Raw genomic sequence first — 62,439 nt, 5'->3', positions numbered from 1 at the left:
TGAGGTGGTGCTCGGAATGCGGGTTGATGGATTGGATTGTTGTATCTTATTGTTTCTGTTGTATTTTCGTTGAGGTTGTAACGATTATAAAATTTTGAAATTAATAAGATGAGTATTTTCCTTTATGTTTGAATGTTGTCGTCATGGGAAAAAGAGAAATAGCTCGGGTTTCTATTTTTGGAAGTTTCCATAAATAGAAAGTTTCCACAAAAGGAAAGTTTCCAGAATTAGAAAGTTTCTAAAAGGGGAATTTTTGTGGGAAGTGTTGAGGTAGATCTAGCCGGGAGATACTCGATGGCATCAGGTTTGTTTTGCTCAAGGCCGTGTGGGCCCAACTCATGTGATACCGATAGCTCGATGGACTTTGTGGCCAGAGAGTGGGAGTGGTATGAGGCTTCGGATGACGATCCGAGAGCGTGCTTGAGGGTGACGACCCAAGAGCGGGATATTTGAGACTCCCTGGATACCGTAGCTGTGAGCCGCGGCTTGGCAGTGAGCCGGTATGTCTCGAGGGTTGCGACCCGAGAGCGGGGGGAGTGTGTGTGAGTGACTTCCTGGATGCCGTAGTTTAAGGCGGTTGGCCTGATAGCGAGCCGGCATGATTCGTTGGTTGCGACCACGGACGGGGGAAGCACTGAGTTGTGAGCAAATAGTGTCTTTGATGCGAGTATATTGGCTAGAGGGAGACCTCATGGTTCAGTCGGAGGTGTGCGGGCTGTTGCGACAGTGCACGGGAAACCTTGGCTGACGGTATTTAGTCCGGTCGGGGACGTGCGGGCCGTGTTGACGGTGGCACGGAGGTCCTTGACAGTTGGACGGTTTTGCGGGATTCGAGGACGAATCCTTGTTGGTGGGGGAGAATTGTAACATCCGCGAACCAATTTTTAAGGTTTTGGTGTGGGTGTCGATCGACACCCTTGGTGTATCGATCGACACCATGTTTTCTGGTTTGGTCCGGTTCGTTTTAATTGCTGTTTGGTTCGGTTTGGTTCAAGGAAAATCCCTAAATCGTGTTATAAGTGGAGAAGCGACAAATTAAGGGTTTTAGGGTGTCTTGTCGCCGTTTTCAGAGATAGAGAGAGAGGAGAGAGCCTATTGTGGTGTGAAGGAGATTAAAGGAGAAAGATCAGAATCGTTAGGGTTTGGGAGGAAACAGTTTCGGCATATCAAATCGTTCTCAAAGGTAATGAAATTTGGTAGGTTTATTCCCAAGTCTTTCATCGTAATTCTCCTTTTTACAGATGTAGATTTGGATTTAAACTCGATGAGTTATTGGCAGTTTCGTGAGACACGTTTTCTCAGACGCGAGTTGGGACCATCGGAGATTGTAACTGAGATCGTGGTCTCTTGTGGTGCCTGATCGTGCTGAAATTTTTTGGGAAGCTTCGTGACGTCTAGGGGTAGCTTTTGACCGGAGCGATTTGATTGTTAACGGTTGGTTTTTATTTTAGGGTTTCGTCTTTGAGACTGTTCTTTTCTGATGTTTCTGTCCAGTTTTGCTATAAGTCGTTTTTGGTTGTGTGGCTTGTTGTAGGGCGTTTCTGGGCTGTTTCAGACGTTAGGAGGGTCTCAACTGGTTGTATTGGTTGTTATAATCAGTTGATAAGGTGAGTGCTTGACCATGGTTGATCTAAGCATGAGATCTCTCTTGTTTGGGTGTTTTCTTTGCTGTTTGTGTTGTTTTGTTGCTTGGGTTCGTTGCTTTTGTGATTCCCAGTGATTTCCGAGGTAATTGGGTGAGTTTGAGACGGATTCGAGATGATTTGGAAGGGGAGTTCGACGTTCGTGTTCGCGCAGATCGTGTCTGCAGAAGAGGCATCGGTCGACACTGTTTAGCATCGGTCGACACCATTGTTTGTAGTATCGATCGACACCGTGAGGCATCGGTCGACACTGGTCTCAGCCGAGACTTGTTTTCCTGGTTTGATGTATTGTTGTGTGTTGTTTGTTTTGCTTAAACATGAGGGTCTCATATGCTTGTGTGTATAACCTAGTAGATGGGAGGACGGCCTCACTAAGTATTTATGATAATACTTACGCATCTCAATTGTTGTTTGTGGTGTGCAGGTAAAGGCAAAAGTGTGATCGTGGAATCATGGCGACGAGGAGGAGGATGATCTAGGGTCTCGCTTGTGTGTTATTGGATTTGTTGGTTATGTTGTTGGAACCTTGGTTAGTGTTATGGTAGGTTGCCGGATAGAATGGTTAGGAATGTTATTGTATTGATGATTTGTTGGTTTTGTATTATTGGTATGTTTCCGCTGTGCTTAATGTTATTGCTGGTTTAATGTTGAGTTGTGGTTTGGGTTGGTTAATTAAGTAGTATAGGATGCTTAATTATATATTGTTTTTAATTATTAAAAAAAAAAGGGGTCGGGTTGTTTCAGGTATATTCTGTAATTGACTTACTTAACATCTCCTACATAATATTCGGTTTATTGTTTTTATTCTTTGTAATTAAGATTATCTCCTACGATCTTCCGTGCACACCTAACATATTGTAACAAATTAATATAATTTTTTTATAACCCATTTATAATTTATTATTAAAATTATATAGTCTACAAATTTGAAGTCGTGTACTTCCGTTTTATTAAATAGAGGATTTAATGAAGAAACTTAAATATAGATATTATTTTGATTTAATGGCCTTATGTTAGCACTAAATCGTCATTTTTTTCTTCCTTATTTATAAAACTCCCTACCATAACCGAATTTATAGCTTAAAAACTATATTATTGTTATATGGTTTTGTGGATTCCGATTGAATACTTTGCAAATCTGGAATCCATATCTTCCCTTATTTATAAAAGGCACATTAACAAAACGAACTGATCTTCCCTTATTTATAGGATGCACATTAATTTTTATCTTGATTATAGTTAGGATCTGATAATACGTATAAGTATTTACCTAAATGTGTTTGCAATTTTTCTATATTAATTATATGTTGCCTAACATGTAAATAATTATCAATTAGTTGCTATATTGTAGGGATGTTGGAATTCTAATAGTTATATATATTAGGGATGAATATCTTTTAATGTTTAAAAGAAAAAGCTTATATTTTGGAAAGATCCGATTGTTGTAATCGGTTTAGAATAAATAAAAAAGCTCGACCCGTTGGAAAAAAAAGGAGCACAAATTTGTACTCCAAAAATGTATAGATAGATTTTAACATTGGAGATGCACTACAAGAATAGTTGTGTATAGTCACGATTTTATTTGTAGGTATAACTCATTTTTTGTAGCAAAAAAATATTTGTTACTAATTTGCCGCAAAATAATTTAGTAATTATTTGGTAGTAGCAAATTTTCCATCTGTCACTAATTGTGGTAATTTGCTACCAATTTGATACAAGATAATTTGTAACAATTAGTTACAAATAGCCATACCATTCCATAGCTACTTTGTTACAGTTGGATACCCAAGGTTTTGTCTTAAACTTGTTATCATTTGTTACGCAATGCGTGTAACTAATTAGCTACAATTACCTTCGGGTTCATCGTAATGCCTTGCTTCAATTTGCCTAGGGTATTTGTAGGAAAGTTGCTTCTATTAGCTACAATATTGATAGTAATTGGTATCTACATAGTATATAATGCAGAATAATTTTTGAAAGAGATCATGTGTGATCGTAAAGAAGTAGACTTCAAAGCAATGTATATATTATATACTAGAGTCATAAAAGGTGATATATATATATATATGTATATAGATATATTTTTAATTAATATTAAAACTCCCAAATGGGCTGGGCCTTGGCCTATATCAATTCGGATCCAGTACAAAATTAGGGTTTACAGAAAAACGAAATAGAGCAGCCGCCGGCTAGAGGCGAGCCACCTGACCCCCTACAACCCTCTCGGTGTGCACAACTTCCGACAACTGGCATCGACGTTGGCAGTTCCTGCCCTAGCAAACCGCCAAAACTCTGATCTATCCCCTCCTTTAACCACCAGACCACCGTTGAAACAGAGGAGCCGAGAAGCTCCGGCGATAACCCACTGGCGTCCTCAAACAAGGGGCCTTTACACCGGATCTTCTTCTCCGTTTACCGGAGCCATAACTACACCAAAAAGAGAGAACCAAGCCACCACTGTCGGTAGTAGAGGACCTTTGCTCACTCTTGGATCTTCTTAGTTCAGTTAAGCACAGATTACAAAAGAAAAAAAAGAAGAAAAAACGAGATCTACTTTTTTGTGAACAGGANAAAGAGATCATGTGTGATCGTAAAGAAGTAGACTTCAAAGCAATGTATATATTATATACTAGAGTCATAAAAGGTGATATATATATATATATGTATATAGATATATTTTTAATTAATATTAAAACTCCCAAATGGGCTGGGCCTTGGCCTATATCAATTCGGATCCAGTACAAAATTAGGGTTTACAGAAAAACGAAATAGAGCAGCCGCCGGCTAGAGGCGAGCCACCTGACCCCCTACAACCCTCTCGGTGTGCACAACTTCCGACAACTGGCATCGACGTTGGCAGTTCCTGCCCTAGCAAACCGCCAAAACTCTGATCTATCCCCTCCTTTAACCACCAGACCACCGTTGAAACAGAGGAGCCGAGAAGCTCCGGCGATAACCCACTGGCGTCCTCAAACAAGGGGCCTTTACACCGGATCTTCTTCTCCGTTTACCGGAGCCATAACTACACCAAAAAGAGAGAACCAAGCCACCACTGTCGGTAGTAGAGGACCTTTGCTCACTCTTGGATCTTCTTAGTTCAGTTAAGCACAGATTACAAAAGAAAAAAAAGAAGAAAAAACGAGATCTACTTTTTTGTGAACAGGAGGAGAGATAAGAGAGAGAATGGAGGAACGATTGTCCGAAAAATTCATTTTTGCTAATTCATTCTTATTTGGATCAATGGTGATATTTATAAATGAATGGTGAGCTTTCTCTACAACTTGCTATGATGTGATAATACATTACTGTTGCTACACTATCATCTGTCGAAAACCACTATCTATTCCTCACCATTACTCACTACTTAATTGTGTCTCTGTACCCACTAAAATTGCTACTGTATTCTCTATCGCTATAGTGCTACGAACAACTTGTTGCTACTATTGGCTACACATAAAGCGACGCAAATTGTTACAATTGATTCGTGGCAAATAATGTCGGTTTATAAATAATTTTTTCCTCACAAACAATTACGACAACTCAGGGGCTACAAACTTTTTTGTAACTAACTGAGTAGTAAATCTGCTACAATTATATGTCGTCTCTATTTGTTATTGAATTGCTACAAACACAGACGAATTAGCTACAAAAATTATTCAACCAAATTAAGTAACATTTTATCACAGTCTGTAGTAAATATTTGCTATTACTTATTTTGTAGCTAAATTTTGTAACTATACACAACTATTCTTCTAGTGATGAAATTTATTAGTAATGAGATTATTTATTAAATTATACTAAATATATTAATAATATATTACTAATGTGAGGTGCTTTCACCGCCCTTAATTATTTCTTTATTTTAATTTCACTTTTGCCATTTTCTTCTAGTTATAATTTTGATTTTACTTTTCTTTAAAAAATAAAATAATTACTACTTTATAAGTTGCTAACCCTAATACTCCTCTCTGTTTTTAACGATTCGTTAATTCTCATCAAGCATCGTCTCAAACCCTCTCAATCAAGGTAAATATCATTCGTCTTCATCTTTCATATTAGGTTCTTCATCGTCTGTTCTTCTTCATCGCTGACGTTACCTCTACACTAATATATCTTCATCGTATCGATCTGAAGTTTTTTTTTCTTTGTTTCCTCTCATGCAACAGGTTCTTGTTTCTAAGGAAGATGGTGACGACTTCTGGTTTTTTCGTTAAGGTATGAACCTTTCTTTACTTATCAAAATCTTTCTTTATAACTCTCCTCTGCTTTGATTCAGTTTCTGAATAATTTTTCTTGCTTATATATACGATTCGTTTACACTTTTACAGGGTGGAGGTGAAAGTGATGAAGATGAGAGTGATTTTGAACAAGAGGTTCAGACCGGTAACAACCTTCGTTACCTTGCAGACTGTGATGACTCTGAGTTTTGTGGTGGTACGGATACTAAACGTGTGATAAAGCCAACAGAAGATAAACGTTTTGAGGAGATGACCAACACCGTAGGGATGATTGAGCATTATATGAACATCAATCATTGGGTTTGCGTGCCAGAAACGTTTGAGAAACTCAACAAACAGGTTGAGAAGGTCATGAAGGTTACGAACGCTGTGAAGGCTCCGAGATTGTATATCAAAGCTCTTGTGATGATGGAAGATTTCTTTTTCTTTAATAAACAAGGGCTTGAGGAGGATGATAATAAGAAAACAAAGAAGAAGATGAGTGTTAGTAACTCCAAGGCTTTGAACGCAATGAGACATAAGTTGAAGAAGAACAATGTGCAGTACCAAGAAGATATCACAAGGTTTAGGATGTTTCAAGAAACTGAGGACGGTTATGAGTATGAAGATGAGGTGGAGGAACAACCTGATGATGTTATTGTTTCTTGGGAGACGTTGTTTGGTTTAGATGATGAGGAGATAACTTGGAACATGGTCAACAAGAAGTTCAAAGAAACTGTGGCGGCTCGTTGGAGCAAAAGAAGAAGTGATAGACTTAAACTCAAAACTGGTAAGACTCATGCACAGAGGCTTATGTACTTGACTAAGATCGCCAAGACTCCTGCGCAGAAACTCGAAATCTTGTTTAGCGTTATGTCAGCAGCGTTGGATGTGAGTCCAGGTGGTCTCAACGGATACATGCCGATCAATCTCTGGAAGACATCTGTGGTTAACATGTTTGCCATACTTGACATTCTTGTCAAGTACGATAACATTGTTGTGGATGACACCGTTGAACCTAATGAGAAGGAAACTTCAAAGCCAGTAGACTATGGTGGAACTATTCGAGTCAAGGCAAATTTGGTTGCATTCTTAGAGAGGATTGAGACAGAGTTTTTCAAGAGTTTGCAGTGCATTGATCCTCACACTAACGAGTATGTTACGAGACTGAAGGATGAGCCTATGTTCTTGGTCCTCGCTCAGAACATCCAAGAATACTTGGAGAGAATAGGTGATTACAAAGCTGCTTCAAAGGTAGCCTTAAGACTAGTGGAGTCAATATACTACAAGCCTCAAGAAGTATTTGATGCTATGAGGAAATTGGCTGATGAAGAAATTGAGGAAGCCGAAGAGGAAAGTTCAACTCATCCTCCATTCATTGTTGTTCCGGAGATTGTTCCTCGTGAGCCTACCTTTGCAGAGAGCAGCAGAGCTATGATGGATACTCTTGTGTCTTTTATCTACAGTAATGGAGAAGAAAGGACCAAAGCCAGAGCAATGCTATGTGATATCTATCAACATGCTTTAAATGACAATTTTGTGACTGCTAGAGACCTGTTGCTGATGAGTCATCTCCAAGACAACATTCAATACATGGACATCTCAACACAGATTCTCTTTAACAGGACAATGGCACAACTTGGTCTTTGCGCCTTCCGGGTTGGAATGATAACTGATTCACATAGCTGCCTCTCTGAGCTTTACTCTGGTCATAGAGTGAGGGAGTTGCTTGGCCAAGGTGTCTCACAAAGTCGAGATCAAAACAAGACACCAGAGCAGGTGCTTATAGAGAGGAGAAGACAAATGCCGTACCACATGCACATAAACCTCGATCTATTGGAGGCTGTTCATCTCACCTGTGCCATGCTAATTGAAGTCCCAAACATGGCAGCAAACTCACATGATGCTAACCACAGATTGTTTAGCAAGAACATTCATTTCCTGCTTAAGAAAAGTGAGAAGCAAGCGTTCACTGCACCGCCTGTAACTATACGTGACCATGTCATTGCAGCCACAAGAGCCCTGACCAAAGGGGGATTCCAAGAGGCGTTTGAAGTTTTGAACTCTCTTGATGTATGGAGAGTGTTCAAGAACCGTGACAGCATCCTCGATATGGTGAAAGCTAGGATCATTGAAGTGGCTCTAAGGAGTTACCTGTTCACATACTCGAGCTCCTGCTACAAGTCTGTAAGTCTTGACGAGCTGGCCGAAATATTTGACATCTCTGAGTCACAGGTCCATAAGATTGTGAACAAGATGATGATCAACGAGGAGCTTGATGCAAGATTGGACCAGCCAACTCAATGCATCGTCTTCCATGGAGTGCAACACAACAGATTACAANAGATTCTCTTTAACAGGACAATGGCACAACTTGGTCTTTGCGCCTTCCGGGTTGGAATGATAACTGATTCACATAGCTGCCTCTCTGAGCTTTACTCTGGTCATAGAGTGAGGGAGTTGCTTGGCCAAGGTGTCTCACAAAGTCGAGATCAAAACAAGACACCAGAGCAGGTGCTTTTAGAGAGGAGAAGACAAATGCCGTACCACATGCACATAAACCTCGATCTATTGGAGGCTGTTCATCTCACCTGTGCCATGCTAATTGAAGTCCCAAACATGGCAGCAAACTCACATGATGCTAACCACAGATTGTTTAGCAAGAACATTCATTTCCTGCTTAAGAAAAGTGAGAAGCAAGCGTTCACTGCACCGCCTGTAACTATACGTGACCATGTCATTGCAGCCACAAGAGCCCTGACCAAAGGGGGATTCCAAGAGGCGTTTGAAGTTTTGAACTCTCTTGATGTATGGAGAGTGTTCAAGAACCGTGACAGCATCCTCGATATGGTGAAAGCTAGGATCATTGAAGTGGCTCTAAGGAGTTACCTGTTCACATACTCGAGCTCCTGCTACAAGTCTGTAAGTCTTGACGAGCTGGCCGAAATATTTGACATCTCTGAGTCACAGGTCCATAAGATTGTGAACAAGATGATGATCAACGAGGAGCTTGATGCAAGATTGGACCAGCCAACTCAATGCATCGTCTTCCATGGAGTGCAACACAACAGATTACAATCCTTGGCTTTTCAGTTAACCGATAAAGTCTTGATTCTAGCAGAAAGCAACGAAAGAGCATTAGCGTCTAGAACTAGTGGGGATATGAGCTCAAGGATAAGGGACAAGAGTCAGGACTATGCAGCAGCAAAATCAGAAGACAGAGGTATGCAAATGGATGGCTCAAGCCGTATGGTGAGTCTTAACCAAGGTGTTCTTGCGTAAAGAGGTTGAGGAGAGAGATCTGCAGGCAGTGTTGACCTTAGGCTCTATTAAGACTTTTAACTTTTTAGAAATTTTGCTTTCTTGGAAAGTTTAACTAGTTTAATTTTTGCGTCACTCCTATTGAATAGGAGAAAGATTTTGTTTGTTTCATCACATTGGTTTCTCATGTGCTTGCAGGTCTAGTTTTTGTGAGGTCTTATACTCTCTTTGTTTGCTTAGTTTCTTCGTCCCTTGTTGAAATGTGTTATTGGTCTAAACCCATTGAATAGGTTTGAAGTCTTATTGGTTAGAGCCTTTAGAACTTGGAACTTATGCTTTGTTGCAGGAAACTTAATGTTGTTTTCAGACTTCAGAGTATATTTAACATACATTATCTATGCACTGAGAATCATCAGACGTTTATAAAATGCTTTATTCTTTTAGCTTTGTTATTACAAAGTACAGATGCAGGGCATTAAGAGCACCATTAGTCCTTAGAATGGCTCAGTGAGAATATCATGAAAAAGAGTAAAAGTGATCAAATCTCAAATCTGTGGAACACAGCCACAGGAGTCCAACAAGTAAAGAAAAAACAAACAAGCCTTTCTCCAGCTAGTTCACATATTAGCTTCAGATTTGTTGAGACCAATTCTGGACACTTCCGACCCTAGGCACACCTTCTTTCTTGGCCTCGGAATCCACTTTAAAAGTTACACCACACACCTCACCCGAACTGTCAACCCTTGGTACCGGCTTTAACTCATTTAATGGATGCTCGTAACTCCTCAAGCCTCCCGATGAGGTAAAGAAACATCCTGCGTTATGTATACAAAAAATCAAATCCTAATTCATGTATCCACTAGATCAAAGAACAGTGACATGTCTTCAAAACCCGCAAAATGGTTTGCTACACATACCTTTAGGGAATGGCGCAAAAGATTTACCACAACCCTTCTTCACAGTCTCAACATCATCAGCAACAACGAGATGGCCTTCAGCATCAGTTCCCCAGAAGAGAGGAACACTCCCATCTGCATCCTGCACCGTGCATTATAACCTCAGCATTACAATATGCAGAAACAAGTGTCAAATGGGAAAGAAGCCAAAATTCAAACTCACCCCAGCAAGGAAGACATTTTTTGTGGAGCAGTCAAAGAGCATAAACGCAAATTTCCCATGAAAATCTCTAACAACTTGGTCAGCTGAATACGGACCACGGTCTCTAAGAGTTCTGTAGGCTTCAATCACAATGGTGACCTCAGTGGCTGTTTTGGTTAGTCCATATTGTTGTTTAAGAAATGGAACGTTCTCTATATGTCCTTGGAAGATGCAGAACATATCATCCACCACAGCAAACAATCTATCACACACAAAATTGAATAGAAAAAAATCAAAACTTAATAAATCACATCCTTCCAGTTCCCAACACATTTAATAAAAGACGAGACAAATAAACCATCAAGACATTGTCATCAGACAAACCGACATATCAAATGGCTCAGATTCATTTCACCAAAACAATTAATCTAAACATGTCCTAAAATATCTTTGCAGGGCAAGGAAACAAATCTCTCATATCTAGGATCAGATTGTTCCAAACAAGCCACAGTCACTATCATGACCCATATACGAAATTAGAAAGGACCTGGGAAGGAGAGGGTTCTGTTTCTCGAGGGAGCAAGCGATGAAACCAGAAGATCCGAGATTGATGGTGACAGCGCCAGGATAAACAGAAGAGAAATGGTTCGGCAAGAACCCATCTTTAAGAGCACAAACAGATCCACCCTGTTGACCCTGTAGAGCCTCGGGGGTTTTCGCCACGTTCTTGTCAAAGATCGCCAACATTTTTTCTTTTTCCCGATCACACACAGTTAACACACACACAGCAAGAGCGAGAGCGAGATCAATCAATAGTAAAGTAAATGACTTTAGAATGCGTTGAATGGCCAACCACTTCTTCTTGTGACAACCTTATTTTATAAACTAATGGCAACACTTCATTACGACTTTTTCGTTTCTTGGATAGAGAATCATAGAATTATTCGATTTTTTCCTTTTCCTCCACGTTTTGCAGATATTTGTATGAAACTGTATATTATTTGTGACTTCCTTTTTTAACTCTTTCACTTTAATGGTTGGGCTTTGTCTATGAGGATCTCATAACAAGTTGTGTATGCTAAAACCAAGTTGATGATTGATCGATGAATCAGAAATAAAGCTAAACAAGTTCTTCTCAAGTAAACTGAAGTCAAAGAAAATTGTCGTAAGAAACCAAAAGAACAAAAAAGGGGTGGTCTTTATAAGCTCTTAATAATTAAACTAAAACTGTTTACGATTGTGTTTTGAATTGGTTCACCGTTTCAAACATATAAAAGGACATAAAACCTTTGGTGAGGTTTTTGTTATGTTCAAACTCTGTTGTATGCGACTGACTTGCTGAATAGCTTGCGGATGTAGAGAACCTGAAGCCCACTTGCTGCTGCAAGGAACATGTACTCTCCTACTGTGTAGAATATCACACGCTTTCTTGTGCTCTCATTTGCTGCACCAAATTAACAAAACAAAAACCATCATTCAAAGCAATGTTAGATCGTAAAGGTTGCATCTTTTGACATTGAAACGTATCTAGTTGAGAAACATATTTTCTTTTCCCAAATTCACTATATTGTTATACTGCTTCGGAGCCAGTTACTGGAGTGGTCTGAGGCTGGAACCAAAAAGGGATAAAACAGAAACAGAGAGCATAAGCTGAACGGAGGAGAAGACTTACTATGACGGTGACGAGTGTCACGTGCTTTCAAATACTTCTGCTCAGCAACAACAGATTCCAAAGCCTCTCTCAGCTCAGCTATCTTAACATTTACCGGGTCCAAATGTTCTGTGATAACCATACAACAAAAAGAGAACGAACAAGGCATCACACAAAACAGCACAAACTCAATGCCACGAGATATATCTAAGAAGAGAACCATCATCACACAACAAAGCACATTTTTCTCATTGCATCAATGACAACATGGAATGGAAACGAACCGTCTTTGGCCAAGTCATGCTCATTGGGAATATGACCAACATGAATGTAAAAGGAGACGGTCTCAGGAGTAGAGTAAGGGTTGTGGAAACAAAATTTGTACATCCCACTTCTTGGTGCCTTAAACTCAAACTTATCTCCAGATGTTCCCTTCAATGTTTGTACAATGTTCCCAGCTGGAGACGTCACCTATTTACAAAAACACACATTCCCAATGAATCAACCAACACATTACCCTATACCCCCAACACAATTACAAACCCCCAAACCAATCAAAGATTGAAACTTTCCACAATCCAAATCAAACCCACAATTCTAATCAAACCCTAAATCAATTCCAAGATCAGATCAATTCAAAATTAACCATCGGATTTATCGAAGGAAACACACATCGAAAGCTATGAAATTTGGGGGAAAAGGTAATTAAGTAAAGATCTCTAACCGTGAAATCCAAACCAGGATGATCTGAACCCCAGAAGATATCATGATCAACGACGACGAAGTTTCCAGAAACAGTATCGCCTTCGTAAAGGACGTACTCTTGAACACATTCTTCANGACACATTCTTCGTCGTTCACCGTTACAGAGAGAGATGAGATTTGATTGATCGAATTCAATAGTATCAGACCGATCAGTACAAAGACATGGATCTTCGCTTGTCTTCTCTCCATCTTTTTTCTTCAGATCTTCGATTGAAAATTTTCAGTTTCGGTTTCTCGAGAAAATTCGCCGAGTAGAAGAAGACAAAAAGAGGAAGGAAGTTTTTTATTGCGTTTTTTAGCTGACTAAAACCGGAAATTAAAAACGGTTTATAACGAAACCGTGATATTTTTGAGATTGGTCAACGGTTTTTGGTCTTTACTACTTAAAAGAGTTTGAGATTAAAAAAAAAAGTACTACTTAATTAGTATTAATGATCAGTCTAAATTTATGATTTTTTTTCTTTTTTTTTTTTTTTTCTTCTTTTACAAATATTATTTTGGTTTGGTTCTTTTGTTATAGGTTTTTTTCTTCTTCTGGCCCCTAAAATAGAGTTTAGAGCTTTTCTATAACCCAAGACATGACGATTTCGATTTGTTTTCGAGTAGAATAATTTGATGATAATATCAACACCTAAATCACAATAAAATATTAATATTTTATTTTTTGGGTCAACAATGCCGAAGATTCCCTTTATAAATTCTAAGAAATATTTTTTTCTTCTGGGAAAAAAAATCTAAAGATTCATATTTCCTTTCTTTATCTTTATGTTACCATAGAAATTAGAAAGAAAATAAAAACTGAAGCTTTCTAAATATCATCAGGGTTTTTAGATTTAGAAAGCTTCAGTTTTTTTAGGGAGATTTTCTAAATATGAGAAACATGTAAAATATAAGAGATTTAGGGCTAAGCTAGAATTTGATGGGCCTTATCTACAGCCCGTTATGAGCAATAATACTAATTATTGAACGATTTTAGTAGACAAAATTTTATCAAACCACTTATGAATTATGATGACTATACAACCAACATTTCAACAAGACGGACCTCCAAACCTTTAAGGTTCATCAAATGCTCTCTACAAAAAAACAAGAAAACAAAACATTTAATTCTCGGACCTAAGGAAAAAATAGTTAATGCTCTCTCACAAAAATAATAAATACTAAAAAACAATTAATGCTGCCTCTTAATCCTTCTCTAATTCTCTTTAAATATGATACGTTACGGATTCCTTCCTCTGCAACCTAAATATCTCCGAATCATTTCATCTTCTTTACCTTGTTGATTGGTCCGATGACGCACACCAGTGTTGATGCACGCCTTGAAGCACTTGAGAAGAGTCGTGATAAACTGACTGCTGACACAAATCGTCGTTTATCCATCATTGAAAATGATCTAGATTGCTTGACTGAGACGGTTTTAGGGAGTAATTGCACATGTCCAGGTCCAGCGACGGTTGGGGCATTGGGAGCAACTGCTGTAGGAAATAGCACACAGCACATCTCCCCTTATCACTACGTCGTCTCCCCTTATCAGCAACTGGCGGCTCTGTTTAACTTTAACCCTAAGGTTTTCTTCGACTTTACCGTCGGCGGCAGACCAGCTGGTCGGATCGTGATGGAGCTCTACGCTGACACGACGCCAGTAACGGCGGAGAACTTCAGGGCACTCTGTACCGGAGAGAGAGGCATAGGAAAGACTTATGGTAAGCACTCCACTACAAGGGAACAACCATCGACGGTATTAAACCACGTTTCATGTGGACTGGTGGAAATATCGTTGGCTCGTCCACAAAGGCAGGCGACTCGATTTACGGAGGTGTATTCAGGAACGAGAACTACATCAAGAGGCACGACCGTCCTGGTGTCCTCTCCATGGCCGTCGGTGATCCACACACCAACGCATGTCAATTCCAGATTGTCTTGGAAAAGTTCCCGCTTCTCGATGGTGTGCACGTCGTGTTCGGCCAAGTTATTGCAGGATTCGACGTCATCAGGAGCATTGAAGACGAGGTGATCAGAAATTTTAATAACATTCCTTCCAAGCCCGTGGTTATCGCAGACTGCGGTCAGCTTTCACAGAGAACCATTTGATCCCTCCTACTACTATGACTAGAAAGCCTATAATTATTGGTGCAGGCCCTGTCTTGTTTTCTTGTTTAACTTTGGTCTGTTTTTTTGTTCTTTTATGTCGTTTGGATTTTGAGTTTGGTATTGTGTTACCTTATCGTATTTTGTCACCATTGAACAATAATAACTAAGCACCTACTATTTGCTACTACTAGAATATGTTCATGTGATTGTGGAGAAAAGTGACTTTGGTATGTGTAGTACCTTCAAAGCTTATATAGGGTTTATGAGCTCGGAAGAATGACCTTAGAAATGAGAGAATCTCACTTTAGCTAGTAAATGTAATGTAGAACATTCTCTAATGCACATTTAACAGACAGTTTTTGATTGCTGTAATTTTGTAAAAACGATTCATTTGTGCAGATAAATTAAATCTATTGATATCAACACATATGTCTCATAATTTACAAACAATACAGTGCCAAAATCCAAAATAACTGAAGCTTGTTACATAAAAGTCAAGAGGATACAGTGTTAAAGAACAGCTGAAGCAGACAAAAGAAACAAAGAAGAATGAGTTCTCTCTCTCTCTCTGATTCAGTTTCTCATTTCCCTTAACTCGTGGCTTTACCGGTAACTTTCTGGGCAATCCAACCGAGCCCATCATACAACCCTTCTCCAGTAACCGCACAACTTGCTTGAATATGCCAATCATGGTTCTTGATACTGTGAAGGTTAAGTGCATCCGTGATCTCAGCAGGAGTCATCGCATCTTTCAGATCCTGTTTGTTTGCAAAAACAAGTATGACCGAGTTTTGAAGATCCTCGTGACCAAGAATCCTAGCGAGCTCATCTTTCATGAAAGAGATTCGAGCTCTGTCTGTGCTATCGATAACCACAATCACAGCATGTGTTCTACGATAGTACGTCGCCCATGAAGTTCTTAGTCTATCTTGCCCACCAAGATCCCAAACCTAAAAGACAACATATCATAAGTAACATCGCATCAAATCTTCAATTTTCCAAAGCATCAAGGAAACGATTCAAAGCTCTATGCACCAAAGACGTCTGATTTATAAGTCTAGTAACGTTTATATGCATCAATTCAGTTTTGGCATACAAGAACACATGTAAAAGGCCATAAAACAGAGATCGTTTCATCAGTGACCATAGCTTTGACAATTGCATAAAAACTAAGCCACGAAGAAATAACAAATAGTTCTTCTGAGATAACAAACAAACCAGACTAATACAGCCATCTACACAGATTTGCTATATGAAACCATAAATCACAAGTATCAAACATATGAAAACGACGTTCAACAGTATGAGCTTCTAGATCAATCATGTCAAGACAATAACACAACAAAAGATTGCAAATTCAAGGAAAAGCCATAAAGATTCAAACTTCTATACCTACATCCCAAGATTCAAACCTGAAACAGAACCTAAGAAACATGAGATTCGAAACAAATAAAGAAAGAGTGCAGTAGTACCTCGAAGCGGTTATTCTTGTAGACAAGCTCTTCAACATTGCTACCAAGTACCAACAGTAGGATGAGTAAACAAGCTCATGAAATTTATTCTACAAACAGTGAAATCAAGCAACAAACCCAAGTCAGAATTTTTTTTTTAACCCTTTTAGTTGTTTTTAAAAAAAAAAATTATTTCAAATCTGATATTTACAGAAATTTGCTACAGGAAACCAAACCATATATATATCGCACATGAGAAAAAGCAATCCAATAATCAAGAAACATAGAATAAAAAAAAGATTCTAACTTCTATCTCCCATGTCCCAAGATCAAACCTTCGATCAATACGCAACCAAATCCAATTCAATACTCAACAGTCAAAAAGCGAGAAAATCTTGTAAGGAACCTCTTAGAGCATACTGTCGGAAACGTATCTATTTTGAGAAACATATTTTCTGTTCCAAATTCACTATATTGTTATACTGCTTCGGAGCCAGTTACTGACTGGTCTGAGGCTGGAACCAAAAAGGGATAAAACAGAAACAGAGAGCATAAGATGAACGGAGGAGAAGACTTACTATGACGGTGACGAGTGTCACGTGCTTTCAAATACTTCTGCTCAGCAACAACAGATTCCAAAGCCTCTCTCAGCTCAGCTATCTTAACATTTACCGGGTCCAAATGTTCTGTGATAACCATACAACAAAAAGACAAGGAACAAGGGCATCACACAAAACAGCACAAACTCAATGCCACGAGATATATATATAAGAAGAGAATCATCATCACACAACAAAGCACATTTTTCTCATTGCATCAATGACAACAATGCTCAATATATCAAGGAACGGAAAACGAACCAACAATACAAAGACATGGATCTTCGCTTGATTTGATTGATCGAATTCAATAGTCTCAGACCAATCAATACAAAGACATGGATCTTGGCTTGTCTTCTCTCCATCTTTTTTTCTTCATATCTTCGATCAGAAAATTTTCAGTTTTGTATTCTCGAGAAAATTCGCCGAGTAGATGAAGAAGACAAAAGAGAGGAAGGAAGTTTTTTATTTTGTTTTTGGCTGACTAAACCGGAAATTTCAACCGGTTTATAACGAAACCGTGATATTTTTGAGATTGGTCAACGGTTTTTGGTCTTTACTACTTTAAAGAGTTTGAGATTAAAAAAAAAAAATACTACTTAATTAGTACTAGGTTGGGACGTGTGGGGTTATGTTTATAAACAAAATAAATTTTGTACATATAATCAAATTTATACTAATTGAAATTTTAATTTGATATTTGGTTTGGTTTATTAATGTTTTAAAATTTAAAATAATAATGATTTCATAAGTATCTTAAAATTTGGAACAACATAACGGTTGGACTGGTAACAAATTAAATCAAATAAATAATTGGTTAGATTCTATTAAATTTGTGAATTATCAAATTGGATATATAACCGCTAACAGCGATGAAAACCCGTTTGAAACATATACAAATATTTAGGATGGCCGTAACTTTCTTTTCATTTTGTCAAGTTCCATTATATACTACATCCGTTCTCAAATTTCCGTTGCATAACAGAAAGCATTCTCAATATGGGACATTCCAGATATGGGGAAAAATTGTATTTCCGATTGAAAACGGGAGGGGACCGGACGAAAACATAAATTTTAGAACTCCCGTATGAAATAAACATAAATATAATTCATAGTATATCTATATATCATATGTTTTAATAAAAATATTACAAAATTAATTGACTTCTTTATTCTTACTATTTTATATATGTTTCACCTATATTAGATTATGTTTTCTTAAATACTTTTAGCTGTTATAGAACATATTTTATGCATTTTTATTTTTATTTTATTTTGAATTTAATCTTTAATAGAACATGTCAAGAATTAAAATTATTTATTTAGTATGTGTAAACATATTTATATAGTATAACGTCATTAATCCAAAATTTTGTCATTTTGGTTTATGAATATTTGGGTGTTTGAGTGTTAATCAGTACTTTAAGATTTGGATTAGAAATTTTTATACTTGAATTATACTATGAGTCATCGTTACCTTGAATGTTTCATTAGAGATTCAAGGTAACCATGACTTAAAAGTCTATAAAATTTTAAAAAGTATTGAGATTAACACTCAAACACTCAAATTTCAAGGAAAATTTTAATAGACTTTTTAAAGATAACATGACTTAAAAACAAATTTCAAGGTGCTCATGTTATAAAATTTTACTGCCATGTGTGTTTTTCTGTTTTCTTTTCCATATACATCCCAAATTATAGTGTCATTTTAATAAAAACTGTTAACATCATATATTTGTAAAAATAAGTAAATAATAGTATAATTTAATACATATAGCTGATTACAATATAGTCATTGAGGATTAATTGTACTTATATAGTTTATGTATACGTACTCCTTGCTGTATTTGCTGGTTTCAAAAGTTAATTAATGTTAATGCAAACCTCAACTACATACTCTAATAAGAATTTCTTACTGAGGTTTCTTAAATAAATATATATAAAAACTAAAGAAAACAAACACTAATATAGTATTTTGTGACTTATCGGATTCATATCAAAAATATGGACTTCTTTTAAGCAATCAAATGTAATTTTCTTATTTTGCAGATGCTATGTCAATTGGATGAACATCCGACATCCGTTCATACTACAATCTTCTCTATACAATCTCTAGGTAGAAAATGTATGCTTTCAAAAAAAATCTTGATTTATATATGTTTATATACACGACAGAAAATTATAAATTCAACAAATCATAAGAATCATAAATCATAAACTGGACATAATACATAGTATTGGCGAACTAAAAATATAATATAGCAGATGTTAGCAAGGTATATTATGCAAACTCAATACAAATACATTTTTTTTTTTTTGCAAAACAAAGAGATATAAAAATAGTGCTAGAGTGGTGTATAACTGTATATGTATGTGAATGTTAGGTCGATTTCTCTATTTATAAGCTGGAAAGAGTAAACATTTTTACTTTTACGTTTAAAACTAAAAAATCTATATAAAATCTTTTAAAAACTTATTTAGTTTTCAGTTGAAGTATTTATAAAATATGTTTGAATCTATATGGATGATTAGATTTTGATTTTGAATTAATTGTCTTGATTTTCCTATTATAACGATGAGTAAATATATAAGGTTAGTTTTAGAAATAATCCATAAATTTTAGTAATTTGGTAAATAATTACTGATTTTATTTCAAGATTTCTTAAAATAAATCATCTATTTAAATTTAAGTTAAGTTATTTTCATAAATGCTTTGAAATTAATTAGATTCATTTGTTATGGAAATCTTGTTAAATAATAGTTACATTTTTGGTATGTTATTAATTACGGAAACTCTTATTATTTTATAAAATTTTAATAAACATATAAATTCAAGGAATTATTAATAGAAATAATTTCGTTTTTCTTATAATATTTTTTGTAATCTTGTTGGCTTTAATTTCATTTAGAAAACTATACATGTTTAATATTTAATTTAGAAAACTATTTGGAAACCTTAATATATTCGAAATTAATTATTTATGCTTTATACCCATATCAAAAAGTAGATACGAAATCTATAACCAATTATAAAAAGTTAATTATTTATTTCTTTAATGGTTGATATCATTGTTTTAGGGAAGTTTAATTTTTATTTTATTTTTATGCAAATGGGACTGTTTGGCAACATGTATATATGTTATATATATATATATATATATTTTTTTTTTTTTTATCCCTAAGTGTACTCCCCAATCATTAGTATATATTTATGATCAGTCTAAATTTATGATTTTTTTCTTCTTTTTAGCAGAATAATAGAATTGTTAACATTATACAATTACTAGATAAGGGTATGCACGATGTACGGCTTTAAAAATTGTTGTAGAAAATAAATCTTAAATCTTAAACAAATTTTTAAAAATATAAAAAGAAATTTTATTTTCTAAGTTAAATATATAAATAATTGTAGTTAGAGAAAAAATCATATTTGTATTTACCTTCATACACATATTTATATTTATATATATTTAATATATAATAACAATTATTACAATAATTTAAAGATAAATTATATCCCACCAAAAATTTTCCTAAATACTCATCATTACGAATATTATTATTGCCAAACTTTAAAAACATTATACCACATATTTTACATGCAAAGAGTTCATCAAAGCAACATCTAATTAGTAAGCATATACAATTTTACTCTATGTTTTACCATTAAAAATATGTTCTTAACACCCAAAATTATTTTATTGTTAAAGTATGCTCTTTATCACCACCTATAAAATATCTTCTGAACAAATTGTTGAGAATGTAAGAGAACTAAAGCAACCTACCATCCATTAATTAGCAAAAGATAATAAAATAACCAAATTGTACAGATTGAGTACAAGACAGTGATTCAAATTAGGTAAAACACATAAATAAAATTAAGGGAAATGGTGGATGAAGAGGCAAATATTGAACTCATGGTTGACACAAATAGTGAGAAAGTCTTCTCGATATGCAACTAAAGCAAGTCTAACTGAAACAACACCATTTCGTTTCAGCCGCAACAATCTCGGCTTGTTGTCAAATTGAAGACCGGTTTCTTTTTTTTCCTCATGGGCTCACAATTAAAGTCCAGAATTTGTAGTCTCACTAACTATTTTTGACCTAATTAATGCTTCATCTTCTCCCCGACGGCCTCCTATTGGGAAACACATAACCAACAAAACAAAACAAAAAAAGAAAGAAAGAAGAAAACATCAAAGAAATGGAGGAGACGGATCGAGATATTGTTAACATTGAAATGAAGGGTCCTACGACGATCACGTATGGGAACGACAGCGGTCTTAGAATTAGTAGCGGAAGCATACGGATTCACATCACAGGACCCATCACTATTGTAAATGCTTCACAAGGGAACCCTACTCGAGTACATCCTCAACCTCAAGCTCTTGTGCCTGATCATTTCGCCTATCAAGCTCCTGTGTGGCCGAATGCTTCACAAGGGAACCCTACTGGAGTGCATCCTCAAGCTCTTGTGCCGCCGGATCATTTCACCGAAATAGGTTCTGCTCGTCCTCCCTTGAGCCCTCTTAAATCCTTTTCCCTTCTCTTGAGCCCTCTTCTTGTCACTCTCAGCCCTAGCCCTAGCCATAGTCAAGGCCTTCTTGGGTTTGTTCCAGCTCCTCTCAGCCCTCCTCTCCTTCCTCCTTCGAGTCATCGTGCCTTAGGGTTTGGTACAACTCCCTTGAACCCTCCTCTCATTCCTCCTCTACACCCTTGTGGCTTAGGGTTTGCTCCAACTCCCCTCAGCACTCTTCCCCTTCTGGTTTTTGGTGGTGTTTTCCTAGGTCAATCTCTCAACCCAAACATTGGTTTATCTCTCACTTCCATCGGCCCTCATGAGAATCTTCCGGCTCCTCCACTTCCATCTGAGGTTGCTGATCATATTACCTTTTCTCCATTTGTTGGTGATGATTTTATTGATGAAGCCATTAATGACAACTTTTGGGATAATGATATTCCTGCTCCTGCTGCTATTCATGCTATCACAGGTAGAGTTTGTTTGAATCTTTTCTAGTAATTTCTTGATTTAGTTTCTAGTTTATTCAAAAATTTTCTTGATTGATTGTTTGATTTAGATTTTGTTTGAATCTGATATGTGATTCTCATTGTTACAGCGAGAATCCGAAGTGTGATGGGAGAAACAGGGAGCTCTCGGAGCCAGATATCTTGTATGTGTTGAAGAATTTTACAATCCCAATTACTTACCCATTCGAAATGCAGCCAACGAGAGGAATTTACATGTACCCAAAAAAATATATGAAGGGCATTAGAGATGGATATACCTTTGTCGAGAATATGCACAAATACATTGGAAAAGTGATAATGATTTGTTTATCTTGTCTCATAGGTTAATTTATCATTATAATTTTTGTAATTCTTTCTCATCATCCTTGTCGGTTTTATTTTTATACTAGGTTGAGTCATTGCATGAGATTATTGTATTAATATTTTTTTTGGTTAAAAGTCATTAGAACTAAATTAATTTAAAAAAAAAATTCGAGAAACTTTACAATTTGAAGATCATACCAACAAAGTCTATTTGTATCGAGAAACTTTGTTTTTTTTGGTTAAAAGTCATTCATTAGAGTTTTAGAATTTTTTTATTTGTATTCATTAACTATATAGTTAAATTTAAATGATCAGCTTATCCTTTTCTAAATTATGAACAATTTAAAAAACCTTTTAAAAGTTTAAATTATTATATTATTGATGTCTTTATTGAATTTAAATTGTATTATAGTTTATACTATTTGTATTCTATAATTAGGACATGTTATTTTGTGATGTAACCAAAATGCAATACATTTACTGTGGAATTTGTGATTGTAAAATAGAGTGTTGATATTTTGAGTTCCTCGTAGATCTTGAAAACAAGTTGAACATTATCCTTCTTCATATTGGGTGGATTGCCGTTGTGTTATTTATAGGTCTTATATTACAGCTTCCATATCAAATGTTTTTGTTGCATTTGGATTGTGGTATTCACTTTCAAAGAAGACGTTGAGTGGTTGTGGGTTAGCTGGTCCAAATGATAGGATAGATGCATGTATTCATGAAAGATAATATAAAAATTGGCTATGTTTCTGAAATGTGGATTGTTGGAATATGGGATTGTGTAACTGATATTGTTTTTTTTGTCGGTATTTGAGCTTTATATTAAAGTGTGAGTTTAGGAGAGTTTAGATATTACTATATTTTATGGAAATCTTTGGTAATTTAGTTTGGAGATAAGAATAAGGTAGGACTTCAATTAAGCATAGATGCCATTAGAGAAAACTTTTTAATTTTAAAATCTAAGATAGTTGTATGTAAGTTGTAATATGGTGTTTTTGAAAATGTTTGTTTTAGGGAAAAAAGAGATGTATCTTCAAAAAAAAATGTAAGATACATATCATATAGTATCTAAAGTTAAAATTTAGAATTAAGCTTTTATAATAATATTAAATTTTGTTTTTTTGACACATACAACAACAACAACCAACCAACAAAAAAACACAAAAATGTATAATATTTAAGAAAGAGTGAAAGATAACGAGAAAATGAGTATTCATAGGATGGGAAGTCATGGGAGTTAAAATTTAGAAACAAAAAGTATGAAAGTTAATTGTACTTTATTATGTGTTGAATAAAATTGAATAGAGAAATATAGTTAATGCAAATTTATTTTATTTCAGTTTTATATTAAAGTGTGAGTTAAATGTATATGATTAAATGTGCTTTATTTATGGTTTAATTGATTTTTTTTATTTGAGCTTTATATTAAAGTGTGAGTTAAACTTCTATGATTAAAGTGTTTTATTTGTGATTTAATTGGAGAATTTTTTCTATATTAAGCCATGAGTTAAATTAAATGTGTATTATTTAATTTTTTTTCTATATTAAGTCATGAGTAAAATTAATTTTTTTTTTGTGGTTTATTTGAAAAAAAATTATTTGTTCAATGACAAAATGTGTTTTATTTATGGTTTAATTGGAAATATTTTTTTTGTTTTATATTAAAGTTTGAGTTCAATTCATAATCAAACTTTTAAAATAATATTTATTTCATTTTTTTAACACATACAACAATAACCAACCAACCAACCAACAAAAAAACACAAAAATGTATAATATCTAAGATGAAGTGAAAGAGGATGAAAGAATGAAAAATGAGTATTTAAAGGATGAGAAGTGATGAAAGTTACAGTTTAGAAATTAAAAAGTATGGGAGTTAATTCTAATTTATTGTGTGTTGAATAAAATTGAGTGGAGAAATAAATTTAATGCAAATTTATTTTATTTTAGTTTTAATATTAAAGTGTGAGTTAAATGTATATGATTAAATGTGTTTTATGTTTTGATTGATTTTTTTTATTTTATTTTAGATTTATATTAAAATATGAGTTAAATTTATATTATTAAAAGTGTTTTATGTATAGTTTAATTGGAAATAATTTTATCAATTTTATATTATAGTGTGAGTTAAATTTATATGATTGAATGTATTTATTTGTGGTTTCATTAGAAATAGTTTTTTAGTTTCATATGACAAAATGTGTTTTATTTATGGTTTAATTGGAAATATTTATTTTATTTTATTTCAATTGTAATATTAAAGTGTGAGTTGAATGTATATGATTAAATGTGTTTTATTTATTTTTTTGATTGAACCTTTTTAGCTTTATATTAAAGGGTGAGTTAAATTTAAATGATTGAATGTGTTTTATTTGTGGTACAATTGGAAATGCTTTTTTCAGTTTTATATTAAATTGTGAGTTAAATGTATAAGATAAAATGTGTTTTACTTTATTAAATTCTCTACCATATTCAGGAACTAAGCTCGCTTTCAAAAAAAATTCTGGATGGTTACCTTCACCAATGACACATATACTAGTAAGCCGCAAACAGTACTCAAAAGGTCTTAGACTTGCTCGTTGTTTTAAGGAAGGGATAAAGGTACAATGGGATGTGATTTGTGAATGAGAACGAAGAAGAAGGCGTAACAAAAGAATACATCAGTGGTCATACTTATAAATAATATTGACCGTTTAAAATATATACAAGAAATAGAGAAACTACCACACGCTCGCATTAAAACAGACGAGGATATGAAAGACTTCCTAAAATTTATGTGTATAGCCCTAAGCTAGCTAGCCTGTTTAAAAGGACAAAGGACATTAACATTACCATTCAGAAACAACATCCTCGTTACGCTACGCACTGCGTAGTAAGACAGACACAAAGACATAATTCTCAGGCATGCGATGGATACAACAAACATATGAAACTGAAATCAAGCATCCTACAAAAGAAGTGGAGATCATTCCCCTGAAGAGAGAGAAGAGATTTAATTTTTATTGCGTTTTAGCTTACTAAACCGGACATTAAAACCGGTTTATGAACTGTGAGATTTTTAGAAATGGTCAACGGTTTTTCGTCTTCATTATTTTAAAGAGTGAGATAAAAAAAAGTACTAGTATTATATTTATATTAATGATTTAAGTATAATTTATAAATAAATGGGTCAGAATAATATAACTATTGACATTACTTAAAATTTGATTTTGGTTTGGTTCGGTTCGGTTGGATTTGTTATAACACAAGACATGACGGTTTCAATTCGTTTTGGAGTGGTTAATTTGATGATAACACCACCTAAATCACAAACAATACACGAAAAAATTATGCTAATATATCAGTCTTTACTTTTACAAATTATTTTCTTCTCTATATTGAGTCAGTCAACAATGCCAAAGTACTTTTAAATTCTAAGAAATAATTTTTTTTTCATTGGGAAAAATGTTTAAGATTCATATTTCCTTTCTTGATGTTACCACTGAAAGAAAAGAAAATAACAATGAAGCTTTCCAAATCTCACCCATGCCATCAAAGAACTTACAACCATCAAAATGTCAATTACTTCTTTTTTATTCATATAAAAGAGGTATGAATTTTAAAGTTATTGAAATTTTGAAATAACCGTAAGAAAAAGAAAAAACTAACGGAGCTACGATCGGCCACATAGAAAGGGACAAAGAGAGAGAACAGTCACGGACTTGGACGGAGGTACGTATGGGCCTGTCTGGACTGGATCCCAACTCAGCTAAGTTCCAAAAGCAAAAGAGATGTGTAATGAATGAAAAAAAAAATCTTTCTAGAAACGAAAGCAATGTTGAGTTTTGTTTTGAGCCACATGTTTTTAGGTTAATGGAGAGAATCTTATTTTACGTGCTTTAACCAATCCCAGTTGGCCAAAAAAGTGAGAAGAAGCTGGTGACGAAGAAGGAGACCACGTCGATGAGTACTTGTTCTTTTTCCTTCAAAAGTTAAATTTATTTATGCGTGGGGACAATGTAAGCAACGTGGTTCCTTTAACTATCGCAGCTTCCTCTTTTCCACTTTTTCAGCCTACGTGTTTCGTTTTGGACCGGCCAAATGCACGTTTCAGTTTAACTAATAAGTTCGGTGTCCAAAAATCTTGGAATTGTGAGGAGGATCCAAATAAGATAATTAGCATGTCTATGAGTAATGAACAAAGCATGCATAATAGTTTTGCATAGAATCATTTTGATATCGAGGTGCACTATTCCTATTAAGAATTAAGAACAAGAAAAACATCACTAATTTTAATATATATTAAATATGATACGTGTTAGAGTACAATATTTAATCGAAAAATTAAAACTAACTTAAGATCGTTTTCCGTGTGTTTTTATTTTTCTTATTTATAGCTAGAGGATCATGAAAAAAAAAAAAACATTAACTTATAATAGCCACCACAATTAAAGTCGAAATAGAAAAATTCGAATTTTGGTCTCTTAACTTACACGTTGATGAATAAAACACAGTTGAGACAAAAGAAAAGACTTACACGTTGAACCTTCCAAATACTAATATCGTTCATGTGTTATGTTTTTGACCGTTGGTTTATTTATTAAGTGCGAACAAATTATATTAACTTGTCAAATATTGAAAAGGCTAAATAAGTAATAACAAAAAGAAAGTTCAGGAAACAACTCGACCTAATGACCTATCATTTCTGATCACCCCGGTCCTATAAATACATACGTATGATCCTTCATTACTCATATCAATCTTCTTCTTCTCAAGATCTACTTTAAAGTTAAATAAACAAGTGATAACCAGTTAAAGCTACTACAAGTTTCTTCTTTCTCTCACACACAAGCTTTAGAAATGGCAACAGCGTCGTTCAACATGCAGTCAGTCTTCGCCGGTGGATTGACCACCACTCGCAAGATCAACACCAACGAGCACTTCGCCGGTAGCTTCTCTAACCTCAAGAGGAATTATCCAGTTGGAGTAAGGTGCATGGCTGAGGTACGTTACACACTCCATCCCCTTTCCTAATCCAATACACATTTATTAACCATAAAACTTTGAAATCCTGACTGTCTTATTGTTTGAGTTTTGCAGGGAGAGCCCAAGAAGGAAGACTCTACAGCTACACCCTCTACCTCGGCGTTGCCTAAGTCACCATCGCCTCCTCCTCCTATGAAACCTAAGGTATCAATTTTTTTTTTCTTTTATTTTTTCTGAATTACTAAGTATCAATAGTTCCATAGATATTATCTCCTCCCATGTTTATCAAATTGCGAAACTACTCATTACTTTTTTTCGTTTCAAAAGTACTTTTTTTCGTTTCAAAAGTTTAGATATGTTGTCCTCAATTCACATATTAGAAGATTTTTTGCAAAAAATAGTATATATTTATCTAGAGCTGTTTCATTTACCTCTAGCTAGCTAATTAATAGCCATCAAATTATAAAATGTGATTCACATATTTGATATTTAAAACAGAAAAAGTTCTAGAAATAAGTTGTTCACATGTTTATACAAAAGAGCAATGCATAGACAAAAGGATCCTCTTTATTACTTACATATTAAACAACCTTTATTAGAATATATCTCTAGTGATACTAATAATATTGGTGTGGTTAATATAGGTGAGCACCAAGTTTACCGACTTGCTAGCGTTCAGCGGTCCAGCACCAGAGAGGATCAACGGACGTTTAGCGATGGTTGGATTCGTGGCGGCTTTGGCCGTCGAGCTATCTAAAGGTGAAAACGTTTTGTCTCAGATCTCCGACGGTGGAGTCTCGTGGTTCCTTGGTACTACAGCGATCTTGACACTTGCGTCGCTTGTGCCACTTTTCAAGGGCATAACCGTCGAGTCAAAGTCCAAAGGTATCATGACGTCAGACGCTGAGCTTTGGAACGGACGGTTCGCTATGCTCGGTTTGGTCGCATTGGCCTTCACCGAGTTCGTCAAGGGCGGAACCCTCGTTTAAGGGGACTGATCAATACGTATTCGGGAGGATGTTTTATTACGATTTTGCCTATGTATTCCTGTAAAGTTTGTGATATGTGTTAATTAGGTGTGTCTTATAAATTATGTACTAGTGACATTTTAAACTTCTAAAGCACTTTAAAACTAGTGATGTTCACTAAAATCAAAACGTTCAAAAATTTAGAGATTTTATAACCATACAAAATGTGCACATAATTTGATATGATATGTGGTCGGCTATCATAATTGCAAACCTAACAAATAACAGTACACGAGTTCGCCAACTATCATCAATTATTGTATTTAATGCTCATTAGTTAAATAAAAACATATATTTACAATTCTTGAAGAAAAACGTTTATTATTTGCCGACGAAACAAAGTGAGGAAAATGCTTTTGAAATCAACTTGAGTGTGAGGGTGAGCGTGAGCGATCCAATATATAGGATCTGGAAAGGGGGGAAGGACAATATAATATATGAACAAATTTGGTCTTTCTTACCATTTCTTTAAGTGATATGACTGACCATCATTCAAGCATTACAAATCAAAATAAAAACACGAAATACAAGAAAACTAAACAAACAACTTGCTAGTTTGTCTATCAAGGAATCTTTTAACTGAATGAATCTCATAATCCCGATTTTGAAAGACAATAAAATCTTATTCCCATTGAAGAAGAGACCATGGACTCAACGTTTACAACTTTTTGGGTATTCTAATACAAGAGATTAACCAAAATAACTTTATAATGATCTGACCATGAAGAGTAACATGTAAACAGAAACATATGTTTTGCTAATTTATCAGGATATCAACAACAGTAACAGTAACACAATGAGCAAAAAAAACACTGCATAGTGAGTGGTTGATAAAAAGAGGAAACAACATGTAGTGTGGTTAATGTTTAAAGAGAAACGAGCGTGCGTGAGTGTGAGATCAAGTTAAAGTAGATGGGCCATTTTTCCATATAATTAATTGGGCCAATAGCTCCGTTGGAGAGCCCTCATTTCCTACGTACGTCCACTTTAAAAGTAAAAATATTTATACCTTTCACGTGAGATGATAAAGAGTTTTTGACATCAGTAGAAGTTATAAAGTAATCAAAAGAAGTGTGTGAATCTCTCTGGTGTGGGCAAAATCTAATAAAAAGCTTCTGAAAAAATGTTATCTAGTAGTAATGAAGAAGCTTAAGATGAAGGGGGAGGCAAGAACAGAACACAGCAGAGGGCACGTGCATTCGCAATCTTAATCCAACAGACATAATTTACGTGACTCCCACTTACCAATGTCGTTTGCTTTTTTTGTCCATTCCTTAAATAATCATGAGTCATGACTCATCCCTCTTTTCTTTTTCTTTGGGTTTTTAAATGCTTTGTGAATTTAGATACATGATCTAGTAGTGAATTTGTAATATAGATTTTGTTCTTTTCAACTATATAGTAATTAATTGTAATCTTTTATTAGTATTTTTTGATAATGCGCCGTTCACTGTCTCATTTTTCTTTTGCTTAGTGTTTAGGGTTTGTTTAATAAAATAAAATTTTTTTTAGAAAGGTTTTTTTTTTTGTTTTGTAAGAATAAGGCGTTGGTAAAGAGTTTTTTTTCTTTTCCAGTATCATCTAAATAATTAGCATAAGATCAGTATATTAACATCTTATTGGATAAAACAACATCCTATATGTTTAATATACGCATGATATCTTTCTATTTTAAAGAACACAAAAGTGCTTTTAACAAAAAAGAGTGTATAGTGCTTTTCTAGATCCCATTAAGGTGAAAATTTTAAACATATATTATAATTCCTAATTAATTTCTTTGGCTAATTTAGATTTATCAGCGAACAGCAATCTTTGATGCAATTGAAATGTTAATGTTATCCTATTTTTATTCCGTACTAAATATATAGTGTTTTTTCTATTAACCTCTAAATGTGTTTTGATAATCACCCATAAGGAGAAAAAGTGAAAAACTAAAATTGGATCTGATGGTTTACTATTTCGGGAAATATTCGGATAATGATTGTTGTGACAAGATCAAAAGCCAGTGGATAGATAGCTTGCCCTTTCCGCAACACGAGGAAGAAAGACAAAAATTATTACTACTAAAAGAAATACTACTACTAAACAAGAAGGTAGAAGCCTCGAAGGTGCTTGTAAGATTCGATCCAATCAAACGTGAAAATTAAAAGTAAATCCCAATATATATATCATAATGAAAAGTGTTAAAATGAAAAGCTTAAGCCGTGTTTTTTTTTTTTTTTTTTCAGTCAACAAAACAGAAACAAAAAACATATAAAAACAAACACGGTTCAAGCCGTGTTTCATGTCTTTTATATTTTTTAATAAGCCAAGTGACTTAATAAGTGGATAAGAAATTATGAATCAACAAAGGTCTTACCCATCAATTGATTTTTCTGTTCTTTTCTAAATTACTAGAGCGACAAGATTTTGAGTTTTTGTGGGATTTCTTAAAATATTGGTGTCACCCATTAGGTCCACCACATATAGCTGACCGGTACGGTTATCTTTAATATTTATATATTTAATACTAATAGTATGCAATGATGCCAAATTGCAAACCAGTAAATTTATATCGTCTACACTCTACACTACAATATATATATACATAAATTGGTTTTAGAACTTTGACATTGGGTTTATAAAGTACTCACCAATTTTTAATTTTAATTTTATGATACCTAACAATAATCGAGAAGTTCATTTTAGTTATTATACAGTGAGTTTCATGTAGTTTTAACAACGAACTTGTGTACATAATCTCACACTAATGCTTTAAGCAATGTATGCAGATTAACAGTGTGTGATGAAGAAGTTGGTTACACAACTTTAATTAGTGTTTTAAACTACCGTAAAAGAGGTTATTATGGAATATGGATGTTAAGGCACCATAATCACGGTGTTCTATAAGGAATCTCTTGATCACGAAATCAATGATTCGACAAGGATTCAATCAAACGAATATACAATTGATCAACTATAGAGCAGCTTCCAATCGAGTGGGCAGATACTGCTTGGATTGGAGAAACATGTGATTATCGATTCTAGAGTCTCAAGTTGACAACAGTACGTATTGCAAGTTGATTTGCCAACCTTGCAAAACAATTTACTATAACAAAACTGGGATATTGAGTTAATAAAAAAAAAAAACAGATAATACATAAACTTAAGATATTAGTTTTGTATCACCATTCCTATATACTATTAAGTATTTTTTTATGGTTATATTTTTTATAAAAAACAATTTTATTTCCAAAAAACTAAGTTAAATGAAACAAGCTGAAAAGGATTGAGCCCCCAAACTCAATAAGTTAGTCGTAGACTCACTTAATTGAAACAAAACCGAATTACTAATAGGAATCAAGTTGATTTAAATGCTTAAAGTAGTCTTCATTTCAATTTCTTCTTAATTAATGTGTGAATTAGAACCCAAATAACCAAGTTGCTCAATTAACACATCAACATTTTCTTGATCTCCTTCAAAATCAAAATTTTGACCTTCATTTAACAAATCTTCCCAAAAGCCTTCACCATAAATCTCCATTTTTTCCTTTTGACACCCTCGTTGTTGATCTTCTTCTTCGTCTTCATTTCCTTTTCCCACATTCATGAATTCTTCCCTAGTGGAATGATCTCCAAGTCCTTGAATGTGCATAGCAAGTCTGTCCAACTCCGACATCTCGTATTGAGACGTGTTTCCATATGTTTCTTGATTCATATCAACAAACGCCGAGGTGGAGGCTGCAGCATTGTTCCCATAACCACTTTCATCATCATAGTCTCCCACATTAACCACATTTCTTTTCCCTTGATCGATTGGTCTTTGTCTCTTCTTGCTGATCGCCTCTTCGATCTCCTTTCTCTTCTCCTTCTGCTCCATAAGCTGCTGAATAAAATCCGGATTTTTCATTGCGCGGGCGAGGAAACTCATCATTTGTTGCTGTTTTGATTCCGTCTTCTTGAGCTTCTCTTCAATCGTTGTGAGATACATCTTGGTGCTTTGCTGTTGCTGTCTCAGTCTCACTAGCTCCATCATCAGAACTTGTTTGTCTCGCTTTAGGCTATCCATCTCTCCATCTAGGCCATACCTACCGACTTCTATGCAACAATTGTCTAGAGATTGTTGCTCAGAACCTTGAGGTTGTTGCAGTTGGTTACTATTGTTACTTGTCTTCCTTCTCCTTATGTTCTTGAGGAGATGCTTTTGCCCTCTAAGAAACCCTTCATTTGCAAACTCCCATCGATCCGGATTCACCTTTCTGAAACCCTATATACATCATTTTATGATTAGATTTAACTTTAAACACGTTTAATTTTTTTTTTACTCACATCACAAAGCCAAAAAATATTTCATCAACTCTAACCATCTCATCCTCTATCTTGTGTATTTTATGCGACCATAATAGTTCTATATATTCCATTTCGTGTATTTTATATAGAGAGATGATAAAAAGATTAGTCGCATGGCATCTAAATGAAAATGTTCTATAGATCTCTCCTTTAGAGATTTCTAACAAACAATGTAGACCATTTGTATAAACTCTTTTTCAAGAATTCAAGAGATCTCTAGAAACAAAAAGACATACAAGTGGGCTGTAAAATATTATAAGTCTCAAAAAAATTAGGAGAACAGTGATCCCACTTGCATTTATATATAGAAACTAACGAATGCTTCAAGCAATCATATATATTATAATTACACTAATTAACCACTCTGATATCAAAAACACCAATCAAAAGCCAAGNNNNCTTTTTTTTTTTTTTTTTTTTTTTTGACTGCACCATATGGAAAAGTCCACAGAAATCAAATCTTTGACCCAATAGTTGTAGCTAGTCACGAATTTTTGTGTGAATTAGTAGATAGATCTTCTCAGATTCGTGAGAATCACACAAAAGTACACAAAAAAAATTATATATATAGGTATATGTCGAGATTAGGACTTACATAAGTGTTGAGCTGGCGGACAAAGCTAGAGAAGTTATTGTGTTTGAAGAATCTTGGGAGGAGAGTGACAGAAAAGGCTTGTGGATCCCAGACAATGAAACTGTTATTGGATTTGCTCCAAGACACAACATGATTGGTTCTTGAATCTTCAACCAAGTCATATGTCTTTGTCAGAAATGGAGGTGGCCCTGATTCATGGAGGCCTTCTATTGGTTGTGGATAGCTCAATGTTGTTGGATCATATAGGGCTGCTTCAGCCATGGAGGATGAATATAAGTAAGAGGAAGAAGAAGAAGATGGAGGTGATGGAGAATCACTAAATCCAGTAGGAAACTCCTCTTTAATGAATCTAAATGATGGATCCATGGTAATATAGTATGGTTCAAATCAAAAAATGTTTAGACTTTTTGATGTGGGTTTAATTTTAACTAGCAATAGAAGAAAATGTGAATTGGATTAGAGAGAAGTAAATATTGAAAAGGGGATGCAACTTTGGAAAATTTGCAGAGAGAGGGGGGGATAGAGAGATTGTGTTTGGAGTTTTGGGGTGTGAAGATGAAGTATATATGGAGAGGATAGGAGAGGTGAGAGAGAGACAGAGGGAGAGACAAGGAAGCAAACAAGTTTGTATTATATTGCATTTGATGATGGATTCCTTCCTCTTTTGTATACTTTTTTATAATAGTTTAATTTTTCCCTTTTCTCTTTTACTATTAGAAATATAATTGTTGTTTTTTGTTTAGATATAAAAAAATTTGCACTTTGTGTTGTTGGCATCTAGATAGTTTGACATGTTGGAGCTAAAAGCAAATCCTGAGATATTTTCCACTCCCTAATGAGTCACTATTTGTATTTTTCTAAGCAAAATAGACATGAATTTGTTTAATAGCTTTTAATTAAGATGTGTTCGTGTTGTCTTCTGATTGGTCCATATTAAGTATTGTGCATGTATTTACACCCGTCAAGATCCTTTCTTATTTTACACAAATATATCCTTTTCACGAAAATCATTGAAAAGCGACTATAAATATATTCAAAAAAGTTTTTCTTTTCTTTTTCTTCTGTAGACTTATTTTGTTATCATTTATTTTTTGTTGTTAGATTTGAATGAATATTTGCTACTATAGTTTCCCTTTTTCATTAGTTAATTTAGACAGATGAACTACCATGAAAATGTTTTGAAGTGTGACAATTGGAACCATTCAAATTCTTTATCCTCCGTTTCAAAGCGTTAGAAGAGATGAATGTTTCAACCCTTACCTAGCAACTGAAGATCCGGTTTGGCTTCCTAATCACAGTGAAGAAGAACGACGATTGTAGTTTTATATTTTTGTGTTTTTTAGTGTTTATGTTTATGGTTTATCTCATGTTCTGATACTTTTCTTCGTATTTTGTTTTATTCTAAAAAACATTTTTTTTTCAAAAAAGTATAACAAATATTTTTACAGTCAATGATAGATAATGTTTAAATATATATATATATATATATCTACTAGATAAAGATCCGCTTGATGTGCGGGTTAAAATTTTTATAAAATAAATTAAATTTAACAAAAGTATATTAAAATTTGATTGTATATTATTTATAAATTTTATTTTTGTTATAATATACTGATTTATATCCATTTACAAATATTTATTTATGTTATTATTAAAAGTATATTCTTTTACACCTAAATATATTTTATGTTAAAAATATATTTTTTCTCACCACGTAGAAAATATCTATATGAACACATTAAGCCAACTATTTTTACTTTCACTTCTGAATATTTTTTAATTATTAAAATTGTTGATTCAAAAAATATTTTAAATAAAAAAATATATTACATAATATACTAACCAATGATGTATCATCACAATAATGTATGATCACTATAGAGAAAACCTCGGCTCCACCCTCATCCCTTATGGAAAGAACCTTGCATCCAACCTCTTCCACCATGGAGAGAACCTTGGCTCCGCCTTCTTCCCTTGGAGAGATAACCTTGCGTCCAACCTCCTCCACCTTCTCCTTCGGGGAGATAACCTTGTGTCCAAACTTCTCCACCATAGAGAGAACCTCGGCTCTGTCCTCCTCCTATGTAAAGAGAACATGTTCACGTCTTTTTGCTATCTCAAAATGGCTTGCTCCAAAAACCAATGAAAGTAAAAATCTTTTTCTAACGTCACAAAATCTTTTGATAGTAACTAATGTTAAATTTCTCAATGTATTCGTGGAAGTGTCTTTAACACACCATGATGTAGCCTTTGTCTCTGTAACGCCTCAACCGCCACCTTTCTTAGTGAGCCTATGTCCACTCTCAGTCTATAGGCCCACCTTCCTAAGTGGGCCCTATATCTATTCCCGGTCCGTGGACCCATCCATATTCGATGGTTAGTTTGTTATATCTGGGAGGTTTTAAAAACTTGTTTACCGACCCTAAAAATCAACAAATTATTTTTTCTTGTGTTTTGTCCTTACTCGCACAGTTCCGACAATCACTTCAAGAAGGTCACCCATCATGAAGTTCTCTTAGGACCCTTGACCGGAAAAACAAGTGCATTTTGGTGACATATGTGGCCAAATTAATTCTTTTAAACCTTTCTGCAAACCATGGTGTCACTGTCTTTGAGCTCGTATGGATCTATCAACAACAATTTATGTTTTTCTAATCTATTTATCTATGTTTGTTGTAAGCATGTATTTGATTAACCTATTTTATCTATCCATTAAGTTGATGAGCTTCTACTCGTTATCTCCTTTTAGGATTGAATGAATAATGATAACAATTATGTTTGCCAAAAAAAAAAAGTGTTTACGACCAACCAATCAAAGTTGAGAAATTAGAAAAAAATTAATTTGACATAATTGAAGAAACAATAGAAAATTATAAACACGGTAATATATGAATTCCAAATAATTCAAAGATGAAAATATAAATTAAATAAAACAATCTAAAAATACTACAATAAATTTTAAAATACAATATTAGGAAAAGAAGACGCATATATTAATCTTTTTGATCAATATATTAATCTTACATATTCCCAACTGAAAAAGGAAAAAGTAGGAGAAAATTTTGGTTTAAAAAAATAACAAAAATTTACCTTCTCATTAAAAAAGTTTTTCCAATTAAACAAAATTGAAAGCAGTGTTTTTGAATAAATTATTTAAATTTGAGACGATCTATGTTTATATAGAAGTGAGTATTTACAAAATTTAAAAATTAATAATTAACTGTATATTTTTCCTAATCCTTTTTCTATTTTTTTGTAAAATTAATAACTTAAAATTAAAAATAAGTAAATAATATTATTATTTCGCAATTTATGAATATATATATATATATATATATAATCTTCTTATAATTATACAGTAATTTTTGATAATTACTTTTTAAAACAAAATATTTTATTTTTGTTGTAATCAAATTTCTCTTATTTAATATTAACTTTTATACATGTCAAAATCTGAAATTGATAACTTGACACATATCAAAATCTTGTTAATGGCTAACTTTCAAAACCCAACTTTATATAATAAGATACATATTTTTTATTTAGACCATTGAATTTTCCAAGCTACATACATATGGGAACTAATGTTTCAGTTAAGTTTTTGATATGTACTTTTCTTTTTTAATTAAATCATTATCAGGGCTCTTACCCTATTTTGAAATTTCTTAACCTCACACCGAAGGAAACATGAGTCCCACTGGAGGGAACATGAGTCCCACTAAAAACCTTTTAATCCACAAAGGTGAGGGAAGCTTAGATCGAATCCAAAAATATGACAAGGCAGCTTCCTAGTTCATACCACTGGAGTAAGAAGAGCGCGCACCCATATACAATATAACCTTTTCGTTAACATGATAGATCAATAATTTTTTATATTCAGGAAACAAAATCAAAGCCAAACTTTTCAATTAAGAATAAGATCTCACAGTGATTCTAATTGTGCTATCGTGTCACCTTATCAGACCATTCCAACCTGGAAATACCCACAGAATTAAAAGTTAAAACTAGATAATCATCACATTTACCTTTTTTGGATTTTAATAATCTCTTACTATTATAGTAGTATTAAACTTAGAACGTGAATATATAACACAAAGTACGCATCCATATGTAACACACGTACGCGAAACCGCAAGCGCGTTTTGAGCAGTGAACAGACAAATGTACACATATTCGATTACTTAGCTTACTTACTGTCTTTTCTTAAATATCTTGTTTTCTTTGAGGTGATATAGGTGTAAATATCTTCCAACTAAAGTATCATTATTTATATACTCGACCAAGCGAATTATACATGTCTATTTTTAAACAGCTAAATTCTAAAATTGGTAGCAACGATAACCTACCAAATAAATAACGAGATACGTATATAAAAAACATTGGGTCCAAATTTGGAAACCAAACACGTGGCCACGGCTAGATTCATAAACACGATTTGTTTTTAATTAGGGAGAAAGATTATACGTCATTATTGTTTGTCTTAGTGCTAGCAAAGCATTATCGGCTTTTGAGAAACTTTCAAAATCGCTGTGGAAGTGACACGACGCCCTTTGTGAGTGTGTCTAAAGCATCCAAAACCAAAACTAGGCAGGGATACGTGTTGGGTGCTCATTAGGTTAATCCATATTCTAATCATATAATTAATCTTTGTGTGATTACCTAAAACACGTGAAACCAAACCACGTCGACACGTGTCCATTCCCTTTTACATTATTTTTTATTCCCGATCCACTATTCGTTGATTTTGATGATGTTCACATAACATTGAAATGTTGACTCACTCTAGAAAAGGTTTGAAGAAAAAAAAAGAGGTAAGATATTTATGTTCCTTCTCCTGAAATTAGATATTTGTATGCACTTTATTGTTTAAGATATTCGAATATTTTAATGTTCGCAAAACTCGAAATATATATCTTTCGTTAAGTAATCGCCAAAATTCAAAGGCATGGTCCTTACTCCTTGTACGTTACAAGTATAAAAATAAGATTGTTAATTCAAAAGCTTGGTCATAAACGTACATGACTTTTTTCTAGTAAAGTATGTTAAAATTATTCTTCTTATTACCAAATCAATTTATATAGAAATAAACACGTATATGAGTTCATTCGTTTTACTCAAATAGCTGAAAGTTTTGAATCAACCTAGCTAGATAGAAACTGGCAAATATTACTTCATGAAGACTGAAGTAACTAAACACGGTGAAATAACCTAAACTCGTAGTAATTCGTTTAAAAAAAAAAAAATCTATCATTTTATCTGAAGGATTTATAATATGTTGGAAAAAATCGGGTTTAATTACAAACTGTTTAATCATTATACCACACGCAAGCCAAAGCCACCTTGAGTCCAAAAAAAAGAGAAAGAAGCCAGCAGTGGGTCATGTGTAACAAAATTAAAGTCAAGGGTACAACATCAAATAACATTATCCGGATAGAAGCGCAGTCATATTAGATGTTTGAAGACAAGTCTTTTTTTGCATGCCTGATGCCAAATATAGAAGGAGAGAGAAAAGATTCATTTTCAAACTGAGACATCAATGACTCGATCCCAACCCCAGTGAAGCCACTCAATGAGCGAGTTTCATTGTAATAGATATGTGGATATTACTGAGAATAATTTTCATGTTCTGTTTTTTTTCTTCTTCTAATTAGGGTTGATTGTCAAAGGATATGACATTTAAATTGTGTTGCAAATTTGCAACTAAACGAAATATATTGTGTCGATATGGTGATTATCAACTGAGTGAAGAGTGGTCTAGCTACAAACGCAAATAGAATATTATGTGAGTGATTTTTGTAGATCGTTTTATAAGCAGTTAAATTTTGAGAATAGAATCTATTTTCTCATTCAGTGTTTGCTTTTTATGCAGCTATATATATGTTACTGGTTAATATCTGAGAAACGATAATTATCAGCATCGTATTACATTTCACCATGTTAGATAGTTCATGAACTTGAACAAACATTTTTTAAAATTGCTACACAATGGACGCCCAAATTTGTTCTTTTTGCTACACAATATGTATCATTATATGATGCTGGTGCATGGGATACAAAGTCCTCTTTTAAACCAAGCACGCTTCCAATTTATATTTTTGCAGACTACTTTTTAATGTTGTATCACGGTTATGAGTAATGAGTTAGAAAGAAACATAGATATTTTGTTCTTATACCTACTGTTAGTTAACAATTGTAAGAAAAATAGAAAGATATTGAAAGAGGCAAGGGGCAATTATACAAAACGAGTGAGCTCAGTGTCACTGTATGATATATTAATTCAGTTCACTTTGCTAATGCTGCTGACTCATGGCTTTTATTTTACTAAATCCATGTAAACTAGTGCAAACTGCGTAATCAGTTAACTTAATTGAAACGCATGTGTTTTGGGCTAAGGCCCGTTCATATAATGTTGGCCTCTTCTTCCAAATTAGTTGTAAGTAAACAACACATAAAAAGATAATCATAAGTTTAACAATAATATGCGGAAAGGCCAACCTGATCCCCACGCATTACTTGCTCAACTAGTCTATCTTTATCTTTGTTTGACAGAAAAACAATAAAAACTTACCTTACATAATTAAGCTATCATTAAAATAATATTACAACTTACATACATTTCCTATATCGATATTATTTAGGATAGAATTTACTAGGATATACAAATGTAAATAATATATTTTAGAGATAACGCTAAACTTCCTATACTAAATATTAAATTTTAGCAATTAAATGTTATGATCTTTTTGAATTCTATATATCTTAGGCTTCGACGTCGATCTCGATCAATATCAGATTGTCCATTTCTTAATACTGTACTTTTCTCTCTTTTTATTCATCACTCTTTTTCAAATTCCTAAACCTAAAAGACAAACCTCCTCACCGGTACTGAAAAATGGACGTCATCCTCCGTCGTTACATCCCAACTCTCATCGTATTTTCTTTGTTTCTCCTTTTCTCATCCTCAGCCGCCGCCTCTTATCACAGTTTTGGTATGGACCCCCGGCCTATATAAGCTCTTTACCATCCATATTTGATCTATATATATATATATTGTTTTTTTTTAAGTATGATTATGGTTTGAATTCGACAAAAAAATGTTTTTGCTGCTTAAGATATGAAAAATGAAAAAAAGTGAAAAAACCAATCTTCGTTTTGTTCTTCTTACCTATTTACTAGAGAGTGCGTTAACTTTGTCGTCAAACCAGGTCAAGGGCTTGGACCGGTGAGCAAGGAGAAAGATGAGTCGAGTTTACCAGGACGTCGGATCGTAGATCAGAAGTGGTTACAGTGCCAGCTTAACTAGGAGGGCGGGCAGTGCGACCGCTCTGGGTACATAAATTAAAGGGGTATATACGTATAAGAAAAGGGGCACAGAAAAAAAAAATTTATAAGTTAAAAAGGTACAAAAACATTTTTTGTAAGATAAAAAGGGGCACAAAAAAAAATTTGTAAGCTAAAAGATACAAAAAAAAAAAACTTTGTAAGGTAAAAAGGGGCATAAAAAAAATTTGTAAGTTAAAAGAGGCATACAAAAAAAAATTGTAAACTAGAAAGAGGCGCAAAAAAAAAATTATAAGCTAGAAAAGGGTACAAAAAAAATTATATGAACCAAAAAGACCTAACAAAAATCAGTAAGTTTTTCTATAGGTGAAGGAGCATTTTTTTTTTAGTTTGCCCAGGAGCATGTAATATGTTTAAGCCGGCACTGAGTGGTTAGGTGGGCCGGGCGCAGTGCCACCGATCTGTAGATTAAAGTGTGGTAACTGTAAGCCGTGTAAAGCAGTTTACGTTCCGATTCAACCAGTTCTGATTACACCATTGGAGTATTTTCCGGAAGCTTGGCGCTGCAAGTGTGGCAACAAACTCTTCATGCCCTAAAACCAAAACAAGGACCTAACTTAATTAGTTCTTAATTAAACAATCGTTAGCTGAATCTCCTCATGTATCTTTTTTTTTTTTTTTTTCAACTATTGGGTCACAACTGGCCAGCCCATTAGCCAAATTTCTAAGTTTGTACGAACCGAAACTCGATCTTGAATGTGATGGTGCATTCTATAATTGGACTTACCTCCTGCCACTGCACTAGTCATTATTTTTATTTCCAAAATTTATTTATTAATATTTAAAGAATTATAATGATTTCTGGTAGTGTTATCTATGTGTCATCGTCCAGATTTAAATTTGGTAATGCTTGTACGTTTTTGACAATTTTCTCTTTATAGAAACTTATTTTTTCTCTTTCTTTTTTAAGTCTCTTTTGATTAGTTTTGTGTGAACTCTATTTTGGCTTTANAAAAAAAAAAAAAAAAAATAGTTTGCTCGAGGCATTTTCTTTCTAAAGTTCTAATATGATCATAGCGGTTTTAACAAAAGGAAAAATATATGACAATATATATATCTTATATCTTATATAATATGAGAAGGTTTTCTCAACTTTTACTATGGAGATGACACTTGGCGAGTTATCTATCTGACACCTGTATTTTGTTGTTGATTGGGTCTAATTAACTAAATTCATTTGTATTTAGGACTTAATTAACTACATGCCCATTAAACAAAAAAAATACTCTCAACATTTCCTTCTTTTCTTCTTCAATCACAACCAGTTGTAGACATTTCCCATCTAAAACCATCATTTATCAATTTGTAATTTTATCCTAGGAAAAAAACTGATTATAGTTTATTTAAAAATTATAATTATGGGTTTCATTCTTATGTAAGAAATGTATTCAGGTTCTCAGTTAAACTTTGGTTTTTCAATCCCTAATTACTCTCCTTTTAAAACATTTTTTCAGTCATTAGGTTCCTCTCAAGAATTATATTATTTTTATATATCTTTCCAAATTGCAATAGATATTTTTGAATAACTTTTTATATTTTTTTTGCAGGTTATCATGTTTGTTGTTAGCATTAATACTACACAGAAATAAAATTATGTGAGAATGTTTAACAAATTTATATATTCATTAGAGTCGTGTATGTATTTCCTAATCTCCTTGGGCCGGTCTGGCAATTTTATATGTCTTACACCAATTTTGTTTTTAAAAAACCATTACTATAATTAAAAATAAAATCATAAAAATAGTTTAATAAAATAGTTTCTATGTCCATAAACCGAAATATGTTCGTTTTGCTTGTTCACATTTTCTTTGTTTTTTCAAAATTTTTATTTTCATTTAAATATATATACAAAAATAAATATTATATTGATTAATCACTCATTATTATTTTATCACTCATTATTATTTTAAAACTCTTCAAATATGGAAACTTTTTTTGTTAGAGTTTCAAATTTGTTTTTCGAGATTAAATTTTACTTTAAAACTCATTCACAACAAGTTTTATCTAATGCTCATTCACTCATTAATCTAATGCTCATTCACTCATTAATCTAATGCTCATTCACCAACAATTCAAAAGATGAGATAGTTTTTACATAAAAATAATAAAACTTTATCTTTAAATATATTGTTTTCTTATATAAAACTTGAAATTTTAATTTTTTTGAACTTAAAAAAAATCTAATAACAACTGAACTTATAATTTTTTTTTCCTACATAGAATACCTAAAAGGCTAAAACTCTTGGTCTAAAATATGCTCCAAAATTTTGATGCCCTAATCCTGACTTCATTTGCTTGGTCTATGAGCGGGGCTTTGAACCATATTTTATTTTAACTTCAGGATTATTGTGTTTGTTAGTCGTGTTAATACTACTACATCATGAAAAAAATGAACTATCATGATTCAATATCTTAAACATGTTAGGTTTTGTTCCTTTCTTATATTTTAGAATTTCTATTTTTTTTTTGAACATTTATGTGGTAAAGCAGGCTAAAAAATTTCTTATTGGATGATGCATATCAGTCTCTCAATTGTAAATTTAGCTTTTTGTTAGTCTTCGTTGTTAAACCCAAAAAAAAAACATATTTCAAACTATTATGAAAAAAGAAAATTGTATGTTACTATGTTTAAAAAATCATGTTGTTAATGTAAGCTAATAAGAAGCTAAAATTTCTAAATTACTAAAATTCAAAACAATGTAGGCTAAATCCGGGATGACTTTAAAAAAAACATCTACATTTCCTTCCTTCCTTCTTTAATAAGAAACATATGCAGTCCCTAAGAATCTAAAGCCACTATATATCAGTTTGTGGTTGGTTTCATTTGTACTTTGGTTTGTACTTTGGACCAAAGTAACTACTAGCCATAAAAAAAAAAAAAAATACTCTCAACATTTCCTTCTTCCCTTTTTCAATAAGAACCAGTTATAGGTCCATTCTGATCTAAAGCCACCATCTAAATATGGGTTTCAATCTTATGTATGATTTAGGGACAAAAACAGATTCTAAATTATGTATAAAATTTATTTCTGGGTTTCAATCTTATAAATGATTCATGGACAAGAAACGATTCTAGGTCATTTTAGATTGTGGGATGTTTATGTGTTCTCAAAATTATCTTATCAGTTCATAAATTTTTGGCTCAGTTTAAATTTTGGGTTTTCATTCCTGCTTAGTTTCTGGCCTTTAATCTTATATAATCTAATGGTGGGATGTTTTCCGTAAGTAATTTGATAATTGCTTACTCATTTATTCCTCATTAGATCTTACCAATTCTTTTTCTTTAAAAGTAGAATTCATTCCATTTTCCATAAAAGTTATAATTCAAACCCTAATTCTCACAAATTTTCAGTCATTATTATTTAATTTCAGTTATTAGGTTCCTATGAAGAATTATATTATTTTATATATATTTCCAAATTTTAATAGGTATTTTTTAATAATTTTTAATTTTTTTTTTCAGGTTATCATGTTTGTTGTTCGCATACAAATAAAAACATTATGTGAAAATGTTTGACAAAGTTATTTATTCATTAGAGTGCTTATGTATGACTTTCCTACTCTCCATGGGCCGGTATGACGATTTTGGATGCCATACGCCAATGTTTTTAAAAATATCCTTTTTATTATTGTAAATAAAATTATAAAATAGTAATATAAAAAAATATTTTCATCATTTCCATATTGTAGTTCGTTTGGGTTGCTGACATTTTTCTTTGTCTTTTCAATGTTTTCATGTTCATTTAAACATTTATACGAAAATAAATATCATATTGCCTAATAACTCATTATTGTTTTACAACTTTTTGAATATGGAAACTGTTTTATAAGACTTTCAAATTTGTTTTCCTAAATTGAATTTTACTATAAATCTCAGTAATAACAAGTTTAATTAACATTAATCTAATTCTCATTCACTAACAATTCAAAAGATGAAATATGTTTTTACATAAACCTAATAAAATTTTATCAGTAAATTGGATATATCTACATGAATAATATACTGTTTTCTTATATAAAACTTGAACTTCTAAATTTTTTGGAACCTATAAAAAAAATCTAATAATAAATGAACTTATAATTTATTTTTATTTTTATTTTTTTCTACATAAAAGACTTAAACTTTTGGCCTAAAATATGCTCAAGAAAAGTCATTTCACGATTTGTTCTTTTCTTATATTTTAGAATCTCTATTTTTTTTTTCTTTTTTCTTTTGGGCATTCATGTGGTAAAACAGGCTAAAACTTCTTCTTGTGATGTCTTTTTTATCTCATGGTATGATATGAGTTGCATTTTTCTATACTATATCTGATTAATTTGACTTCTATAGTTTTGAGTAGTATATGCTAATGGTATATTGGTATCATATTTTTTTAGGAATTTTAGTATCAAATAAGACATTTTCAAAGATACCATTTTTCCTATGTCACTTTTCAATAATATCCTTTCATGTTGTTCATTTTCAAAAATAATCATTTTCTATGTATAAAATAACTAAATTCTAAATTTTAAACTCCAAATACTAAACCCTACTCCATCAAAACTATATCCTAAATGTAAAATTGAGAACCCAGACCTAAAAAAGTTCTTAAAATTAATTTAACATATTGTAATTTATGTAAAAGAGGGCAAAAATGAAAATGTTCAAAAGGAGTATCTCAAAAAAGATATTTCTAACAAATTCCCATTTTAGAAAGAGGTTCCTAAATTTCTTCACATTAAAAAAAAATTACATATGTTGAGAAACTCAATGGATCGCTCACCAGTGCACATGCTCTAATATGTAGTGAAAATGTAAAGGGAGAAAAAATCATAAACACTCTACTATGCAATCAAGAATTTCTCCATGTGGTGAGATACTCTAATACTATATATAAAAAGAAAACTCAAGTAACATCAAACAAATGAACCCAAAAAAAAAAATATGATCAATATATTATTAAAATCACAAAAATAACCATTGGTAAGTAAACAAATAAAAACTATTAATCTCCAAATTACTAAGATTGAACAACAATGTAAAATAAAGCCGTGCGTAGCACGGAATGACTTCTAGTATATATATATACTAGATTAGGACCCACGGTACACCGCGGGACAAAATTATTTATAACTAAAATATTTAAATTATAAGTTATATTTGTTGGTTAAATATGATATAATTATATAATAATTGTTAAATAAACCATATAATACTACAATATAATTTATTTTTTACATAATATTTATTTAATCAATTTAATTAGATATGTCTATTCTCTGATACCGACAGTGTTAACAAAATAATAAAATGATGTTTTACCCGTGTAACACCGAATTAATGATATTTTTATTTATATAAATATCAATAAAACCTGTCCAGCTATATAACCCGTCCTGAGATATTTTAACTCACACTATATCATCTTAATTTTTAATATTTATTGTGTATCTACGGTATGATATTTATCATATTTAACTTTTTAAAAGTTTTAAATATTTTTCATATTTAATCTTTTAAAAAACTTTAAAATAAAGAACCGGAATAAACCAAATAAACTTTTTAAAAGTTTGAATGCCTGATGAATCAAGCTTTCTACTCTTTTGTATTCATAATCATTTTGGTCTCTTATATAGTACTGTATGACTCTAAACCATTGCCTAATTTTTTTAGACGATGTGGGATATTGTACTCGTATTTTTTATTCATCTATTGAGTAATATATGTCCGTTTTTAAAAATTTGAATTACATCATATGTAGGAAAAAATAATAATTTTTATTAACTAAATATATTATAGAATAATTAAAGATAATTTAAATATAAATTAAAATAAAAATGAAAGGGAATCATATATTTATGTTTGAATGAGGTACAAAGATTTTCTTATTTTTAAAAATCCTACCTATAATTAATTTTGAAGTTTTGGTAACTAATATTAAATTCAATGCATTAAATGTAAAAACTTTCCAAAAGTATTTTTGAGCAAAAACTGCTGCAAAAATACTAGTATAGATATACACAAATGCATTCCTTATTAATTAAGTGCATTTTCAGACAAATTCCTCTGCACGTTTCTTTGAAGGAGTTTTATGTAATGAAAGGTCCATGCATGATACTATCTTTTTTTAAGCAAAGAAACCACATGTATATGTAAAAAAAAAAACACACACACACAAACGTTTAGCCTAGTTTTAAAGTAATACGTACTAATGCAAATTTCGATTATAGCCAGGGTTATATGTATATTTATTCATTCACAGCCGCAAGTCGAAACAAGAATATAACTCTCAGAAGAAAAAAAAAAAAGAAAAAATGTGATGTAACAATTTCTCATCTTCCAGAGGATTTGTTTATGTACATTGTTTAAAGAGTTCCCTTGAAGTATACGAGATCAGTGAGACTGACTTGCAAAAAGTGGGACAATTTGTTCAAAAATCGGAGCTTCATGCGCATTTGTGAAGATGCAACAACAACAACAAGGGAAGGGGAGTGTCGGATGATCGTGTTGATGGATTACACTCTTTATTTAATGAGCATATAAAGTCGTGGTGAATGGAGGAGATGCATTGATAGAGCAGAAAGGTAAACTTATTTGCCTAAACGATCGACGACGATTTAGATCATCAAATCAAGATATCTCAAGTCTTTTACTGTAAGGGTTTATTGTCATGCATCTTGGAAGACAAAAAGTTTAGGCTTGTTGTTTGGAATCCCTATTGGAGACAAATGAGGTAGATCGAACCTATATTTTTTTCCCGATGGATCTGACAGGTACATGTACGCTCTTGGATACGACAACAAGAGCCGCTGCCATAAAATCTTGATGTTTATAGATAAATAGTGGACGACTCTTAATGTCACTACTCCACACTGACGTATAAATCATGGTAAGAGTGGCGTGTCCCTCAGGGGAAACACTTATTGGGTGTGCTACAAAAAGGAAATATAATCAAACAGCTTACTCGCTGATCACTTAATCTGTTTTGATTTTACAAGTGAGAGATTTGGGCTATGGAAGAATCCATACCCCAAATCTTGACTCTATCTGCCATTTGGAGCTATGGAAGAATGCAACCTGACTCTATCTTGTGTTAGAGAAGAGAAGCTTGTGGCTTTGTTTTGCTACAAGTATAATGTTGAGGTTTGGATTACGACTAAGATCGAGGCCAAAAACGTGTTGTGGACTAGGTTCTTGACACTAAATGTGGAGAATGTGTGTGCTGAGATTCCGAGTGCACTTACAAAAGGGAGTTACTCATTGATCATGAGGCGAAGAAAGTTGCTATGGTTTTTGATAAAATGTTGAATCGCGAGGACACGATTCACATCATTGGGAGATGATGGATACGTTAAACAAGTGGGTCTTGGAGAACCTAACGTCAAAAATTGTTGTCCACTTGTGTGCTCTTACATGTTCCAAGTTTAGTTCAAATCAAGCAATCTCCAGGATACCAAAGGAAACAACAAAGTAACCTAGAGAATCGTCGATGTGATCAAAACATATCGATACTTGTTACATATGAAGAAGAGCCAATCAAGCTTCCAATGAAGTTTCCATATGCAGGAGCCATCAATAAGAGGAAACGAGATGATTAGTCTCACAATTTACAAAGCCGAACTTTATGTCTTTTATTTACTTTCTTCTCTTTGAACCTGGCCACCAGAGAATTAAGAAATTCACTTGAACTTCATTTACGTTTTAGAATGATACTCTCCAAATATGCAATATAGGTCGTCTCTCTGGTCGTCATCCTCCGTCGTTACATCCCAACAGTGCCGTGCTTAGAGTAGAGGAGGCTTAGGGCGAGCATATGAGTTTAATCTTTTTATAAATATGTGGCCTTTGTTTTTGTGTGGCTGTGGGCATTTTCCCTTTTTTGCCCAAGGGTAAGCACGACAATGATCCCAACTCTCATCGTATTTGCTTTGCTTCTCTTTTTTTCATCTTCAGCCGCTGCTTCTTATAACAGTTTTGGTATAAACCCGCATATAAACTCTTTAACATTTTTCGATCTATATGGCATATATAGTCTTATTCTTTTATTTTTAAAGTATGAATTGAATTCGAAACAAAATGTTTTCTGCTTAAGATATGAAGAATGAAAAAGTAAAAAAAAAAACATCTTCGTTGTTCTTCTTGCCTATTTACTAGAGAGTGATTTAACTTTGCTGTTAAACCACGTCGAGGTTGTACCGGTGAGCAAGGAGACAGATGAGTCGAGTTTACCGGGTCAGATCATAGATCAGAAATCAAAGTGTGGGACGTGTGAGTGTAAAGCAGTTTTATTACGTTCCGATTCAACCATGTCAGATTACGCCATTGGAGTATTTCCCGGAAGCTTGGCGCTGTAAGTGTGGCAACAAACTCTGAATGCCCTAAAAACAAAACAAAGAGCTTCATGACCTAACTTAGTTCTTAAACAATTAGTGAACTTTTTTATAATATTTTTATGCAATGCAACAATTGTTAGTTGAATCTCCTCATGTTTCGTTTTTCTCACTAATCCTAATTGAAGATGCAGATTCTGGATGTTTCATTTTTCTCACTAATCCTAATTAAAGATGCAATTCTGGAACAACTCGTTGTAGGGAACACGAAGCTGCATCGGATCACAGACACTTGTGTTGATGACAAGGATGAGTGAGCTGATGTGTCAAACCATGAGTGGATGGATGAAAACTCAAGAACTATTGGCGTATTTATGAGTATGTAAGAAAGCAATGTTGGATGTGAAGATTCAAGAAATATTATTCACATCAACAAAGTAAAAGAGAAAAACTAGAAGAACTAGTTCTAGAACCTGCATCTAGGTTTAAGGACTATCCTTGTAAAAGATCCTAAACATAGATGCATATTCCAGAACTTCTTTCCTATGTTGATGTGAAGAATATTTCTTGAATTTTCACATCCAACATTGCCTTCTTGCTTTCTCACAAATATGACAATAGTCTTTGACTTGTCATCCATCCGCTCATGCTTCGACACATCAGCTCACACATTCATGTCAGCAACACATGCGTCTGTGATCCAATGCAGCTTTCTATTCCACACATCGAACTGTTCTAGAATATGCATCTACACTAATCATTATTTTCCAATAATCTGATCAATTTTTTTTTTATAAGATTTTTAAGAACAAGATGAAGAATTATAATGATTTTTGTTAGTGTCAATCTATGTGCATATGGTCCAGATTTAAATTTGGTAGAATGCTAGTATGTTATATTAACAAATTTCTCTTTATAAATAGTTGGCTTTGAGGCTTCTTTTGTTGTTATAAGTTTTAATATGATCATAGCTGTTTTAACAAAAAGAAAAATGTGATAAAACTTACTTTTTTTTGCTTTTGATTTTCTTATTTTAAAATATTTAATTTCTTGTTAATTTTCATTTTAAAATGAGTTAAATTCAAAATTGATTTCATTCTAGATATGTAGTTTCGTTAGTATAGTAAAACCGTTGTAGTCTTATGTTCCAAGTATGGTGCAAACCAAGCAATTCTTGAAAGAGTATGCAGACTTTTTACATTCATTATATAACTTATAGGTTGTTTGTTCATTCATGTTTCGTAGTTGAGAACTTAGACTGAAAACATTAGAAACTTGCATATTATCATAATTCAGCATTAAAATGATTTTTTGGTTAGTGTCAATTTATGTTGGGAAATCAACAATCAATTTTACACAAGTTAACTCTCAAATAATTTTGGTTGATCCAATGTAACGAGAGAACTAAATTAAATTAAACGTGTGAAAACAAAATTCACAGGACAATGTCACAAAGTAGAACACATTCGAAGTTAGCCTCGTCTTTATACTAAGCAAGGCCCATTGTCACAAAGTTATACAAATATTTAAATTAAATGTACATCGTTAAGTTTATGAAAATTAAAAACGTTTTTGTTTTAATACACTACTAGATTCAGACCCGCACGTACGTGCAGGATTGATTTCAAAAGCTAAGTTTGCTATTAAATTTATAATATATTACATATGTGTGGAGTTATGTTTGTAAACATATTTTTTTTAGCAATGTTAACATTCATATAACCGAACTCATACCAATTAAGTACTCGATTTGTTTATAATTTGGTTTAGACTAAAAAAGTGATCAGTTTTGTCTTTTATTATACGTAAAGATAACTACATTAAAAAAAAAACAATAAGAGAAAGACGGTACATCTATTTCAGGACAGAAAATAGTAAAACAAAAGTGGTATATCACGTCCCAGATATGATTTTTCATCTCATAACTGTGGTTTTAATAATAATCTACACATTTCATATTATATATTTTAGTTTATCAGATAAGGAAATAAGTAAGTGTTTTGGATCCTCACGTTTGTGAGGGTTTTATTTGTAAATACATTTAGTTGTATAGGATCTATAACATAAAATTATATTAGTTTGCTATAAATGTGTGAGAATGAAATAATAATCCTTTCACCATAGAATTTATTATAATCGTAGCAGTTATGATATTAATCCACTAAAACTATTCTTAACTGTTAAAAATTGTTTTTTTTTTCCACTTACGAACCAAGATCCACAAAATTTCAGCATTGTAAATATTTTGAATTAATATTTTGAAAATCGATAATATTTCAATTTTTTGAGATACTGATGGATCTAAAATCCAAAATTTATATAAAGAATATACTACTTTATTAAATAGTAAATTGTGGTTAGATTATATATTACAAATATAATAACTGTTTTCATAATTGAAAAAAATAATAATTAATAATTCACTTTTTTTGTTTTTGATCTATTTATTATAATCAGAATTAATTAGTATTTTTGTTAAACTTTTTTATGAAATAAAAGATAAATGATGATTTTTTATTGAACATATTAAATTAGATGGTCGTTTTTGGAAATAACAAATAATATACCATCAAATTAAATAAGTTTAGATATATAGAGTATCGATTTTAATAATCTGATATGTTGCGGAAACTTTTAAAAATGATTTCAAAAATATTGGGTATAAAACTTTTGATATTCTAGGAGTCGATTTTTGTTTTCCTTCATTCATTATACACTTGGTAAAATAAAAAACAAAAAATGTGATTTATATATTAATAAACGTGTGGATGGATACACTAATTTTCTATACAACATGTTGTTTGCCTGTTGAAAAATCAAAATACAATAAAATTAATCACAAGTTCTTTGATTTTACTACTTCATGTTTCAACCTACATGCTTTCTTCTTCGCACTACTAATCTCACAAAAAAAGACGGACATCTTTGTGTGTGTTTGATGACTGCAGCCAAGCTATTATAAAATGATTTTCATAGTTTCTTCTTGTGTGATCCTTGTCTTAAGATGAGTTGGAATTGTACATAATTTTCAGGTTTAGTAGTCATTTATTCTCTGTATGAACATAAAGATTTATTAACATGAAATTAATAGACAATTTTGTTTTGAAAAAAAAAAGAGACAGTTTCATAGGCTTCTCGACTATGTTGACCTTTGACCCTGCATAAACACAACCAAATTATTAGCTAATTTAAAAAACATTAAAAATTAACAACAATTAGAATCTTAATGTTTATGTGTATTACATACCTATGAGTTTGATTCCCAAGTCCAAATTATTGAACCGAAGTTTGCCATCTACAAAAACAAAGCACACAAATTAATATTACACAAAAATCACCTTAAAACAAAATCATCAAAAAAAGTTATCATGATATTGAGAAGAGCGGAAGAGTGGTGTAATCAATTTATAAATTTATAAATTTATAAACTCTTTCAATCAAAGGGTGTGTTATGCAAAATAAAGAGCAAAATTAGCATAATATAAAATCTACCAAGTCAACAAACTAAGTAATATTCAAAAATAAATAGATCAAAGTACATATTTTTGAAGAGATACTGACACACAAGGTGGAGAAACAACTGTCTCCATGCTCCATTCCTCCATTAGCTAAAATCAAGAATAAAAAAACTCAAAATTAGATTCTACTTCAATTAGCAAATAGAACAAAAATATATATGCTATCGAAATTGAAGACCAAAAAAGGATAATCTAGGATTTACACACAAATATTTCGTTATACATATAGGAAAATGGTATGACATAAGATATCTGTTCGTATTTTTCATTTGTTGTTAAGATATTTTTTGCCCAAAATATTGTATAAATTTCCTAATTGTTCGTCCACAAACTTCACTACTATAAATTTGTCCATAATTCCGTAATTATTGTTTTAATTCATAAAAGTAATTTTAATTTTTTTTGAACAAATTTAAAAAACTAACGTTATTTATTTCCATTTTTGAAAATCCAATATTTGTTTTCTTTAATTAACCACATTATTTATGTTAACAAATGAGTTACCCAATTAAATATTTATCATTATATTAAAATTAAATATTTGTTTCCAGAAATATCTCAAAATATATTAGAAAATTAAATATATTTACATATATGTAATTTTGAATTTAAGAGTCAGATTTTTATGGCAACAAATTTAAATAATTTCCGTAAATATTAGGCAACTATTATTATTTTTAATTCAATTTCCATAAAAATTAGATAGTTATTATCTTGTTGATTGCGCTTTTGTAGTATAATAATTTCAATTTCCATAAACATTAGAAAATTTCACCCGATTTTTTAGTGTTATATCATTAAATTTTGGTTCGACCAATATACCTAATGTTAGTCTGTTTGGCTTCCTATTAATATCGATCTGTTTGGCTTCAAAGATTATACATATCCTTATTCTGATTTCAGTGGCATTTCATTGTAATAATGTCTAATTCTATGTATTTTTATTAAAAATGCTTCCGTTTTAATAGTATAGATTTATATATCAACTCTTTTTAGTCAGAGTTATTTCGATACTTCCTTTGTAATGGGTAGAAAATATGTTATATTTCTTTTCAGAAGGTACAAAATCATGACAGTAAAACAAAACTTTTAGTCAAAGATTTTTCTAATTAATACTTTAAGAGGGTGTTAATAAATCATGTCAAAGGAGAGAATAATATTCAAACTTTTTGTAGCCACCAAACTAAATAATTTACTAGCTAATAAATACGGGTTGCCTTCCCTGTGCCCGATCATCTTCTTTTCTCCTTCTTCATCATCCCTCAAATTCATCTTCTTTTCTCCTTCTCCATCATCCCTCAAATTCATCTTCTTTTCTCCTTCTTCATCATCCCTCATATTCATCTTATTTTTTCTTCAACATCCTCTGTTACATGCATCCAATATGGTTCCTTCAGAGTTGAACCTCATTCGGGAGATTGTAGGGATAATAGGTTAGTTCTGACTCACAAATTCTTAACAATTCTGTCTCTCATTTTCTGTTGTCTACTGAATTTTTTTTTGTTTTTTTACTTGGAATGATCCAGCTTGCAGGAAACGTCTGTGCTCTCAGTCTATTCTTGTCCCCTACGTAAGTTTTAGCTTTATTAAAACTATAATCTTCTTAAATCTTGAATTCTTTCCGATCGCTTTATTAAAAAAATATATATATATATATATATTCTCTTAGAGAAGTTTTTTTTCCAAACTTATGTCTTTTGTTTTCGTTATAAATATTTTTCATATTATAACTATCTGATTTCCTTCAGGCCGACATTTGTTGGGATAGTGAAAAAGAAATCCGTGGAAGAATACTCCCCAATGCCATACTTGGCAGCTTTGATGAATTATTTGGTTCGTATGCTTTATGCCCTTCCTATGGTGCACCCTGATAGTGCATTGCTCGCTTTGCTCAGTGGTATAGGGATCGTCACAAATATTGTTTTCCTAGTTATTTTTTTCATGTTCTGTGGCTGCAAAAAGAAACGGCTGGTTATAACCGCTATTTTAGCTGTTGAACTCGCTTTTGTAGCTGTCCTTGCTTCAACGGCACTGACTCTCCAACACTCAACGTCCCAGAGGACATTGAGTGTTGGAATAGTCTCTTGTATCTTTAACACATTAATGTATGTCTCCTCTATCTATTATGGTAAGCGAGTTTTGAATTCACTTCTGACCAAATTATTTTATGCGTTTTAATTTGAACTAATCAATTTTTTATTTTATTTTTGGTTTTGTAGAAAATGGTGATAGAAACTAAAAGTGTGGAATTCATGCCATTTTGTCTGTCTCTAGCTGGTTTACTTAATGCTTCCGCTTGGACGGCTTACGGATTTCTTCCGTTCGACCCGTACATGGCAGTGAAGTTCTTGTTTTCCCAAAATTATGATCAATAAATTTTTATATGTTTGTACACAACTGATTTTCTGTAATGATATCTTTTTTCTTGTAGATACCAAACGGAATAGGCTGCGCACTTGGATTGGTCCAGTTGATCCTATACGGTGTTTACTACAAGTCGACCAAAAAACTGATGGCGGAAAGGCAGTGTTTGATTGGGGTGTAAGACCTCTCATCTCTTAAAAGTTGGGCTTCTTCGTTGGGTTTTAGGCTTTATCACGTTTCGAATAAATGCTTCATTGGGTTTTATGTTTGATTATTATTAAGAAGATATCAGGATTAGGAGCTAGTGTATATCTCTTCCATGGTTTTTAGATTTGAATTCCCCAGTTCACGTTTGAGATCCCAAAATGACATTCTGCTGTACAAACTATTTAATCATACTAATATTGATTTGGAAGTACGTTTTTAATTTAACCTAAAAAAGTGTAAATAATCAAGTAAATAATCACATCAAAATTAATGCCATTAGGATTAAAAATCGTAAGGTTAATAACCTGATGAAACTAATAGCATCTAATTTGTTTGGGTTCAATGGATTTCGGACTTACTGATGTTACAAAAGCGTCAATTGTGAATCCATATGCGATTATTGTGAATATACCTATTGGAGAACATGGTTCTGGTGAAAGCACTCATGCTATTTCACTAAGCTGCTATGAACATTTTAAGCTGGTATTATTAAAGTGAAAGCTAGTTGCATACTTTGTTAGATCTCAAAGCATGTTTAATCTCACTGAAATTAAATAAATTTACATGAGTTTGTAATGTTTGATGAAGCAAATCAATGGATGGCAAGTTCACGTTCTTACATATATCTTATATAATATGAGAAGGTTTTTCTCAACTTTTGCTAAGGAGATGATACTTGGCATTTATCTATCTAACACCTGTCTTATTTTGTTGTTTGGACTTAATTAACTAAATTCATATGTATTTTGGACCTAAGTAACTACTGGCCAATAAAACAAAACAAAATAAAACCTCTCAACATTTCCTTTTTTCTTTCTTCAATAAAAACAATTTGTAGGCCTTTGCTGATCTAAAACCACCATTTATCTTTTTGTGTTTTCATCCTAGGAAAAATTGATGATACTTTATTTCGAAATGATACATATGGGTTTGAATCTTATGTATGATTCAGGGGCATAAACAGATTCTAAATTATGTGAAACTTGATTTATGGGTTTCAATCTTATAAATGATTCATGGGCAAGAAAGGATTCTAGATTATGTTAGATTGTGGGATGTTTATGTGTTCTCAAAAATTCTCTTATCAATTCATAAATTTTTGGCTCAAATTTTAAATTTTGGGTTTCCATTCCTTCTTAGTTTCTGGCCTTTAGTCTTATATAATTTAATGGTGGGATGTTTTCCGTAAGCAATTATCAAATTGCTTACTCATTTATTCCTCATTAGATCTTACCAATTCTTTTTCCATAAAAGTAGAATTCATTCTGTTTTCCATAAAATTAGAATTCAATCCCTAATTACTCTTCTTTTAACACAAATATTCAGTCATTATTATTTAATCTCAGTCGTTAGGTTCCTATGAAGAATTATATTATTTTTATAAATCTTTCAAAATTTTAATAGGTATTCTTGAATAATTTTTAAAATCTTTTGCATGTTATCATTGTTCGCATTAATTCTACGAAGAAAAAAATTATGTGAAAATGTTTGACAAATTTATTTATTCATTACAGTGTTTATGTATGTCTTTCCTACTCTGCATGGGCCGGTCCGACAATTTTGGATGTCATACGACAATGTTTTTTAAAAAACTCTTTTTATTATTGTAAATAAATTTATAAAAATAGTAATATAAAAATTATTTCCATATAGTAGTTCGTTTGCTTGCTCACATTTTTCTTTGTCTTTTCAATGTTTTCATGTCCATTTAAACATTTATACAAAAATAAATATCATATTGCCTAATAACTCATATGGAAACTTTTTATTAGATTTATTTTATAAATTTGAAAAAGAAAATTAGAAGTTTAAGTTTTATATAAGGAAACAATATATTATGCATGTAGATATATCTAATATACGGATGACATTTTATTAGGTTTATGTAAAAACCTATTTCATCTTTTGAATTGTTGGTAAATGAGGATTAGATTAATGTTATTTAAACTTGTTGTTCCTACATAAAAGACCTAAAACTTTTTGATGTGTCTGTATTTTATAGGGTTTTAATTGTAGTTTTTAGGATTATTTTGAGTCTTTTACTAGGTCCAAGTGTGCTTTTAGAGTCCTTTTAGTCCTTTGTGAGTCTTTACAGGTTCTAGGTGACTTTGGAAGGAATCTGAGCGTTTTGGGGGTGAATATATGCATCTGGAGCTAAATTGGTTGAAGACTGATCGAGCTAGTCAGCAGATGGAGTGAGAACAGAAAAACGTTCTGGATCGACTGATCCTTTCGAGATCGACCAGTCCCCGTACCCGACTCAAGTTTTCCTTATTTGTTTTAAACCGACTTTTAGGGTTTTATTTTGATATTTAAGTTAGAGGCACGGCCTCCAGAGACATAAGCTTTATTTTCTGAGACTATTTTGTATTGAGAGCAAAGGGAGAAGATCTCTAATCCTTCTTGACACTTTGGAGAAGATTTCTAAACCCTATTTTCTATTCTTTTGCAATTCAATTATGTTTTCTTCATCTTTGATTTGCTGTTTCTGTTTCTCCATGTCTGAGTAGTTTATCTATTGGGTTTCGGGTTTCAAAGGGGAATTATGATTTTCTAAACATAGGTTGTTAGACTTGGGGATTAATCTATTGAGTTCTTCATCTATTGTTGTTCTTAATGCTTAAGCTAGATTGATCACCTAGATTAAGATCTTAGGTTTAATTCATCGGGGCACCAAAAGTGTTGTTGAGTTGCTTGAAAAGAACATAGGTGAGCAAGGTGATCCTTAGCCAACGAAAGTTGAAGTTAAGGCACCTTGTGAACAGATCAAACTTGAACTTGTTATTGCTTGCTTGTTTTGCTAGATCCAAACGACGGTTTAGGGTTTAGTGAATTCATTGCATAGATAGTTAATGCTGCGAAAGTAGGTTAGCTTTACAACTGTGATTTGAGTTCTAGAACGGTGTCTAATGCTATCCCAATCCATCATCTAATTTCGTGAATCTGACCCCTAACTGATTCCATGCACCCAATGATTTCCTTTTTGATTTAGAAACAACTTATTTACTTTCTGTTTTTGATTAGTTACTTTATTCACAAAACTTCCTCTTTTGTCTTAGCTATATTTAATCTACATAATTTCATAGTGTAATTGTTTGGTCCCTGTGGATTCGATCCTGAAGTGTTACAACGATACCACTAGATCGTGGTGGAGTACACATTAGGTTTTAATTGACCTGTTGATCAATTTGGCGCCGTTGCCGGGGACCAAAACGATTGCCTTTGAGATTCTAGATTTAAATTTAGTCTAAGATTTATTCTTTTTATTTACTAATTAGTTCTTGTGTTCTTTCTCTTGTGTTTTAGGTGCATGCAAACAAGAAGCCACAAGCCTACTGATTTGCGTAATCTGCAGAAACGAAGAGTTAGCCCTACTTGAACGAGAAAACAGGAAAGCAAAAGCTAAAGCTGAAAAGATGGAGGATGGACAGAATCCAGATGGTCATCAGCCTAACCCTCAAGAGGTCAATATTCCGCCTCCTCCTCCTGTTCCACAATGTCAGGCTCCACGAGAGCAGAATGCGGCTGAGCTAAACCCACCAGCACGGCGAACTACTTTGAGGGATGAAGATGCTCACAACAGGCTATTTGCGAATCGGTCTGCGATTCAACCTCCTGCTCCTGCGAGACAAGATTATGAGATCAAGCATAGCCTGATCAATTTGGTCCAGAACCGTGTGTTTAATGGATTAGCCTCAGAGAGCCCACTAGACCATATTGAAGCTTTTGAGAGATTGGCTAGTACGACAAGGTCTAATGGAGTTCCATATGACTACCTCATGTTGACTTTGTTCCAATTCTCTTTAGGAGATAAGGCTTTGAGATGGCTAAACCTCTTGGACCGAGGATCACTAACCACTTGGGCACAATGTAGAGCACAGTTTCTGAATCACTTCTACACTAAGTCACGATCAACTATGTTAAGGAGCAAGATCACTACCTTCTCACAAGGTGGTACAGAGTCTTTTTGTGAAGCGTGGGAGAGATTCAAGGAGTGTATGAGGGACTGTCCTCATCATGGCTTTTCACAAGAGAATCTTATGAACATCTTCTATGGAGGTATTGACCAGAAGTACCAGATGGCACTCGATACTGCCAGCAGAGGAGATTTTTCTACAAACACTGCCGCTGAAGCAAACCTCTTGATCGAAAACCTTGCAGCGAGTAATAGCAATCATAGTCAAGAGTATGACCGTTCTGTCCGTGTTGTTAGCTCCGTGAATACAGATGTTATTAAGAGTCTCAATGCCAAGGTAGACCTTCTTTTGAAGAGAGATCAGCAAGCTGTCAACATGTGCGACAGGCAGACGGGTGCGTATCATCAAGTTGGAGTAAATTCAGGTTTTGAGGGGACAGAGGAGCTGAACTATGTAGGAGGACAAGGGAATTATCAGAATCATGGGTTTAATCAGAATTATAGAAATCATCCTAATCTCTCCTACAGAAGCACCAACGTTGAGAATCCTCAAGATCAGCTGTATCCTCCACATAATCAACAAGGTAACTTCTCGCAAGGATTTCAGAACAAAGGTGCTGGATTTAATAGCTCAAATACCCAAGGATACCACGCTCCATCTGCAGCTCCACAAGATAACAAACTTGAATTGATGATGCAAGCACTGTTGGAGGGCCATAAGAAAAGTTCTGCTGAGATTAATGTCAAGATTGATAGCATGTTCAATGATTTGAATGGGAAATTTGAGAGGTTGAGTTCACGTGTTGATTCCATTGATAAGAGAGTCTCTGCTATTTCTTCTAGCTCTAAGAACAAAGAGTCATGCAATGCTATAACACTCCATGGTGGGATTGAAGATGGGCTGAGTTGTGTTGTGATCAACTCATGTTTGGCTTCTGCAGAGACGGGATCGGTCAATCCTGTGACTAGACCAGCCGATCCCATATATTTNTGTGAGGCGTGGGAGAGATTCAAGGAGTATATGAGGGACTGTCCTCATCATGGCTTTTCACAAGAGAACCTTATGAATATCTTCTATGGAGGAATTGACCAGAAGTACCAGATGGCACTCGATACTGCCAGCAGAGGAGAATTTTCTACAAACACTGCCGCTGAAGCAAACCTCTTGATCGAAAACCTTGCAGCGAGTAACAGCAATCATAGCCATGAGTATGATCGTTCTGTGCGTGTTGTTAGCTCCGTGAATACAGATGTTATTAAGAGTCTCACTGCGAAGGTAGACCTTCTTTTGAAGAGAGATCAGCAAGCTGTCAACATGTGCGACGGGCAGACGGGTGCGTATCAGCAAGTTGGAGTAAATTCAGGTTTTGAGGGGACAGAGGAGCTGAACTATGTAGGAGGACAAGGGAACTATCAGACTCATGGGTTTAATCAAAATTATAGAAATCATCCTCATCTCTCCTACAGAAGCACCAACGTTGAGAATCCTCAGGATCAGGTGTATCCTCTGTATAATCAACAAGGTAACTTCTCGCAAGGATTTCATAACAAAGGTGCTGGATTTAGTAGCTCAAATGTCCAAGGATACCAAGCCCCATCTACAACTCCACAAGATAACAAACTTGAATTGATGATGCAAGCACTGTTGGAAGGCCATAAGAAAAGTTCTGCTGAGATTAATGTCAAGATTGATAGCATGTTCAATGATTTGAATGGGAAATTTGAGAGGTTGAGTTCACGTGTTGATTCCATTGATAAGAGAGTCTCTGCTATTTCTTCTAGCTCTAAGAACAAAGAGTCATGCAATGCTATAACACTCCATGGTGGGATTGAAGATGGGCTGAGTTGTGTTGTGATCAACTCATGTTTGGCTTCCGCAGAGACGGGATCGGTAAATCCTGTGACTAGACCAGCCGATCCCATATATTCTGATAATTCGAGTTTGATCCCCAGAGAAGTTGGATCGACCGATCCCCCTTATAGATCGATCGATCCCGTCAATGACGCAGAACCAGTTTCAAAAAGTCTCAGATCGAGCGCTCCACGTCCAGACCAGTCGGTCCCTGTTGCAGGTATGGGAAAACCCAGCTCAGTTGTTCCTGATGCAGATACCAAGGAATCAATTCTTGCGGAACCAAAGCCCTATAGACCACAAATTCCTTTTCCAAGAAGACATGAGAAGAAACCTCTTGATGAAAAGAAGTATGGTCGGTACAAAGAAGCTATAAGTGAGTTCATCGCTGACATTCCCTTTACAGAGGCAGTAAAGCATATATCTTTGTTTAAGAAGGTTTACAATGATGTTGTGGTTGAAGAAAAGGATTTGGTGGATGTTAAGACGTTTTTGGCTAGAGAGAAGAGCATTCATGCTCCATCTTTGAAAAGACTACCCAAGTTAGAAGATCCAGGAAGATTTGTTGTTCCATGCTCCATCCTAGGAGTGAACTTTGAGGATTCCCTTTGTGACACTGGATCCAGTGTGAACGTGATGTCTAAGGCTGTTGCAGAGAGGTTGGGGATTGATGATATGAAGGCTTCTAAGGTCTCTCTTAAGTTTGCAAATGCTGTCACCACGACTCCACAAGGCTTCATTAGTAATTTAGATGTTCAAGTTGGGAGTTGTTTGGTTGCTAAAGATTTTCATGTTGTGGAAATGAGCGGGGGTTCTGTTATGCCTTTGATTCTTGGGCGACCTTTCCTAGCAACAGTAGGAGCAGTTGTTGACTTGCCTAATAAGAGGATCACTTTCTCTAACATTGATGATAAAGTCTTCTACAACGCAATCACTGCAAATGAAGCTGTACGACATGGCTCTTGTCTAGTCGTAGAACATGAGAAGATGGTGGATGTCATGACAATGGGAGAGAATGGTGATAAGAATGAGGTCAACGAAGTCCTGGATGGAGACACTCATTCTTCTGAGAAAAGGTCTAAGAGGGTTAAGAAGAGAGATAAGCCGAAGATAGAGAGAGTAATACCAGATCTTCACATAACCTTGGTACCCCAGAAATATGTTAAAGACACCATTGAGTACAAGGTGAAGTGCAAAGGAATATCTCGGCCTTTCTCTAAAGTTAAAGCCATCCTTACTCCGGAGTTTAAAGAAAAAGGCCAAGAAGCAATGGATGGTATGCTGAAAAAAACTTTGGAGCTTAAGTTGACGAATTGGAGAGCTTGTTCTGATATGAGTTCTCATCCTCCTATCACTTGACACCTGAAACCACGGTCAAGCTATAGACCTTAAACAAGCGCTTATGGGAGGCAACCCATGGGATTTGTGCTGGTTTACCCTTTTCTTTTTATTTGTCTTAGGATTTTGGTTTTGTTTTTAGTATTTATTACGGTGAAATTACGTCTGGTGTTAAGTGTTTTCAGGAATAGGTTCCAAACGCAGAAGATGCGAATTTTTTTTTTTTTTTTTGTTCCAGGAGCTTTGGATCANGGATTTGGTGGATGTTAAGACGTTTTTGGCTAGAGAGAAGAGCATTCATACTCCATCTTTGAAAAGACTACCCAAGTTAGATGATCCAGGAAGATTTGTTGTTTCATGCTCCATCCTAGGAGTGAACTTTGAGGATTCCCTTTGTGACACTGGATCCAGTGTGAACGTGATGTCTAAGGCTGTTGCAGAGAGGTTGGGGATTGATGATATGAAGGCTTCTAAGGTCTCTCTTAAGTTTGCAAATGCTGTCACCACGACTCCACAAGGCTTCATTAGTAATTTAGATGTTCAAGTTGGGAGTTGTTTGGTTG

At 33.4% G+C, this 62,439-nt stretch overlaps 7 protein-coding genes and 2 pseudogenes across 7 annotated transcripts; 5 read left to right on the top strand and 4 right to left on the bottom strand.

Annotated features, from left to right (window-relative positions):
- Positions 5,829-9,438, top strand: LOC104746755 (eukaryotic translation initiation factor 3 subunit C). Its single transcript, XM_019236723.1, has 3 exons — positions 5,829-5,858; positions 5,972-7,598; positions 8,334-9,438. Exons 1-3 carry the CDS (start codon positions 5,829-5,831, stop codon positions 9,140-9,142), a joined length of 2,466 nt encoding a protein of 821 aa, XP_019092268.1. The 3' UTR covers positions 9,143-9,438.
- LOC104746754 (stem-specific protein TSJT1) lies at positions 9,531-11,121 on the bottom strand. Its single transcript, XM_010468277.2, has 4 exons — positions 10,767-11,121; positions 10,241-10,481; positions 10,039-10,159; positions 9,531-9,936 (listed from the first exon to the last, which is right to left on the bottom strand). The coding sequence occupies exons 1-4, from the start codon at positions 10,964-10,966 to the stop codon at positions 9,752-9,754; spliced, it is 747 nt and encodes a 248-aa protein (XP_010466579.1). The 5' UTR covers positions 10,967-11,121; the 3' UTR covers positions 9,531-9,751.
- Positions 11,335-12,943, bottom strand: LOC104746753 (transmembrane emp24 domain-containing protein p24beta3). The gene is given in 5 exon segments (XM_010468276.2): positions 11,335-11,663; positions 11,892-11,999; positions 12,155-12,341; positions 12,595-12,720; positions 12,723-12,943. Coding segments are annotated over 5 exon segments (657 nt in total). The 5' UTR covers positions 12,825-12,943; the 3' UTR covers positions 11,335-11,529.
- Positions 13,869-14,891, top strand: LOC104746752 (annotated as a pseudogene).
- LOC104748452 (ADP-ribosylation factor-like protein 5) lies at positions 15,143-17,141 on the bottom strand. Its single transcript, XM_010470091.1, has 4 exons — positions 17,099-17,141; positions 16,756-16,863; positions 16,199-16,272; positions 15,143-15,676 (listed from the first exon to the last, which is right to left on the bottom strand). Exons 1-4 carry the CDS (start codon positions 17,139-17,141, stop codon positions 15,317-15,319), a joined length of 585 nt encoding a protein of 194 aa, XP_010468393.1. The 3' UTR covers positions 15,143-15,316.
- LOC104746750 (early light-induced protein 1, chloroplastic) lies at positions 26,836-28,215 on the top strand. The gene is made up of 3 exons (XM_010468275.2): positions 26,836-27,096; positions 27,193-27,282; positions 27,723-28,215. Exons 1-3 carry the CDS (start codon positions 26,953-26,955, stop codon positions 28,065-28,067), a joined length of 579 nt encoding a protein of 192 aa, XP_010466577.1. The 5' UTR covers positions 26,836-26,952; the 3' UTR covers positions 28,068-28,215.
- LOC104746749 (heat stress transcription factor A-6b) lies at positions 31,314-33,648 on the bottom strand. Its single transcript, XM_010468274.2, has 2 exons — positions 33,031-33,648; positions 31,314-32,352 (listed from the first exon to the last, which is right to left on the bottom strand). The coding sequence occupies exons 1-2, from the start codon at positions 33,394-33,396 to the stop codon at positions 31,492-31,494; spliced, it is 1,227 nt and encodes a 408-aa protein (XP_010466576.1). The 5' UTR covers positions 33,397-33,648; the 3' UTR covers positions 31,314-31,491.
- LOC109129099 lies at positions 39,923-47,949 on the top strand (annotated as a pseudogene).
- LOC109129273 (bidirectional sugar transporter SWEET6-like) lies at positions 53,554-54,804 on the top strand. The gene is given in 6 exon segments (XM_019237100.1): positions 53,554-53,632; positions 53,733-53,769; positions 53,948-54,307; positions 54,309-54,327; positions 54,419-54,538; positions 54,631-54,804. Coding segments are annotated over 6 exon segments (699 nt in total). The 5' UTR covers positions 53,554-53,583; the 3' UTR covers positions 54,745-54,804.

The sequence above is a fragment of the Camelina sativa genome, chromosome 15 (assembly GCF_000633955.1).
Source record: "Camelina sativa cultivar DH55 chromosome 15, Cs, whole genome shotgun sequence".
Classification (NCBI taxonomy): domain Eukaryota; kingdom Viridiplantae; phylum Streptophyta; class Magnoliopsida; order Brassicales; family Brassicaceae; genus Camelina; species Camelina sativa.
This window is presented reverse-complemented; position numbering and strand designations above follow the sequence as displayed.

What these genes read in the sequence shown, in the direction of transcription:
- LOC104746749 (XM_010468274.2), bottom strand. Translation starts at nt 33,396, where the DNA reads ATGGATCCATCATTTAGATTCATTAAAGAGGAGTTTCCTACTGGATTT. An exon ending in TCCGCCAGCTCAACACTTAT is followed by an intron (nt 32,353 to 33,030) that starts GTAAGTCCTAAT and finishes TGATGTATATAG; the next exon opens with GGTTTCAGAAAGGTGAATCC.
- LOC104746750 (XM_010468275.2), top strand. Translation starts at nt 26,953, where the DNA reads ATGGCAACAGCGTCGTTCAACATGCAGTCAGTCTTCGCCGGTGGATTG. An exon ending in GAGTAAGGTGCATGGCTGAG is followed by an intron (nt 27,097 to 27,192) that starts GTACGTTACACA and finishes TGAGTTTTGCAG; the next exon opens with GGAGAGCCCAAGAAGGAAGA. An exon ending in CTCCTCCTATGAAACCTAAG is followed by an intron (nt 27,283 to 27,722) that starts GTATCAATTTTT and finishes TGGTTAATATAG; the next exon opens with GTGAGCACCAAGTTTACCGA.
- LOC104746755 (XM_019236723.1), top strand. Translation starts at nt 5,829, where the DNA reads ATGGTGACGACTTCTGGTTTTTTCGTTAAG. An exon ending in CTTCTGGTTTTTTCGTTAAG is followed by an intron (nt 5,859 to 5,971) that starts GTATGAACCTTT and finishes ACACTTTTACAG; the next exon opens with GGTGGAGGTGAAAGTGATGA. An exon ending in GAGGGAGTTGCTTGGCCAAG is followed by an intron (nt 7,599 to 8,333) that starts GTGTCTCACAAA and finishes TGCTTGGCCAAG; the next exon opens with GTGTCTCACAAAGTCGAGAT.
- LOC104746754 (XM_010468277.2), bottom strand. Translation starts at nt 10,966, where the DNA reads ATGTTGGCGATCTTTGACAAGAACGTGGCGAAAACCCCCGAGGCTCTA. An exon ending in AAAATGTCTTCCTTGCTGGG is followed by an intron (nt 10,160 to 10,240) that starts GTGAGTTTGAAT and finishes TGCACGGTGCAG; the next exon opens with GATGCAGATGGGAGTGTTCC. An exon ending in TTTTGCGCCATTCCCTAAAG is followed by an intron (nt 9,937 to 10,038) that starts GTATGTGTAGCA and finishes TACATAACGCAG; the next exon opens with GATGTTTCTTTACCTCATCG.
- LOC104748452 (XM_010470091.1), bottom strand. Translation starts at nt 17,141, where the DNA reads ATGGAGAGAAGACAAGCCAAGATCCATGTCTTTGTATTGATTG. An exon ending in CCATGTCTTTGTATTGATTG is followed by an intron (nt 16,864 to 17,098) that starts GTCTGAGACTAT and finishes TGGTTATCACAG; the next exon opens with AACATTTGGACCCGGTAAAT. An exon ending in TGACACTCGTCACCGTCATA is followed by an intron (nt 16,273 to 16,755) that starts GTAAGTCTTCTC and finishes AAATTTCATGAG; the next exon opens with CTTGTTTACTCATCCTACTG.